Source organism: Anopheles ziemanni, chromosome 2 (genome assembly GCF_943734765.1).
Source record: "Anopheles ziemanni chromosome 2, idAnoZiCoDA_A2_x.2, whole genome shotgun sequence".
Taxonomy (NCBI): domain Eukaryota; kingdom Metazoa; phylum Arthropoda; class Insecta; order Diptera; family Culicidae; genus Anopheles; species Anopheles ziemanni.
Window position 1 is genome coordinate 31410643 of NC_080705.1, and position 70855 is coordinate 31481497.

The following is a 70855-nucleotide window of genomic DNA, read 5'->3' on the forward strand; positions in this document are numbered from 1 at the left end:
GTTTAAAAATGTAGTTTTGAATTTTGAAGAATTCGTTTTTAGTTTGAAAATATAATTCTCTGTCTTCGAGACACTGAAAAAGAGAATCGAAAATACGTAAAATTGATCCCCTGAGCTTTTTCTAGCTAGAAGGCCATGACATTTTTGTTAATATAGTAGAATTAATGATTCAAAATCATCAATGTAGTTCAAAACTTAAGTAATTTTATTCAATAGATTAAAATATTTTTTCCGGTTTAAGTATAATTTATCATTTTTATCAACAATTTTGATGAACTCCATGGTCGATGTTTTTTTTTTCGTTTCAAAGTTAGATGAAACCTCTAGCTATTAATTAACCCCAGCAGATGATCTGCGACGAGCTTAATAACGTTTTAATCGTCCCCAACGCCTTGGCCGCACGCGGTATGATTTACGGTGCCTCATTAACTACGCTGAGCCAAACCGCGGCTGTGCAGAGGGTCGATTACTATTTTTTAATCAGAAGCAAGCGAAAGGCTTTTCCTCCCCACGGCACGACCACCAGCTGACAGTATCGCCACGAACCGTGGACCACCGAGCGTGGAGAGCTTTTCACTCACTTTCTTTCGCCACTCGATTAATCCTCCGCGTGGCGTTGCGAGGAATTATTAGGGAGCGCTTTTTTCCACCCTTCCGAACGGTGAATCAACGGGAGGGTGCAAAATGGTGGCATTTAGACAATTCTACTCGAGCGTTTGATGAGTGCAACAAGTGGTTGACCGCCAGCCGTTCATCGAAATCCCGGGGCACACGGCAACGAACTGGGGACCATTCTCCGAACGAACCTTTCATCCGGGCCGCACGCGCACGGCCTCACAAGATGATCGGTCAAGATTAATGGTACTCTCGGCTCGAAGAGTGTTAATAAGAGGCTTCTCGAAGGGGCCGTGGCGTTTCCCTTCCGTCGTCGGTTTCCTGCCGATTCTAGAGGCTTTGAGTGCATGCAGCACAAAGGGGAAAATTGCAACGATCGGAGGCGAGAAAAATTAAGCTTTATGAAATGAAATCATCCACCACGCCACGAATGAAGGTGAAGCGTCATGCAGAAAGTGGCTCCGGTAGGACGGCGTTATAGTGGATAAGTGTATGCAATTGTAGTTGGCAATGCAAGCTCTCTCTCTTTCCGCCGAGTTCGAAGCCCATGCAGATGCATTGTGCATTGTGCTTTCATCTTCAACTGTTCTCCTTTTTATTCCAGTCATCTTCTTGAGCAGCAATAATCAAAGTATCGGTGGAAGTATCGATGGATGAATTATGAGGTGTTTGTTTCGTAGTTTGCAGCTCATCGCTGTCGGTTATTTAGATGTGTCTATTCTAACCCTTTTACGCTCGACATGGATGATGTCTCTTCGATTCCATCTACTAACGATGTTAGTGAGTATATTGGACAGGTTAAAGAATACAATGGAACATTGACTTGGGAGGATAATTGTAATGATGCCGTCGAGCCTGACTTGTCCAAAAAGCATCCATTGTAATGTAATTTGTTTCAAAATATATTAAAATACGCTTTGTAACAATAAATCATCTAAGTTACATTAATAATTATCATCGGAATAACCTTCAAACTAGAAAATACAACAAACATTAAAAATTGTAGAAAAATTACCTGAATAAAAACTAGCATGACGTATAAAAATCGTAAAACTTAAAAAAGCGAATGATATAGAATCCAAACATTGGCGGAATTTACTGCTTACTGTAGCACTATTCTGTATTTGCATCCACATCCAAAAACACCGGTTGTTATTTTTTACAAAAACCACATTTTTATTCACCGTTATTTTTATTTTTATGCTTACTATGCATCCTTCATCTAATTAACAAATCGGTCCTGCACAAAATTGTATATTCATGATGTAATTGCTTTCATTTAAAATGTTATCACATTTAGACAGTTGTGTTTTTTGTTGTTGTTGTTATCATGGTTTCTTAGAAACATATTCTACTCTACACGGTATTCAACTACAGACAGAAAATCCCCGTTCCTCGACTCCGATTATCGATCGACGCTTATTCGCACGTTGCGTGTGCGCTTGAGCTTAAACGGTAAAGGGTCGTTTAGTTAAAAGACGAAAAACGAAAAGTAAAAAGTTCCAAAGTCCCTTCTGTTGCTAGAGAAAGAGAAAGTACTTATCTACGTCATAAGAAAGCTCCTTCGCACCGAGTGCCACCCAAAAAGGCACGCTTGTTTCGAGCTGCTTTTTCCACGTTTTTGATTTGAAAATTTCAAAAATTGGCAAATGGTTTGAAATGTATGGGATCTGGCACTGCGGGATTGATATGTTTCTTTACGTTCGGTGTGTCAAGTCGTTAAAATAACCTCCTCTAGAGTAGCTATTCTTCACTTTCAGGTCTGGCGACCATCATCACACTGTTTGTTCTCGCCTTCAATTTTTCGTTTGCTTTTCTGTTGCTTTTTTTTTGGTACAGTTACAAAAAAACATTCTGAAAACATTACATGCTACTTTGGCTTACGCTACGATGGTATCGGAGTTTGATGGAACGAGCAACAACTCTTCATCAGCTCAAATTTTAAAATCGTCGAAACAACGTCACATGCTTATCGGGTAGTCTTCAGCTTCCAGCGCAGGAACAGGAAGGCCGCGACTCGCAGCACAACAAAGATGATGATCAACGCCACGATGTCGAGCGTGAAGTTGGCGTCCAGCATGTCGAGCTCCTCCAGCGTGGTGGATGGGGATTTGAAGTGGCAATACACCTGGTGACACTTGAGCTTCTCGCGGCCGTACGAGTAGGTGGCCAGAGCGGTACCCTCGAAACCGTAGCGAATGTAGGAGAGATAGGTGATCCACCGCAGGTAGATTGGAATGGCGTCGAACGACACGAAGAAGCCGGAGAACAGCAGGAATGGTACGGACATGACCGGCGCCAGGAAGACACCGTTCTGGACGTTCATCGCGGCACCGACCACCAGCCCGACGCTCTGCGCCACGAACGAGATGAGCAGGCAGGAGCCCAGGAACATGGCGAACCGGAACCACTCGAGTGGCTGCGATGTGAAGTAGTACACGATCGAAACGTACAGCACGCAGAAGATGGTCTGAAAGAAGGGAAACAAATGGGACGATGTAAGAATTGCTCTTCTATTCCCCGATAAAGTGATACTTACTTGGAATGGTATATCCGAGACGGTGATGGCAAGATAGTACGATCGCAGCGAGTACCATCGATTGAAATTTTCCTTCAATAATACCGGCATCTCCAGTGGGACTGAAATCGGTGAGAACGAACAGATACAGATTGATCCTACTTTTAACAAGAAGGTGCCCATCATTGCCCCAACTTACATGATAGAATCGTAATTGTCATGGACGTGTACATCAGGAACAGCATGTTGAAGAACAGGAAACCAAGGTTACTAAGCACCTTAGCACCATCGTTACCGATATCGTAGTACAGCGTGCCGATCAGGAAACCGACCAGGATGTGAGCAAACAAACGCAAGTACATAAGAGTCTGTTGAGAGATAAGAGAACCAAATCGTTAATATGTTGATCGTCACCGCTTTAACTTCTCTTCGATAAAGGCGTTATCAGCATTTTTTTTTTTCTTGAAATAGTGTTGCAATTTTGGCTCTAAAGCGTATCTTTGACACAGAGGATCAGTTGTTTCTCTAAGGCAACTTTGATTGCTTCTAGCGCATTATTTTTGTAATTACAGTAAAGGATACAGAAATACAGTTTGCACGGTTTTTGATGAAGAGAGCTACAATAAAGGTAATTCGCCGCCTTTTATCTTCGAAAACTAAGTGCTCTCTTCATTAGCGGTATATATTACATGGTATATGTAAAGTACGGTATATGTAAAAATCGATGCGTTATTCCAACATGGATGCGATACAAGCAAAAGTTAGCGAATTCGGCTATATGACCAACTTACCCAATCGCGTCTGCTGAAGAGCAGCGTTCGCTTCAGAACCACCCAGAACTGGTGGAACTCGGAGGTCGGGTAGCGCTTCGGCGAATGATCACTGTCCACCGAACCTACCGAGGGCAGCAGCGCACTGCTCACCTCCGGCTCCTTTTCCGGTTCGACCGCAATCTTGATCGTTTCCGTTTCCTTCGCGATATCGTTCACCATCGACGGTGGCAGCAGCCCGTTGCCGCCGAGGTTCAGATTGTCCGCGTACTTGTTCGCACCGCCGTTCATGCGCTCGTAGTTCACCTTCAGGTTTGCGTTTCCGTTGGCCGCGTTCTCGTTCTTCTTGTTCTTCTGCGCCGGGAAGTCCAGCTCCGTCCGGATGTCCTTCTTGCCATTCTCGATCGCGTTAACCAGTTTGCGCGTGTGATCACCGTGCTCGCCGCACGACACCTCGATCACGTAGCTGGCCGGATTGTGGTACGAGGGACACTCGAGATCGAGCGTGCCAAGGAACGGCACCAGCTGCCGGGTGCTACCCTGGTACACGCACTGCCCATCGGCCAGCGTGTACAGCTGGTCGAACATCTCGAACAGCCGGGCCGACGGCTGGTGGATGGTGCAGATGATCGTGCGACCACCACGTGCCAAGAACTTCAGCAGGCTCACGCACTGGAAGCAGGTCGAGCTGTCCAGACCGGAGGTGGGCTCGTCGAAGAACATGATCGGTGGATTGTTGACCAGCTCGAGAGCGATCGAGAGGCGCTTCTGCTGTCCACCGGACAGATTACGTGTCAGCGTGGGCCGATGTTCCTCCAGGCCGAGTGTTTCCAAAATTTCTTTGATCTGTAACGAACGAGAAGAGCTGAATCAAACTGTATGGGCAACAGGAAAAGTTTACACGATCACCTACCACATGCTGCTTCTGACTCTTCTCGACCGTCTGGCTCAGTTTGAGGCTGGCCGCCACATTCATCGCCTCCTCCACAGTCAGGTTGGCGTGAAGCTGGTTATCTTGCATGATATACGCGGAAAGCTTGCGGAACTGGCTCAGGTTGCGCTCCTTTTCGTTCATCGTAATCGATCCATCGATGTTGGTCGTCCTTAAAAGATAACAAATAGTTAAAATCCATCCAAAATAAGTTTAATGCTTTGATTACTTACTTGTATCCGGAAAGAATGTTCAACAGCGTACTCTTGCCAGCTCCCGACGGTCCCATAATGGCAGTCAGCTCTCCAGAGCGCAGTTTGCCGCTTACCTCCTTCAGGATGGTCTTCACATCTAGAGAATTAGGAGGAAGAAGAAAAGCGATAAAAAAATATTGATTAGTAAGTGGAACTGAGCTTGAGAATCAGGTTTCGAAATAATTATTTTCCATTTCGCCATAAACATAGTTCCAACGACTCACACCACATAGGATGTCGCTCTCAGTCACCTGCTCGAACATGGCAATTAATTCCACGATTAATTCCCTCCGTCTTCAAACTACCGCAAAAGGCCATCAGGTTATGGTGCCGGGTAAGTAACAACGGCAAGTTGGAGATGGGGAGGACAAAGACTGAATCGCTTCGTCGGTGCAAGTGTTCGATATGGTTACACAGCTCGCGGGAATGATTGGCCTTTTCTACCGTCCAATAATGAATACTTGCAACTGACGGACGTACGGAGGACGTTTAATTGATCCTCACGGAAGGTCACCGATGCGGGGCGGACGGAATAGTTTAAAGATTTAATTTACACCTTCGGGGTTTCGCCCGGCTTGTGATTTATTTCAAGTATGGACTTACAAAGCAACGGGAATCAAAAATCGAAGCCCATTTCAAACGATAGAAAAATTTGATAACTGTTAAATGCTCCTTCAATCTCAATCTCAATAGCATGTCGAGGGTGTCGTAGGGGCAAGTTTTATTTCCTGCTCGGTTAAGTTGTGTGCATTTCTTTTTCATTTGGGATTTTCAGCTACTCAAAGCAATTCCTGCGAAAACATTCTTAATTGAAGGAACATTTTCATGATACATCTAATTATTTGCGATTATATTTTTGTGCGTTGGATTTCAGTTAAAGTAAATCACTGAAGCCAACACTTCCGGGTAGAGCACGGACTACGACCGGATAAAATCCGTTTGACGGTCGGAGAAAAATGAACTCTGTTCGTTTATACCTTACATGTTCAAAGGTTCCTTTGAAGCCTCCAACTTCGTTTATACCTAAGGCGTTGAAGTGTTTCAATGTAATGGATGATTGTTTCTTTTCAAACGAAGTCGTTGGTAATCATTTCAATAATTACACAATAAGATAATTAATTCATAAAAACTACAAATAGGATCCCCAGAAAAGCGATTAACACTCTTTTTTTAAATAAGAACCCTGAAATTTTCGAATTCGTTGAGAATCCGCGGCTTAAAACCTCGCGGATTTCTTCCCATACAAACGGGAACGAACGGATTTGCCCAAAGAGCTCATTTCGTTCACATTCAAAATGGCAGGTAAAATGAACATATTTAAGGGGAGATGAGTGAAATTTTTCCCGCGCTTTTTCACTTGAGTGACCTTTGACAATTCGATTCGAACGTATATTTTTCGATCGTAGTCCGTGCTCGACGCGTTCTTCTTGGCTGTTGACAGACTTCTGTAATTTTTAGCCCAGTAACAATTCAAAAAAGATTGAAAGTATGCAATCGATGCAAGTTGCAATCATAAAATATAAAATTTGTGACTGCATTTTCTAATCTAATTTTCTTTTTAGTAAAATCCAGATCAAATAACAAAACATCTAACCAAACTACATGGAATACACCATCGAGGGCATTGAGTCTGAACCGGGGCTACCCTTTCCATGTCAAGACGTAATGCGAGACGTGATGCACAAACGGCCACGTTCCATAAAATTTCCCACATTAATAATTGCAGTAGTATTGATCATTCGATTATCGGTTCAAAAAGTTCGAATGAGGGTATCGTCGTTTCTTCGGTTGCACAGCCGATGAAGGAAGAAAAGATTTTCTACCTTTATCAACCGTTTATCAGTTCGATTGTTTCCCCACGAAATTCGATTGTGGCAAAGGCATTCGAGGGTGCCGTGTTTGTGTGTTCCTACGACTGTTGGATCAGATGATTCGTGAACACTGGCCCAGATTTGCGAACACCGTCGGCAACTGGCGCCACATCGACGAAATACGCCTTCTTCTCGGGCGGATTACTGTGTTCTTTGCGCCAAATGTAGAGAACTGAAGGAAGGAGCACAAACAACTTACGTACCAACCTTGCCAGTATTTATTATATCTGGCTTCAACTGTCGCCGCGCTCATAGCTTGATCACATTCATCATCGTCTTCAGCGTATACATACCGTGACGTATTTGGCTAGCAAGGGCCCGCCGTTCATTCGTTTATCAAATTCAGAAGCGCCATAAAACCACATCTGTTGCTTTGAGACAAGGCATCGGCAAGGTCAATTCCGGTGACCGCTGCTCGATCGCTTATTAAAAAGTAAAATATCTCACCCCCCCAAAGGAACAGGTTGTCGGAAACAAGAAGATAGCCGCGAAGCGGCAACGGCCAAACTATCAACCACGCCAACACTCAGAAGGTCATATTCACATTATGGAGAGAGGGGAGAAGGGTCTGGATCGCTTGGAACGCTGGAAATGTTTGATTTTGGCAACCATCATTGCCCCGGGACGGTGGAACCGGTTTTTGCGTTCGTTAGATGGAGCTGCGTAGAGTCGAAAAACCGGAATGCTGACAATGACATACATCGTCGCCGGCTCCGAAGATATTCGTCGTCGGCTACACGGGGCCCGATTAAGCTACTTAAGCTAGACTTAACCCCACCTGAGATAACAAGCGAAGAACAGGCCTACGAAGAGTGGGATTTCCCGGAAAATGTACCCGGTACGGTTCAAGGTTGACGTAACTTGCCGCCTCGAATGCGTTGGATACAATTCGAACAAAGGCTTGTCGTTTCTAGAGGATAGGTCATTGTACATATCACAAGAGATTTTATATGTTCTCTGGACGTAAAGTGATAATATTCGCCACAGAATAGCAAGATATGAAAACCAGAATATTAAAAATAAAACGACATGTGTGCCTTAAACGTTGCGTTTTTTCATGTTTTGACGATTGTTTTGGATCAGGGGTCGGCAAATGATAATAATAAATGAATGATAAAAATAATTCAATGATAATAAATATCAAAATTCATGGTTAAGTGATACACTTTCCAATATTTAAATTTTTCTTTATGTTATTTCTGGATTCGATAATTGATACTCCATTTGAAAATGGTTTAGCATCAATTTTAAAACATTAATACATCGTTTGAGGTATTTGTCCCACGGTATGTGACTCTGTTCCAACATTTGGCCCTTTTTTAAGTATCGTGTGCCGAACCCTGGTTCGGATGATTACCGGTTATCGACTCCCCGTTTCTCAGCAATCTGCCATGGCATGTCGATGCTATTGATATACAATCCGTATCCGCGTTGGAAATCTTCGAAACGATGTTCTCTGACCAGCAGTAATTATTAAATAAATTCTCCGGGGTTGTACTTTCCGAGCCGTTTCCCATTCATAACAACACCTGTCTTGTAAAAAGTCCCAACCGGCGGGGAACTAATACCTAGTCATCCCTGTAAATGATGTAACTAGGGCAATTAGTTTTATCTACAATCGAACGTCTATAATGAACGAAGCACGTTAAAAAAGTACACACGTGTATACTGTCTATACTGCCCCGGTGGCCTGTGGTTTTGATTGATCCAAAACCGGAACCGCAGGGTAGCAACAATTACCCGAAGTTTATCCACCATCATGACGGTGCGTAGCACATTTCATCTGAGATCTTGTGATACGGTTTTTTCTCTCGACTATTAAAAATGTATTAACCTTGCGTGAACGATTTTCGACTCGCCACGCTATCAACATCATCATTACCGACACGGGGTCATTAATATTGATTTTTTCTACCATCGGTTATCAGTTTGGGGTTATCCAGAGGGATTATTATCAGGGTTAAACGCGGTCTTTGAGTTATTTTTATCCAAAGGGTAAACTTTTTCATTCCCCGCAAACGTAAAACAAATAATGACGTGAATATAACGTCACATCGGTCTTATCGAAAACCGATAGCTTGTGATGCATGAGCGACAAAGGTATCAAACAACTGCAAGCGGAGTCCAATTACGGTGCCAAAGATAATCGGGTACAAAATTGAACTTGTTATCTTCGTTTCGCATAGCAGCAGAAGGGAAGGTTTCATGAACGACTTTGAGACCACTCAAATGTAAAAAAGGTAAATGGGATTTCTATATGGTCTAACTTAATCAATCTTTAACGGTTAGGTGACTTGGAACGTACTTTCTTCCATTTGTGCCGTTGTATAAAGAAATGGTTTCTTTTCACAGAAAACCCTATGGACAAACAGATTACTCATCCATTCTTGATGTGTTACGAGCGGTTCGTCCGATCGAGTAAGTGATCACAAAGAAAAACACCATCGAAGTGCTTAGTAATGTACGATCCCTCTCGAGCAATGAATCATACTCCGTGAGGTGGTGAGCAAAATGAATAAGAAACACGCATATCGTTGTTTCCGCCGAAGCACGGACGGGTTTTGCTTGGGTGAAATCGACCCCCGAAGGGTGGATCCTTGGCCCGCCTCATGAATATTGCATTGAGGCGATATCAACCCCCGCAAGGTAAAAGGAAAATCACAACCTTTATCGGACTGCAAATCTAGGTCCCGTGCCTCGTGCGGGAAAGAACTGAAAATTGGATTTTAAAATCACCCCCACGAAAATGGCATTTGCTGACGCACAAGGACTATTGTTACGCGCACACTGTGAGTGCGGGAGATTCTGAGATAATTTCCCACCATGTTGAATACGCAAACAACTATTATAGAGGTTGAGTTTGATCTGCTCTTTTTTTCTCTCCATTCAAAAATAATTAAAAACTTACGCTGGAAGTTAACCTAATGCCAAGTTTGTTTATCTCTTGCATGACATCCCGTGTCTTTAATAGCAAATGGAGTTAAGACACATCTCTTAACTCCTTTATAAATTACTTTTAGCACAAAAAACGCTACTTAAGTGCACCTGCTTGGATTGTGTTTTTTGTGATAGTTTAAAGTCTTTTCATCTTCTGCTGTTTTGGAGGTTTTAGTTCGAATTCTTCTCTCCTCTCGCTACCAGTATTTTTTGCCCTCCTATCCACATAATTACACACACATTCTACTAATGATCATGAGAAAGGAAAAAAAGTCTTAGACGTTTGGTAAACGTCCAGCGGCTATTAACAGCATTGCAAAGGTCGCTCGCCATCAACAGGGCGTCTTACGACGACGCAGGTTGTTAGTTGAAGGAAAGCTGAAGCTGTAATTAATTGGAGGCACATGGCTTTGTGACACTGGCACTGGTCGACATGCGACAGGAGAAACGGGGGCAAAACCGGTACCCGTCGGATTGATAAAATCACTGACGCATTGGCACGAGCGGTGTGTGGGACTCCCTGTTGGGAATTTTCTGCTATTTCTGACCCCGAATGCACGTGACCAGGACTCCCCGTATATTAATTATCCGCCTTCCGGGCGGGTCGGATGGCTTGCGACAATTCGATCACGTGTCTTCGCCTCACAAAAGCGATCGTACCGAGCGAAGGATATAATAGCCAAGGCGAGGTGATCGGTTCCCGTAAGGTCAGGTTTGATATCATTACTAATATTTGTTTGCTATTATTTGCAGCAAAAATGCCGCCCCATGAAGGGCAGTAAAAGGTAAAAGGGCAGCCGACATTCAATGAAGGAAGGCGTGACATTGGAGTGGCACGAAACAATGCAATGCAAAATGTATGAAACAACCGAAAACATGTATATACCCTTCAAGCAGCATTCCTGGGAACTGAAAATCTTTTCGTTTTTTATTTTCCCTTCACTTCGAACGATTCGTTTTAGGAAAAAACATCTCGAATGGTGGCGCGTGTGGGTTGCATACCATTCCTTATCTTACAATGTCGAAAAACCTTCACTATTGAAGGCCTGTCGACGAATGTTGCCTGACAAAAATCTTTATCAAAACGACTCCTTTCCGGCCGAATTAATGGCTAATCCAGAGCGGTGACAAATTTCCACTCGGAAAGTGATAAGCAAGGCCTCAAGTCGAAGGACAGATTGAATTTAATTCACAGTTTTATTTCCGGCTCGATATAGGGTCATTAGGAGCATAATGAGCCATGCGATTAAAATTGGAAAATTTATACATTTCCTCACTATTTTACATAGTTAGAAAATATTAATTCAAAGAATATTAATTCTTCAGTGAATTGGCCAGTTTTTAAATAATTTACCAGTTGAAAAACTAGTTCCATAATAGCACTTCTTTCAAATTCAACATTTACGAGGTCAAACCATGCAATACTTTCAACAAAACTGTGCAAAACATAGTTTTTGCAGCACAATCGATAGAAGACGTGAGGAAAAAGATCAAACGCCTTTTGATTTTATTTATTATTTTTCGTTTGATACTATTTATCGATCCAATAAATTCGTTGATAAGTTTAAACAACTATCCTCTTTCTTTCAATTTTTAGCTGCTGAACACACCGTGGATTTGTTTGTATGTTAAAAGAGATCGGATCTATATTATACAAAAATAATATAAATATCGCGAATTGGCTACCATTACTCTACCTTTTTCTAATGTATTTGTTTCGAAGATAAATATTTTAATTTATAGTTAACATCAATGAATGTAATCGCGAATACAAAGACGGTTTTTGCTTTACATTGCAAGCCCGGGGATTTACAAACAATTGCTTCGTCGGTGACACAAATTTCCCGATCGATGCAAATAAGTTGCTGCCTAGACAACAAAAAACAAACCACCGCCATCGGGTCCCCTCGTCCGCCTCGTCACGTTCCCCACGCGAAATGTGATCGACTTCGTATAATCGGATGTGCACGCTAAAATCGCTGCCAACTGGTCTTGCCGGTGAACAAGAAAACCTGTCTCGAAAACGGCCGGCTCGCGGCGTATTTCCTTGTCTCGCAGTTACACGAGGCCGGGGGTTCTATTGATCGATAACAAAGTCGACGCCATCACGTTGGGCGCCGGTTGGGTGTTTGTGGATGCATTGTTCCGTTCGCACAACGCCCAACTCCGTAAGATGGTAAAGATCCACCCAACGCGGTAGAAACAAGGGAGGGTATATATTCAAGGTACGTACGATCGTGGGGTAGAATAAAGATGGCCCTAAAGAAATCACGATACCACGTAGCAGGAAGTGGCGATCGTGTACACGTTCCGAACAAAGTGTGAGAAAAGAAGGAGAGAAAAAAGGTGATACTTACTGTTGCGGCGCCCTTCCTTGACCCGGTAGGTGAGATTGTGGAAGGCCAGGTCGACCGGCGGCCGGGCCGGCAGATGGGAGAGCGTCTTCGGCTGCGACGGGACGATCTGCACCCGGACGGAGCCATTCTTCCTGTTGTTATCATCGAGCAAATTGTTAGTGACGCTGGAGCTGCCACCGGCGATTTCGATCGTTTCCGTCATGGTTGCAATTCTGTTTGATACACTCTATGGTCCACCGTGAAATTCGTTCGTTATCCACCGATTTCTAACACCCCTGTTTTGACTACAAGATTTCAACCCCGCGATCTTCTTTGTTGATCACACGAACCCACTCGCTATCTCACTTGCTCGGAGCTGAGAACACGGCGTCTCGCTTTATCTTCGCTCCAAGAAGGCAATGCCAAGATGGCGTTTTCCTGTCACTTGATGTTTGTGTTTTGTTTTGATCTAGCCGTTCGCTCGCACTACATAACAGGCATTGGCGTCATGAAAAGAAAGGCGTTTGCTATCGAACAGATCTTCCCGATTGCAGTTTTTACGTCGCAGTGCGAATGCACTTTCGTTCGACCTGCACACACAACAAACACTCGGGTTGGTTGGAAAACAAGTCGCTGGCAGCGCCACACTGCTGAAGGACGCGGAAGCTGAGAAAGCCGGACTGACAAGGGGAGTAGTAAATGCGCACTTTCACTCTTCCGTTTTTGCTATTTTCTCCCTTCGAGCAGTTACAGCACAGCATCCATCATGCTGGGTTTTAGTTGTTGGCACAAACGCTTCCGGAAACGTGTGGGGGAAAAAAGCGTCGGTTACTTGGACGAAGGCACTTCGAACACGTTTCCGTACACTTCCTGGTAATCCGAGCAGGCCCTCCTTTCACTACACTCTCGCGCACGGCGAGCTGGTGATTCACGCAGGCGTGTACTTTTCTCGTGACACGACCCCTTTCGAAAGCTTCGCTTCTCCTTTCGCTTATCCAAATCCTCCGCCTCCGAACGACCCTGAACGACCCAGCCGGGGGTCTGTTGGTGGGGTGGAGTGGGGTTTTCTTTGCTGTTCTTCCTATCACTGTTGCGTGGTGTTTGTCACACGCACGCACGGCCAGGAAAGAATGCGTAAAACTGCTTGCTGCTCTGCCGCGGTTGGCGACCAAAGAACGACTGACTCGAACGCAATCCGATACGAGGGCGCGTAGCGCGCGAACCCCGCGATCGATATACCGTGGGACGTCGGTGTGTTTGTGTGTTGTGTGTCCGCTGTATGCAACCCTCCCCCCGGGGGCGCATGATCTCGCCACGGCCCCACCATCCGTAGGGGTTGGTGCACTAACACCGGCGTTGTGCAGCGTAACACCACACGCATTAAACCGCGTTTTTCTAGAAACCGCCACCAAAGCAGCCAGGTATGCGTGTGGCCCTTTCCCTTCCCTATTTACCACCCGCTTCGACGGGCTTTTCTTTGCAAACGGAAACACACGCACACAACGCTTCGCTCGCGTTCCATTCTTTGTTCCGCGTATTGCGTGCAACCGCAACTTGCATACGAGCGGGTGTGCAACAAGTGCAGCAGACTGCACGTGTGCTGTGCAAATGCAGTTGATTAGGGAAGGAAGAAGGCAGCAAAATAGAGAATCTATCTGTTTCATTCAAGTGCGCTTGAGTCTTTTTGATAATGGAAAAAGAATGTGCGCCTAGGAAAAGTGATTTCGTTTATCAGATTATCGTGGCACAAACTCGTTTCGTCCCAACGATCCTGATAAAGGCTTCCAAAGGTTGACGAAAATGATTATGTGGTCCATTACACAAAATCAATAACGGAATGAATGGAGTGAAAAACGAGAACGTGTAATTATACAACATCTTTTGGATTCAATTTGTTACTGATGTTCCAACAGATCGTTCTAAAATTTGCAGCCGTTAAAAAAAAGTATCTGTAAACATCAGTTTATGTGCAATGAAAATACAATGGATTCCAACAGCATTGATTCTCTCCTTCATAGCAACAAAATGTGGGTTGGTTCAACAAACGTACAAATACACAAACCACAGTTTGTCTGACTGAAGAGTCGATCGTTTCATTTATCGCTCGCTTGAAGAGATGCACCGTGCAGTTGTTACACTTCTGGTGAGTGTGTGTGTGTGATTGTCTGATTTTTTTTTCACTTTTTATGGCTTACAGTACCGGTTAAACGGGGTCAAAGTCGCTGCAATTATTTGCACCAAAAGGGAAACATCAAATGAACGAACTAACGGATACTCTTTTCGGGAATGAAAATTTAAACTCAATAAAATAGATCAAACTGTCAGCAAATTATTTAGATTTTACTAATAATGTTTTAGATAATTTTTCCAAAACTTTTCAAATATTTTTTGTTATTGCCAGAATCTGGAGACAAAACAATATTGGGTTTTTTTTATTTTAAAACAATATTCTGGTGACGAATTTGGTTTGAAATATTAAACAAGTGTTCCAATGAACACAACTCATCTAGTTAATTCCTACATTAGTTTTGTTATAGTTTGTTCCAACGTTTTTGTAGCGCAGGTGTTTTCAAGTGTCGAAATTGTTAAAATTTTCCATTTGATGTCTAATAAATCTGACCGTCGATCGAGTTCTAGCAAACGCACGATAAAAAATACGAACAAAGATGACGTATTACATGTTTTTACCATTTGAAAAATGTGCCTCATCATCTGTCTACATCTTATGGCGAATTCGACGGGGGAACGAAGCGAACTCTGGGTGGATATCGAGCTGAACATCGTGCTTTTAACGATGATTCACCTTCAAAGGAGATTACTGGTGCCGGTGCCAGTAAGTAAATATTTGCTCAATCCGAGCAGCAGAGGCAAGGCAAATCAAATTTCACGTTTGCTCAGTTGGATTTTGTTGATTGCTGGAGTTGATTGCTTCCGATATATTTTTTTTGAAATCATTTTTTTATTTTAACCGATTACGTAGTTTAGTGGATTTGATTTCCTGGAAACAATTGCAATGCAAATAATGAAAGTTCTTTTTAGATACAACAGTTGCCTGAAAAGGGCGTAGTCCAGAAAAAAGGCAAGAAGAACAACGAACGTCACTCCTTAGCGCCACCGGATACCAATTGTGTTGCGTAAGGTTGACGTAATCTTTCGCTGAAACCCATATGGTTGGATTCAACACAAGCGAATGAACTTAACCCAGTGGTTCCATGGCGTGTACCGCCCGCCTGTCCGTCCCAAAACAAACCGACCCTTTACGAGAGACACATTGTTTGGACTGCACAAGAGGAAAATAGATTTGATTCCCAACGATCAATCCACCAATGCAAGTGTGCACAAGAATCCTTATCGGACACCGCCTGCCACTGTCCAATCGTCCAAACATCGACGACCCTCCCGGAATGAGACGCATGACACTCTCGGGTGACGGCGGTTCTACAAGCCGATTCCTACCTCCACCCTCATCAAGCCAGTAGCGATTTGGACTTTGGAGTTCGAGTGGACTTTACACTGATAAGCGATGGAACTTGGTGAGGCCCCGGACTCGCTGCTTAGCTAACGATTGACGGCAGTTTCCGTCCGCTCATTTGAATTCCTATCGCGAAGTACAGCTATTTCGGACTCGAACGCTTAAAAACAAATGCTTGCTCATTTGACAGAACGTGATTTGATCGGTGAGGCAGCTTAAGATAAATCTCGTCCAAAGCAACACCGATTCGACGATGAAACTAATTAAACTTTCGCCTTTTCGTTTCGTTTCTTCAACTTCGCCCGGCCGCATAGCCTCCCAGCGATGCGGAACAGCCTTGAAACAGTCCGTGTTATCTGGCCGCACCGTCACCTCCGGGGGGACGTAAATATTTTGGAAACAAATGGCGTGTAAATAACACATCCACGAGTTGGATCGACTAATGGGCAAAGGTTGATGTTTGTGAGGTAACACTGCGTGGAGTTTACCGTTGTGTCGTTTTAAACAACTCCACGCCGACCAGTTGCCACCGAGGCAAAGATAGAATAGAACGTCTTGAATATATACATTTTGCAAGTAAACAAGAACATCAGGTTAATTTATTGTATTTTTTAAGTGATTGACGAACCAAAATCTTATCAGCTGGTAGCAAGGCACTCCGGGGTTTAAACACCAAATCGGTTGACAATGAAGCCCTTGAAAAAAGAACAGAACCGATAAGCCATGAAAGTCTGTCACCTAGGGCTGCGAAGGCCCACACAACACCCCTTCCAGACTGTGACGTAGGTGAGCCCGAAAAAGGGACCGAACTTTGAGCGGATTGATAACAGACTCTTTACCACAACATCAATCTCAGATATAGAGAAATCGCTGTACACACGTATTTGTTGCTTGTGTTACGTAGTCTCGCAAGCAATCGATAGACACGGAATCTCGTAAAGTCTTTCAAACATGCCTTTCCTTGACCCAGGCGTTAATGAGATACAATTAAAAGCAAATAAAAAGAGTCTGTGTGTGCACAACTGTCGAACGAGCTAAGTAGACGTTAAGTAGATGATGGAGTGCACAACGCGAGTTGCGGAAGTCTGTGCTATGTTTTCTCATTTTATTCCAAATTTGATTCTAATTTAAAATCATGATATGAGTAGGAAAATCCTTCATTAAAATCGCGAGAAAGCTATAACATATAAGCCAGAGTGTCTGTTATTGGAACATGTTAATCATACCGCTTATCTAGTATTTCCCGTTTTCGCGAACATCTGGGGTAAATCGCTGTAGTAAAACATTGTCAGTAGTTACTCACAGCACTGTACTGCTCTTTAAACCTAGCTCAAACCCGCTCAACTTCAGTTCGCGTTCGAGTGCTCTGAGGTCAATATGTAAATCAGCACACTTGAAAAGTTTTGACGTCAGCTCGAAGCCCGAACACAAAGCGAAACCAGCAGCACAAAGACGCCCCGAGGGGTTGCCTTTTTATCAGCCCTCTGAAGGGCTGCAGCTTCAAGTGTGGTTGCCCTGCACTGTGCCCTGTATACTGCACGCGTTATCAGCATGATGTTCCCACTTGAACTACCCCCATATTGGAGCCGGAGCAGTGTGTACGTTTGTGTACTAACCACCACCACTGATCGCGCGGATCACCGAGAGCTCTAAGCTGTGGAATAAACACTCTCAAGAGGGTGGAATATCTCGGAACAGGGGGAGACCCAGACAAGCGGAGTTGACAGTTGTAACTAACACGATCTCCTTCAAACCATCCCTCGATGGGTGTCCACTTCCGGGAGTTCGGCGCGTTCCGCTTTGTGCGCAACGTTAGAGCCAAAGAAATCCTAGAACGCTTGAGGTTGGCTCCATTAGCACTATCGTGCCTTTTTGACCTACTTCATGGGTGCTAGAAGATAGCCGCAGTCTATTCGGCAACGGTTCTACTTGGTGTTAAGTGCGTAGTTCATAGAAGGATATGCAATTGAAATCTTTTGATATATGATTTTAGGAATTGTTTATATGGGCTACAAAATGAAAGAATCTGGCTGTGTTAAGGTTTCATCTTATCAATTTTAAGCATCTGAAGTATATACTGTGATATGGAAATATCGGAAGGTAATGAACTACGTTATTTTTGAATAAATTATGATTCGAAATGCAAAATAAAGAAGCTCTAATCTCTAAAGTGCCAATTTTTTCGCCAGGTCTAGCAAAGAGCTACTTTCTTAGCCAACACCAAGCGAGCTGGTGTCTCCAAAGTTTCGCTAGAGCGTCTATTAGCGGAACAGAGCCGGGCGCTTCGTTCGATTACGAAACGATGCCGTCAAAACCCAAGGGTAACGATCTCTCACTCGCTTGAAGAACCCGTTCCCAACCGTAAGTCGTAATGTTAGTGGCGCACGCGGTTTTTTCGCAAGCCCTCTTTTGCCAACGGCTTCGGCAGGGAATTCCGGAGAGGACGAAAACATCGGGCATGGAGCACCTAGGGTGGCCGGTGGAGGGACCAAGTTTAAGTTTACACCGGTTGTACGGTTAGGTGTCCAGCCCCGGGGGGCAACCTTCGCGGGGAAACGTACCAACGAGGTTGGGTTGGGAAGGGATATTAACGTCTACCCCATCCTCCGGGGGTCGAACCGTTACCGCAAGATCGCACTTTCGCAACGTCGCTTCACCCCTCTTTCTTCTCATTTCGCGCTTTTCTGCCCCGGACGTGAACCACTCCATCGGAGGCTTCTCATCAGCTAGGTTCACGACACACGATGCACCACCGATTCTACGCTCTTGGCTTTGGGTTTGGCAAGTCGTGAATGCAGCTCCGATGGTTGGTTGCCCAAGTGGGGGTAGTTCGATGTGGTCGGGGAGGGGGACGGATCTTGCACACCGCGGACTGGTTAACCGTTGGAGGAAAATCGAAGACTGAGGCAAAGTGGCAGGGGGTTAACATTTTCTAACCCGTTTCTACCGCACACGGTCAAATTCGCGACCGATCCGATCCGATCGCGGTCGAACGGGCAGGTGTCGGAGGGGGGAGGTAGAAGCAGGGATAGAAAATTTAAAAAAGAACAACAAACATATACCTTTAGAAGGTGGTGGTTTTGAAGGCCGCCCGGTGCAACTTCGGTGCCAACGTACACACTTTATGGGCAAACATAGCGGGCGCTCCAACGCTATGCGCAAACGTAGGCTCGCAATCATGCTCATAGTGGAAAATGTACGTGAAAAGCGCGCAAAAGTGGTCGAAGGAAAAAAACTTCTCCCAACGCCGATTAGAAGAGCAGCCAACACAATTTCGAACGTGTGTGTGTTTGCATGGAAAAGGGAAAGATCGACCGAGAGCTTGCCTAGACAGATGCACGTCTGGGTAGAACGTTTAACCTAGATTATGATGCGATAGGGTGCAACTCGAAGCTGACCTCACCGAGAACAACCTTCTCTTCGAACGATGAACGCCTCGTTTTACGGTGCATAGTGTTCGACTTTGCCCGCCATTCATGCTGTTTTCAAAGATTCGATGGAACCGCTGGCTAAAGCTTCTCCCGTAGTGTTAGGCGATCTTAAATCTGCCGCCATGTTAGCCATATTGTCCATGGATAGATGAATGACAGCTGTCACCGGGGTTGCAGGCAGCCTTCTACTACTATTCACTGCTACTAGCCTTAGACATTTGTCAACAACGTCCGTTTGTTGCTAGGTTACGTGATGCTTGGGCGGCTTTGGCACTAGACGTACGCAATTTCCTAGAACCCGGAGGCAACCACGCGGATCCACCCGATTCTCCTCTCCTGCACTAACAGTTGCCACGGGACTAACGCACCGTAACGCATCCAAGGATTGCTATAGGCTCTACCGACCACAGGCCAAGGTGTTGCCGGTTGAAACACCATTAGGCAACGGAGCGACGGTAAGCAATGCTATGTAATGTACCCTATGCTGCACCAGCATGGCTACTAATTAATTCAGTTCCTCCAATGTGGATTGTTCTGCTTGAGGATGGTATGCAATTCGAAGAGCTACGAGAAGATTCCATCCATGTCCATTAGGGTAACGTGTGTTGCACACTCAGAACAAGGTAAGGTAACCAAATGGTTCAGTGCATGCAAATACAAAACATTTGTACATCATACTAAACGTGGGATTGATTAATTGTTTGGGATCCACAAGCCAATTATCTACAGTTGATTGGCAAGGAGTTCCTGTTGCAGTGAATGATTAACGAGATTTTGCTCTTTAAAAGCGACAATTGTCTCTTATAATTAACGTGAGTAGAATTGCTTCCTGCAAAACGTTCATGAACCACCCGATTTCTTACAACTTTCAAACATTTGAACTGCCCGTTCTGTGCACACGAGGTGCAAGTCCCTCGAGCTGATCTCAAACCGATCGATAAGACCGTGCAACTTAAGGTCAAATCCGCCGAGCGATTAGATTTTGTGATGAAAAATAGCTCGCGTTTGCCAAGTGGCCAACGGAAGGCTTTGCACTGGTGGCGAGTTCAATGCCTGCGGGCTCTCGAAGTCGATTGGAAAGCCACGACGCGTCGACGGTTGTCTTTCCGTTCGCGTTTGTCTCAAGAACCGGTCGTAAATGTTCGAAGAGACGAAATCAAGTTACGGCGCCTTGCGTGCGCCAAAACAATCGAAGTAGGTCAAGTTGATACGACCAAAAAACTAACCGCCCAAAGCAAGAACAGTGTGCGACACGCTCAAGCCGGGTTTAAATTTTATATTATTTCAGTTAAAGTTTGGTTTATTATTTCATCGATCGGCCGCTTTTGAATAAAAAAACCAATATAATTTATTTAAAGCACAGATAACCTCGGCGTGGTGAGTCTGACCTCACCCATTCTAATGCACAACGTTTACAAACAACCATCGCACTACTACAATCAGCGCACACTGCGACCATCTTTCTAGCGTGATTCAAAACATTACAATGCCATTAGGTATTCACATGGAGACGCCTCGGGAAAACGGTGGAAAAACGAACGAATGCGGTGGCCGTGTCAAAGAAAATCTACTTTGCCGTCGAACGAATGCGACCGCTAGCACACAAATAAAGCACTTACATGTTGTTCTTCAGCACGTGCTGCTTATCCATGGTTGGAATGGGGAAGTTCTAGTTCGCCTATTTATTTTCCCAGCTACCTTTTTTTCAGTTCGTTGCACTCCGATGTATCGTGAGTTTTTAGGTGCGTATATTCTCGGTCTTCACAACGCGTTTTCACTACAGCAGAACCGCACCAAACGCACTGGTTAGCCAATTCACAACTGCCGACCTAATTTTAGCTCCATCAGATGTACGGTCAGATGTGACGAATAATTCCTAAAGTCCACAGTTGAATGACCAACGAAAAGTACAGCAATTTACATCGATCGATGTTTAACTTTCTTCTCCCGCAAAAGGTCGAATTGTGACACGAAAAAGCACACTTTTCCACACACCCCGTAAAGACGATCCTCTCGAATGGGGCAGAAGTTGTCGAGTGATGCCAGTACGGACTAAAGGGGTGTGCACACGTCGTCTGCGCGTTCTTCGGGCGCGGCTAACGCGCAGACGAAGTGTGCGGATTAGCTTCGGCAAAATTCGAAAAAAAACTCCTGCAGCGAGAGTGAGCAGCAATATACTGCTTTCCTTTGCAACCGTACAGGAAGCAAGGTAAATTTGGTATGTTTACGCATACTACCTTACATGTAACGTACATCCCAAGATGCGCATCTTTGATTTTTCTTTAATTGTTTTACCATGAAGGAAATTTAATAATTTTGGTTGCTGTTTTCTCATTCATGAGAACTACAATGTCGGACTCATTCTTCAGAACTACAATGTCGGACACAAGTTGTACACGACATCCATTGCTCATTTTTGAGCATCTGAATATCCCTTTGCACGGCTGCATCGTGCATATCTCATCAAATTTCGTCAAAACCGCTTAGCTAAAGGTAAAGGTCCTACATCCTAACCCGTGAGGCAGTCCCAGATCACGATATACAAACTGTGCCGACGGATGGATAGCTCGAATCTTGGATCATATAGCTTGTTCCGGAGCTGTCTCACATATGTCATACCTTGAGTTCATCACTGAACAGCACATTTCACCAATGGGCTACACATTAGTGAGCAAATTCAAGCCGAGCCTGGCAATGCTGCACGCTGAGCTTCGACTGTTGTTAGAAGGAAGCTGCTTGATCCGGAAACCTCTGACCGATGTTCTCAGTGACGGACAACTGCAGTTCCATTATGACTCGCGCAGCCGAGGTATATGGTTCCGTTCTATGATCAATGCTGCCTTCTGAGTATTATAAGCAACACTGCGTAGGGGTTCAAGAAATGTAATTTTTATGCCATTTTATTATGTTTGTCCAAAACTGTTGCATACCTTAGAACAGACGTTTTGTAGATAGGACATTTTAAAGAGCTAACGAAAGCAGGCGCTCGTATAAAATCATAGCATCAAAATATAAAAAAATAGCCGCGGTGCTATTACACAGCGGTTCCAACACACCACGTACCAGCTGCAAGGTCGCACTTCGCATTAAGACCCCTTGGTGTACGAAAGGCCGACTACAGTATCTTTCTAAGGAACTAAGGAAGGGATAATCTAGGAGACCCATAATTTAGCGACATATCATAAGAAACAATTATAATACTCTTTCCTTTCCGGCTCCTCCAACAGTAACAGAAAAAACTGCCTGCAGCAGGAATGGGAGCTCCGAAAACCCGAACATTTTCTTATCCTGTCGCTCTTCTGGTAGGCAATGGATAACACGAAGGTTGCCGAAATCGGCCCGAAAGGTTACGAGCAATTTTTTTCACTACCACTGCTTTGATTTGTGTACGTACACGAAATGCCGAAATCGTTACTTCTCTCTTTATCCTATGATAATTTTTGTTCTTCCATCTTCCTCCGATGTATGTTCGGCACATGCAAAAAACACGAAGTACTGAGAAAAATGCCGATGAAACAGTTTCGAGAGAGAAGGAAGAACAAAAATGATTATATGAAAAAGGGAGACGCAACGAGTTCGGTGTTTCGTGTACATACACAAGTCAAAGCAGTGGTAGTGAAAAGAATTGTTCGGAACCTTTCGGGTCGGTTTCGTCAACTTTCGTGTTTTCCATTGCCCACCAGAAGAGCGACAGGATAAGAAAATGTTCGGGTTTTCTGAACTCTCACTTCCGCTGCAGGCAGGATTTTCTGTTACTGTTGGAGGACCCGGAAAGGAATGAGTGTTACAATTGTTTCTTTTAATTTGTCACCAAATACTAGAGCCCCTAGTTGGGCGCTAAGGTTTCTGGTTGCTGTTCTAATCTGACGGTGTATGCAAACTTTTGAATGGCCTCTCGTACTCCTGTGGGTCTCAAGTTGCAAGTCTGCCCTATTTTGATATGACCTTCAGAGGACTTTTCGTATGAGTACGAAATGGGTCACACCAAACTAGACCAACGCTAGAGTAAAATGCCTGAACTTTGTATCAGCTGCAAGGTCATACAGAACCATATAACTGGTAAAAATAGCGCTATCTTGCAATTTAGGATAACCAAAACAAACATTCCTTATAAACGTTTAAATTCCGCTCTTTAACGAAAAAACAATAGAAACAGGGAAACACATTTATATCTATCACATTTATATCATAAACAGTTACCTATCATACGATTCCTGTATCAGAAAACCTGTTTGATTGGAATTTTAAGGAAATCTGTGGAAATCTTATCTGTGTATCTATATCAACTTAAAAATTATTCATTTTGGTACTCCCTACCACCTACGTAATATACATGAAAAGCTGTGGCGATCCAACCTGTAGTTCCAGTAATGTAGGCCAGCCGTTCCGGGCTCATAAAAAGTCCTCTGAAAGTGATATGAAAACAGGGCATTTGAGAAGATTGGTTACACGATTGTCTGAAGGGCTCAACCTCTCGGTTACCACATGATCTATTGTCCTCCAACCATAATGTCATAAGCCCAATGATTTTTATTTTATTGCAATGAACTCATGACAGCGCTTATGTTTTTCGATAACGCTTTCAAATGCCCTTTTCATAAAATGTTTTTCTTTGGTCTGTTGGCTCTACAAGAGATAACAGCTACCAAAATAATTAAAATTCCTTCATGGCCAACCCACTAGAGAAAACCCAAAGCTGCGCATCTAGGGATGTAAGGCGTTTTTAAGATTGTGTGCGTAAGCATCCTGAAATCCGGAGTGCAGCTCAGATTTTACGTTGCTTCCTGTACGGTTGCAAAGGAAAGTAGTATAGTGCCGCTCACTCTCGCTGTAGGAGTTTCTTTCGGGGAGGAGTTTTGCTAACACGCGCACGCCGTCTGCGCGTTCTTCGGCCCCGAAGAACGCGCACACGTCGTCTGCACCCCCGGTAAAAAAGCGAACGTCAAGCGAAACGTCGGAACTTGGACCGTGCGTGTGTGCAACCGTGACCGCGTACGTCCGACCGTCCGATCGTCGTCTATCAACTGGACCTGAACTCTAACGAATGGCCGCCGGTTCGCTGGTCAGGCCGCCACTTCAAGACCACCCCGATAGAGACACGGCAGTGCAAGCGAGAACGGCGAGCACGAGAAAAAGAGAACAAAATTATAAAAATCAAATGGCAACCGCGCGGTTCAGCAGCGGTAGGCCAGTATTATGCTGCCGAACCCGAAGCACGATCACGAACGGTCATCGGTATGTAAGAAAGGCCAAGTGGTGGAATGGGAGGAGGCCACGGAGCGACTGGTTCTTTTTCCGATTTTCAACTACAGTAGGTTTCAAATGTTTTAAGCCTAATTGACATCTTTTGAACGAATTTTTCCTACATATGCTACATTTACAACAAAATTCTAATACATTTTTCAGCTTGTAATAATTTGGGAGTCATCTTAGGGCAAGTGGAGAGCACGAGACACTAAGCAACAATAAAAACAGTAGACTAAATTAGGCCACTTACTGTATGCCGGCGACAGTAAATCAAACCCCCACGGATTGTTCTATGGCACGGCCACGGTATTTCTCAGTATGGGTGTGGCGGAAGCTACCTTCCCCCACAGCGGCAAGATTACATCCCGCGCCGTCACGGTGAAACCGCGAGTCAGATCTTGTGGTGTTTGTGTTGGTAATCTTGAGAGGAAGATCCACGGAACCCTACGAGCATACGTGAAGATGGTAGAAATAAAAGAAAAATAGCTTAAAAACTCACACCACGCAAAACGAGCAGAAACCGCGATTCCCACCACGATCCGATGCGATCGACGTTGCGAAGCGATCGTGTGGACTTTGTTTACTTTGGTTGCTATTTTATTTATCTGCGATTTTCTTAACCAATTGAAGTATTTTGTTTGTTAAGTAGGAATCGTGTTATTTAAAAAAAGTATTTGTATTTTTGTTGCAACAGGGAAGGTATGGTTGAACAGCATTCATTGCGTTGAAATGTTTTAAATATGTAAATTATTATTTTTATCGAGCGGAATAAATTTTCTATCAGACGGAACATACTTCCGAGGATCAGTTAAGATAGTCGGCTGTTAAGATAAGTCGATAAGTGAGATTAACGAACTGGAAAGGATGACCACTTATTCATATAACTTATAACATCCAAAAAATAAAAATAAATTTCATTTCGATCAAATTCATATGGAAATTTACATTTGGTTGTTCGCAACTTTTTGATAGCTGTAAATTTGTATCATACAAAGAAAACGTCGTTTTCAAAACTATATCAATCGGCTGCTTTGTTGCCTATCTTTAGGAACCGTTCCGATTCAAACGGCCCGGTTGTACAGGTAACGACTATGTAATGGCCGGAAATCGTCAATGAGCATGTTGGTACCGGTGTACGGAGCCAATGCGAGTGCCGCCGGTGACATTCGTTCAGTGCCTTTGTCGTTCCACGGGTACTTTGGCTCGATTGCAAAGATGTCCATCGAGCCCGTCGCTTGTGGTTCCACCGGTGCCAGCGGATCGTCTCCAAACACGGCTATGTATTCGGGCGAACGGACGATTTTCAGAATTTGCATGAGGGCTACCACACAGGCCCAGAGATAAAATAGAAGCACTGCCAGAATTATGAATTTAATCATTACGAACAATATTTTAGTTATCTTTTTAAAGGCAATTTATACTCACGTAAAGCAAAACCACCCGCAATGGTGAACGCTATCAGGTAGCCGACGTTTATCGATTTTTTAATCACTATCATTCCAATCACGTGCGTCAGTGTGATGCACACTAACCGTAGGAGTTCCACCAAAATATACGGTACCAACAGGTAACGTTTCATCTAAGTAAATCCGCAAACAGGTAGGCAGTTGAGATTAAGAAATCTGTACTATTAAAAATTGAAATATACTTACAAAGTATGCTCCAGCCATCATAGCACCACAGCAGGGCAAATACAAACCCATGCAGGACATGATGGCTGCGTAGAATAGTTCCGGTTCCGTTTTGCAAACACCAATCAGCCAAACGAACACAACGTGCGGATTGTAGATGTGCAGATTTTCCTCGTAGTAAAGGGCTTCCGATTTGAAAAAATCGGCACCGCCACACGCGGCCAGCATTATCATGGTGATGAACGTTTCCAGCTTTTGTACAGCACAAACAAGAGAAAATATCCTTTTTAATACCGATCCTTAGGGTGATATTTGTTTAAAACATTTACCATGCAGCATCCACCGACGATTATGGAACCTAGCCGTACCGTTAACCGAAAACAGAAGATCCGCATCAGGGGCATGTTGTCTGAGCTGACACCGAATGCCAACTGATTGGTGGTGGACGTGACCGTCAGTAAGTTTGACTCGCGTGTGAGATGGTAATTAACGACCAAGCATCCATTGTTCGACAGGGTTACGATTAGAAGCGTTAGCGCGTAAGTGTCCTTTCATGTTCCATTGATTGAAAGGATAATCACCACATTTAATGAACAATCGATAGGTGTCGGTTGGCAGGATATATGCTTATCCAAATGGTTGGAAGAGATTGTAGTTACAATAATTTCGGTACAACAAATCTAGTTAAAATATACAGGAATTTTATTCAGAATATCTTGTAACGCACTCTTTCCTCCAGTGTATTTCAGAAAGTTTCTTGCGATGCCTTAATTACATCAGAACTTAAGTTTGAAAACCCTCCACAGTGAATCGGTTCATACCGCTGCAGTACTTAGAACAATTCGATGCTGGTGTTAATTTCAACCCATTCGATATTTAACCGTACCGTGTTTAATTCTTATGGCCTGCACACTTTCTATAATTGAATGGATATGTGGTTAAATTTGAGGAAACAAACACCTTTACGTGTAAAAGTCAATTGATACTGGGTCTTACATTTTACGGTGCGCTTTTATTTGCCTTCTTTGCACATCGGATAAACCTACCAACTAAAGATCTTTACTGTGTTGTATCGATTGAAAGAATCCTTTTTGATTTGGTCACTTCAATAGCTGGAAACATCGACTGACATCATTGACCACCGAAACAAATTAAAATGCGCGACTTGTCGCCTCTGACAATCAGTGTAGATAAGTTCAACGATACGTGAAAATTAATATTCTATTGAAACTAATCGTAATCCTAAGAAAGCGAACGTTTCATCTTCCAAACCAATTTATGCTGCCTGTGAGTTCATGCCAAGGTACTCCACCTCCCAACGGTGCACTGGTTTAGCTTAACTTTATACAAACGGAACAATAGTGCCTACATCGGGACACTGGCCAACCCTCACCAAGGCACGGCTGCACCGGAGCGTTGATTTTAGGGCGATTTTCATTTCTTTAGCATTGCAAAACCCAACCCAAGAATACCTCCGACGACCAGGGCCGCTCCGGTGGCCTTCGCTACACCCTTCAGTCCTTCGATATCCATGCGCTTCTTTATCAGCTCTTCCAGCGCTATCACCTGCTGATTGTTTGGTTCAATTTCGAGGAATGCCTGGGCGTGTTTCAGAGCCTCCGAGTAGTCCTTCAGTCTCGTGTGACCGATGGCCATGTAGTACAGGTAGTCCCGTCGCCCTTCGGGGTGCTTCACGTACAGATCTTCCAGCAGTACCAAACCCTGAAAAGTTTACGTAAGGCATAGTATTCATAGGAAACGGCGCTTCTTGTGAAACCGTGCGGCATACCGTCTTCATGTCGCTCGCCAGGTCGCTCCGTACCATACACCAAGCGTATTCGAACTGTGTTGTTGTTGTGACTGGACCATTTTGCATTTCTTCATTGTACTTTTTCTCGAATTTCTAAAGATGACAGTAAAATATCGTTTAAACAGTGAACGCAAAGCATAAAAGAGCATAACATGACTCATGATTTATTCCCGAGAGTGAATAAAAGTAATTACTATGACGCACCGAGACTAAAAGCTGATGACACAAAGCGAACGAAACGCACAAGTCGGATGTGGAATGGTCCAGAAGCAAACATGTATGAAACAAATGCAGAAAGAATAATAATCCCTTACCTCCAACTCTGATGTGATGATAGAATCGTTTAATATTTCCTCCATTGTTGCTACGTGGTACTTCTTTTTTAACAAGACAACAATAATACTAGAACTATTCGGTAATACGCTGTAGTGTGAATGTTTTCTTTTTGCAACGTTGAATGCAGCGCAGCTGATTGCCGAAACTAGAGTGGAGCACTCGTACCTGCACCGCTAGGGTCGCAAAGTTCATGAGCGGTGAACGTTGCATAGGCATTTGCAAAATATGTTTTTAATGATGAGGATTAAAACTGCTTGTTCAAATGAGCTTCCAAACAATCACAGAGAATAATAAGAACTAATAATATTGTTTAAAATACAATGTAAGCTTGATTCCGATTGAAAAACAATCAGTTCCGGATCGATCGAAATCGTATTTTCCCACCTCTAGCCATAGGAATTGTGGTAGTTCCGTAGTAGATGAACTTGTTCCGTAGCGTTCAGAGTGGAGGAATCATAACGGCAGATTAATTAATTTGAAAATCAATCAATTTTCACAAAATAAGATGGTCAATTGTTTAACAACTGCACTAAGAAAGTAAACACATTACTGCAGTAACCACGCGTGCTCGTCTGATACAATTAGTCCATCCGTGTTTTCAAACACCTTCATGGGACCGTTTAAATCAAACGTCTTTTTCAACTACTCACGGTTGTCTGTAGATAGTCGTAACGTAACGAGAAAACCTCAGCCAAATTCAACACTTATCGGTACGATGAAAGCATTTCAATATCAATTCACTTTTTGGGGCTTGCTGGATAAACATCGAAATGTAGGCACAAACAGTAATCACAATCTGCAAACAAAAGCAATTTGTTTAACCGTCACCCGTTCAACCGCCTACCCGGGTAGTTTTTGGAGTTTTGTTTTGTTCTAACTTTTGATTGGATTGACGTATCGGCATGAAATTTTTAGAATGCCTAGAAAAACTCATTTTCTATCGTTTTGCTAAAGAAAAAATTTTTTCCAAGGAATTTAAATAATTTTTATTTGCGTTTTTCGGTTGATACCCCTCAAACGTTCAACCGGACTACCCGGGTAGTCCATACATTTTGTATGGGAGATTCCGTTTTCCTGTGGTTAAGACTTAATAACTTTTTATTTAGACGTCGGATCGATTTGAAATTTTCAGTGAAGGTACTTGAGAGTGTTTCCAAAAATATTGTATAATTTTTATATTTTTAAAAATTCATTAAGTATGTTTATTTGAGGTTCCAAAAAATTTCACCATACACATTTACAACCATTTATCTGTGTAGTTCATAAATTTGACATAGAAGATTGCTTTTTCTGTATTTTAGTACTGATGTATTTGCTCGTAGATACTTAACTACTTGAAATTTTTTGGAAAAATGCATAAAATATCGTAAAAATTAATAAACTCACAGTCGCTTCATGCTTTCTTCATGCTTCAACTGGGAACAGAGTTTTGTCCGTTATTTAATTCTATTTTCGTCAGAAATGCTGTTCCTAGTGATTCTTCTCTAATTCTGTTCGGTTTTATCTATTCTAAGGATTGAGTTTTTCCATAACGCTCACTTTTACTCAGCTTTTGTTGTACTTTGAATCACACACATAGGCGATTAGAAGCGGATTAATATAGTGTTTGTGGGGTACATTTTCTGAACAAAATGATGTGAAGCATACTTGTATTTAATATAAGATTAAGATTTTTATACCTAAACGTAAGGCATAAATATTTAAATTATCGAATTCGTGTTTTCGAATGAAACAATCCTACTTGAACATTGAACATTTCTAAAACACTTTTGGAAAAAAAATTGAATAATTTTCTGAAAATTTCAAGCAATTCAGCTTCAATGATCGAAGATATGTTTACTGAAATACAGAAAATGCAAACTCCTATCTAAAATGTTGAAGCTACACAGGTTTGGGTCATAGATGTGAAGGGTGAAATTTTTTGGAACCTCAAATTAACATAGTTAATGAATTTTTAAAATTATAAATGTTATACAATATTTTGAGAAACACCTTCAAGTATCTTCACTAAAAATTTCAAATCGAGCCGACGTCTAGATAAAAAGTTATTAAGTCTTAAGTACAGGAAAACGGAGTCTCCCATACAAAATGTATGGACTACCCGGGTAGTCCGGTTGAACGTCTACGTATGTAGGTTTGGTTGAACGGGTGACGGTTAAAAGACTTTTCTTCCTTTCGGAAAGTTATTCATTTCTTAAGCTTACTGTAAAAAGGGGTTTATAGTTCAGAACTAAGCAATCGGCTGCAGTAAGTTTAATATGCTCTAGTTGGGTCTGTAGTATAAAGCTTTCCAACTGAAAATAAATAACACAATAATAAACGCATGTTCAAGCTTAAGTTAGTGATAAACAATACCATAACAGAAAGCGAGCTACACTCGATTTGCACCTTGAGGTCAATCGCATTGAGTTGGTTTTGGATGTGGTTACCCGACTTCATAACCATGTTGTTGATGTGGAATGTCATAAACACGAACATAAACTTTATAAATAATCGACAAAAGACTCCTGAAAAAAGCAAAACATTCTTTACGTTTGCTTATAAATGATAATTGTTTTTAAATTAATACTTACTTATAGCATGATTCGACTGTCCATTAACAACAAAAAAGACAACCCAGTATGAGTTGGAAAGTATTTGAACAAAGTTTTTACAGTAGAGGGCTAGGTGGGTCCATCCGAAGGATCCGTTCAGCTCGACACCAGCCTGATAGAGATTGCTGTGCAGCAACTTAAGGTTACGAATTCGTGAAGTAAGAAATTCCAGATATCGTGAACTTTTCAGCATCCTTGCATATCCGAGTAGTTCTACGTGGTGGTCCAGCAGATCGCTTGCCGCCCGAAGGTAAAAGTTCAACATAATTGAAGCATACAGCATCTGCTGCTCCTTGAGGTGAAGCAAAGCTCGCAGGCCGAAAAAGTACGCGGCAAACATTTTCGTCTGCATACTATTCGTCCCGTAGTAGCTGTACAGTTCGCTAAATGTAATGTACACGAAGAAGATAACCATCGCTACCCAGTAGCTGAGAATAAGTCGTTTTAATGGTCGCTGCTTCACCATCCCGTTGTTCTGCAGTTGCTTGTGAGCCCTGTAGAGCATCTTCCAGAACGCACATACACTGGAGTTCGTTCGGAACATCTCGATGGTCATTACTATCTCCGTCATGAAGATGGTTAGCAGCTTGATCGCATCCACTGCATGGCCAAGCCCCTCGCAGTGATACAGGATGCATTCGCGTCCATGCAATATGAGCCCTAAGTTTATCCATATCACCACACACTTCACAAGGGCTACGGCAAGGAATGGTGTGATTTTTCCATTTTCCAATCGATATGGCAAAAATCCAGCCCACTGGTAGAACCGAACATACGTGGAAAGCACAGGCCACCGTTGCCACATGGCCATTGATGAGCGTTATCAAAAAGAATAAATCCTCACGTGGTACTATCTAGGCTAACCTCTAAATACTCCACTGCCAGAAGCTTAGGTTCGCGTCAGTCGTCCCCGCGGGAACGACTCGAGAGAAAACAGTAATTACTCGGAATGGATTATGCAAGTTTCATGATCCAATTTGTCGCTCTCGGGTGAAGCAGAGGATTCGCAATCAGCAGTGCCAATAGGAAGGCAATATGAAAGGATCTGGTGGAAAAGTGTTAAAATGTAATTTGCTCTGCAAACTTTGCTCGAGCCGATGACAAATGTGGATCAACCGTTTGGTTGTCAGCGAGAGTGGAGAATTCAATTTGAATCAGAATTAAACTATTATTGACGGAATCTACATTGATTGTAAATTCTATTTGTCGCTGAAAATTGAAAGTGAAATGAGAGTATCATTTCTCTACGAAATAATAAGTGTGGTTCTTGTGTGTAATAACTCTTTTCGGTGGTTCACTAACACGATAACATCGTAAATCTAACGTCCAGGTAGGACAACTGGTTTGATTGATTTGTAACATTCGAACTATTCCTATCATTAATCATGTCTAGATGCTAAAAGTTCTCTCGGTTTAGGCGACGTTCGAACAAAAACCATAGGGAGGTTCAAGTTTAGTTCGGAACTCGCTCAAACAAAGATGGCCACTAGCCGACCATACGACCGTCGCTTCGGATGGGTCTATCCACTGTTTCAGCTTCTCGGCCTCGCTTTAGTACCCCTGCACGGACAATCCCTTGGCTCCTTGTACATCCTTACGAGCGTCATAGTGTCCTTATATGTCTTGCTGATTGTGGGTGTTGCTGTGTACTCGCTAGCCTATCCTGGTGACCTGTTTTTCCTAAGTGATGCCACCGGGACGTTTGCCGATGCTATGCAGTTCGAGATTCTTCTGGTTGTGCCGTTAGTTTCATTGATTTTATCGTTTGCCAAACGCCCTTTGCAACAACGTATCGCACACCTGATGGATCGGCTCGACGGCCAACTGGAGGAAAATGCAAGCGAACCTGGTCTACTGGAACGATTCAATCATACACTGTCCGGGCATATCCTCACTACAGTGATTGTCTACAACGTGATCCCGGCCGCTAATGAAATGTTCATCATTTCACGCATCTCCGCCAACGTCACCTGGTACCGGAATTGGTTGCTGAAGGTTTGGTTAATGATATTAATTCGGCTTGGTGATACGTTGTTCCTTGTGCATGTTCAGTACGTGTGCAATCGCTATCGCTTCCTAAACAACGAATTACAGCAAACCAGATCCCAACCGGACGCGATCACCCATCGGAGGTTGGTGCGACTAAAGGCTGTGCAAAACCTCCTGAAGGATCTTACCGGAGACGTGAGCGATCGGTTCGGATGGCAACTCTTTAGCGTCATAACGATGCTCTTTATCTGTACAACCATCGATGGGTATTGGATGTACGCGAGCCTCTACCACGATGGCAACCTGTACAAAACGGAGTCGTTCCTTTGCGGCATCTCTCCACTGTTGATGTTCTTCATGCTGTTTAATGTTTGCCAACGCTGTGTGGATGAGGTATGACCAATGATTTTTCGATGTCAATTGTTACTGTACAAGACATTCTTTTTCTAGGGTGAACTGACCTTTTACCACCTTCATAATGTAATGAATAGACCTTTACCACCTCAAACGGTAGATTTGGTAAGTAGTTAACTGCATTTAAAACTCATTAGATAATATATTTATTTTTTTACTTCTCCTTCTTTTGAAGATACAAAACTTTTCAAAGCAGCTCAACAATGAAAAAGTAAATTTTTCGGCGGCAAATTTCTTCGAACTGAAATTATCCGGCCTAACTACGGTAAGGATGCTTTCCCCCGAGATTTCTAGCTTTTACATTTGGAATTGTAAATATGAAATATTGTTCATATTTGCTTTTTTCATTTATTCATAAAAAAAGATTTTTGCCTCTATAACGACGTACTTAGTCATCTACATCAACTTTCTACCGAAAACGGACACATTCAACGACTATAACAAGGAACATAATTTGGTAAACACTGAGACATGAGGAGATTCGTATTTGTCTATTTGAAGCCGATTTAAATGATTCCAACTTTCATTTATCGTAAACGTCATCTGAACCACCACAAAATAAACTGTTTTGCTTCTCAAAATTAGGGAAGTGTGAAAATACTTTGCTTCAGAAAGTTGCAAACGCATTTAAAGACACATTCCAGTACAACTTGTATGGTTGCCAATCGATGAAAGTTGCTATTGTTCATTTCGGGCATGGGGAGATTTGTGTACCGGTGATATGAGAGAATTAATACAAATATAGAAAATAAAAAAACATCCTAGAGTTCATGAAAAGCTTAAACAAAAACCAACTTTTATCCTAAATAAACCTGTCATGCTGGATAATTAGTAACAAACAATGTCCCACACCTTTGACCCTCATTTACTCATTAACAGTGCTATGTTGAGTTCACTCGCGTGTCGCGGGAGGATGGTGTAGTATCTTCCAAAATTCAAACATCATTAATCTATGTCACCGAATCACAGAATTTCACGACAGCTGAAGATTTTCCCATGCTATGCTGGTTCTCCCTAGACCATATCGATTCAGGAATCGGGATAGTATCGTTCAGTTGCTTGCTGGCGCTCGGAAGTTGGTGAAAAATGCTGCCGAATCTAATTTTTCAACTCTGCGGGTTGCAATCGTTTGTCGCACGCGGGTCCTCCCTAGCATCCTCGTTGGCCTTACTGTGGTGTGTTGCGAATGTCCTTTTGTACACCACCGCGCTGGCATTCTGTTTCATCGAGCGTCGTTGGCTGTTCGTGGATCGTCGCAATCGGGGAATTAATTTCATTCCCTTCATCAAATGCTCGATCACCATCGTGGCCCACCTGGTGGTGCTTATCGAGGCGTTACTAGCCCGTAACGCGTACCGTGCATTCGGCGAACGCCTGGCGCGAGTGGACGGGACGCTGGAGAAGTTAACGACATCCGTTGCCGATATCCTGCGACAGGCCGAACGGCGATATCGTAACAAGCTGCTCCTGTTCGTGACGTTCACCTGTGCAACCGAGCTAGCCATTTTGGGAATGGTTTATCCGGATCCCGTCCAGCAAGCCATCTGGTGTCTTACCGTGCCCTCGCTGATAGTCACCCGGATGAAACACCTGCACCACGCACACCACATCGACCAACTAACGGCTCGATTCGTGATTCTTCGTGAGCAGCTCGAAATACTCTGTGACGCCGGAACACCTTCGGCTAATGAGGGACACCTGGGGGAGCTATGGCTCCCCGGAGGAATCGCTGGAAAACGGAAAAATGTGCTGGACGTGCTGCATCGGCCATCGGGGGTAGGACCCGTCCCGATGACAGCTTGCTTGAAGGGCTCAGCCTTTGAGCCGTCTTCCGATCGACCGGCCGGTTCCTATCAAGCGGAGCATCTTCGTCGAATGTTTCTCGTCAAAGGCACGTACCTGGCGCTGTGGCACGCAGGGAAAGACCTGAACGGTTGCTGCGTCTATTCGCAGCTGGCGAATCTGCTGCAAAACTTCATCCAGTGTACGTGCGACCTATACTCGATGTACTCTCTGCTCTATCTCAATCAGTTCGAGGATATTTTCGGTATGTGTCCAACGGGGAAAATTTTGACCTCCCTGTCCTGTATTCATCTGTGTTTTTACCTTCCATTTTCCGTTCCTACACCTGATACATTTTACCGACTCGAGTTGATGAAAGCTATCTAAAAATATTGACACTCACTAACTCGACCGCATTTAGCACGACTTTCGCCGGCTATTGATTTTTCTTCCCACATAGTTGGTCCAACGTGTTCCTATTTCCTACAACTTGCACATATTCCTCTGCACACCATGGTTGCATCTTTTATGAACACTTTGACGTGGGGAGGAAAAAGAAAGATAACATATCCTAGCTCCTCGCAGGGTTTATTTTAAGCGTAGTGGCAACGTTTGCGGCCCTCGGAATCGTACTGGCGGCGTGTGAAAATTGCAAGAACCAGGTAAGCCCGCAAACCGAATGCAATGGGAAAACATTCTGACATTGCACCAAATTGTTGACATAAGGTTCCGTGTTTCCGCGACTTCTGGCACCGGAACACCAAGTCCTCCTCCGTTCTAACTCTCGCTGTGTACAACCATTCCAGGTTGGCCAAATGGGACAGCTGTTGCACAAACGACACGGTGACGAAGGAGATTGGCTTGCGAAAATGGTTCGTACCGGCGAGGGTGAAATTGTAACCGTGTCGGTCATCGTCAGGGTGTTCAGGGTTGTGTGCCGGGCAAATTTGTCACGACACACAATATGACGGACCGATCCGTGGTGGCAGACGCGCTGGTTGCTTTTAGTCGTAATGTAGTCGATAAATAAGTAAGCAAACCTTGGCTCCGTGGGGTCCCTCTACGGGATGGAGAAAAGGAATAGTGTTGCAGTCGGAAAATGGCAGTTAAAATATTACTCATTGTGTAGAATGAGACAGGGCAAACTTATTTACCCTCACATGGAGTAGTCCTTCCTCAGAGTAGTTTGTTAGTTGCAGCAAAGTTGCATTTTAAATTCAAATTTCTCCGTGTTTTCTGGAAACCAGTGAAAAATCAAAATACATCCATACATCAACCACACACTGTTATTAATGCGACTTAATTGTAATTTCAGGTGGAAAATTTTTCCCTTCTCCTTCAGCATACTCCCATTTATTTCTCACTCGGTGGATTTTTCGACATGGATTTTATTCTCTTGAAAGAGGTGAGTTTACATTTCAATTTAGGCAAAATAGTCCATCTAACAGCGAATTTTGTTCTCCAGATGGCCGCTGCAATAACCACTTACATGGTAATTTTCATTCAGTTTATGCCGAAAGATGAGGCTGCCATCGTTGATGCCCTGGCGGGAAATACCACAATGGCGGCCGTTCCGATGCCCACAAGTACGATTTCCTCCAGTTCTACCCTGTAGCTTGGATAAACAGTGAAATCGAAGCGGTTACGTTGAAAGTGATCTAAATAAAAAAGAACCATCGAATGGGATTGAATTAGGTTGATTCACGGCTTCAGATTCTGTGTTACTAAACGACTGACCTCCATCATGATGGCGTAGTTCATCTTGAACAAGCCCATCGCTGTTAATGTGAGCGGCTGGCAGGATTCCATTTTGAGCAGAAAGTTTTGCACCATCTGATACCCGGTTTCACAACGCATCTGCCATCCTAGGTCGACTGAGTGCAAAAGCTGCCGCATACGGACACATTCTTGCCCGATCCGTTCGTTTGAGTGCAGGTTTAACATCAGGGCAATTATTTTCGATAGCAGACAGCATTCCAAGTCTAGTGTGAAAAGAAAGAGTGCTGTTTGTATGCGTTTGTGTCAAGCAGACATTGGAACTTACAAAGTCCTTCAAAGACATTCCCTTTCAGAATGCCATAAACGATCCAATATGTATCAGTCAAAAGGTAGACGTGGATGATGAGTTTAATCATGACAAACGAATATCCGAACGCTCGGTTTAGTAAGCCCAGCAAACGTTCAATCCTCGCAAACGCATCGATAAGTTGCGCGAGTTGGACACAGAGCTGTCCGTCACTGCGAGTTCCGCCATAGCTCGAAGCTCCCTTGCTCAACTCGATTGTCCAACGTAGCTGATCGTTCATTTGCTTCAGGCAGAAACCTACCACATCCGTGTAGAGTAGGATCTGGAGCTGGCGTAGGTGTAGCACCATAAGCAGGATCCAGAAAATGATGGTAAAATTCCGTCCTCGAACCGTTGGCGCGACAAAGTAAGCAAAGCTTAATTCCCACCACGCCTGATGTACTAGAAAACACACAACAATGGTCAAATGATGGCGCTGCAGTGGACTCCACTTGGAGCAAGGGATACACCGGACACGGATTTGATCCAGCACTTTCCAGACCTCTCGGAGAGTACGAAAATTAAAGCAATTCTCGAGGAGCAGTGAGTTGTAGACGACTGTCACTAGGATGAACTTGAATAGGTCTAGAAGAAACCCCGGAACGGAATCAATAAACAGCACCTGTGTAGGATTCTGGTAGACCCAGTACAAGAGCACGGTAACGAAGCAGAAATTGATCGCGACACAGAGCACTGTCCAAAACTGACTAGACCTATCCGCCTTATGAATGAACCAGTGTAACCCAAGAAGCTGATAAAAGCCTAAGCACGTGGCGAACATTGACCATATGTTAGACATGACTGAAGCCGTTTCAAAGAACTCCAGGGTGAAAAGTTATAGAATGCGAACTGAGGACGATAGTAAATTAATTATTCCACGATAAATAGTTTAGAACTTAATCGTCTCTAAATGATCTATTCTGGCCATTAGTCTATCACAATCACCGTTCGTGGCTGGAACTGTCTCCTTTAATTCCCAGCGATTGCGTCCTCCACATCCTCGTAAAGAATACCCTTAGAGAACGTTATGAAGATCACCATGTACGTTGTGATTCCTGTTGCTATCTAGAAAAGACAAGGAAAACTGCTTCTAGAAAGCGCACCCCAGGAAAATTTACAAAAAATCTACCTACCATTTGCAGGAGTGAATAGTTTATGTCAAACAGTCCGTGCGCGGTGAGATGAATCCTCTGCTGCGCCAACTGGAGTCCAAAGCGATAGACAATCTTGCGAAGCGTAGGATCGTCAGCCAACGGTATGTTCAATAACGCTGTTCCAATGGAAGATCCCTTTGGGTAACCGAAAGACAAGTTTGTAAATGGACAACAGCTTATTATAAAAGAATAAATTTACCTCTCTAAGACAAGACTCGGCAGAGTTTAGCAAAAGCACTATGAGACATGGCGAAGGGATCATTGTCACAAAATAAGCTGTAAAGCGAAAAAAAAACTCCATTGAGATATAGAATTTAAAATTAAGTAGTGTAGTTAGAGAACCTGTTACACCCTCAAATCCACTGTCCATGGTGAACAGATAGAACCAGTAGAGGTCACACGATATATCGATAAAGTTGGCAGTAAAATTGCATATTTGCGACCATCCAAAAGTACGGTTTATCCCATCGTTTATGTCCCACAACTGACCATAAACGCTTTTAAGGTGAAGCAACCGATCGATGGATCTTGCGTACATGGTCTTATACCGTGGCGATGTCTTTGGTATCGAATGTAGCTCGGCCATGTAGCATGTGATGTCTTGCAAACCATGGTGAAGCTGCTGTAGGTGAACCTTCAGTACGTCGATAAAAAACATGTGAAATAGATGTCGGAGCCGGAGGACCACATGGAGGACGAGTACCACCAGGAAGTAAGCTATATCGTCTGTATACTGATACATATACAATACAACATGACAATCGATGGCAGCACAGAACACTACAAAGCCGTAGAATTTGCACAGGTACAGTCGGAGAAACAAACGTACAAACTTCTTACTAGCCATCCCACGAATGATGTTTAATTTAACCCAAACGCTCCGATGGATGTCCCGTTGGATAACTATGTTGACCAGTATGGCATACACTGCCATCAGTTGTGAAGCGCACTTTAGTAAATCGTTTAAGTTGAAAATCTGTACCTCGGTATTGAAAATAATCGTCCTGTTGATCGCCACGTATGCATGAAGAGCTAAGAAGAACATCAAATGTAACGCTGGTATGCCTAAACACCAATTGCTACATCTCGATATTGGTTTAACTTGCAGCGTATAGCTATCTAATGGGAATGGAATGAAACCGAATAGCTTGAAAACTACAAAAATAAGGCAGAGAAGCTGCCGAGCCGATGGTAGAAGCGGCAGAATGATGTTCATCGTAGTACAGTACGGGAAAAACTGTCAAAGAGCAGCAAGTTCCGAACCTTTCCGTAGCAAATGGAGGATGTGCGTGTTTGTGGAGCATCCATTGGCATGGAATTTAATTTTAATAAGCATTTTGTATACCGACTGTTGCCTTCTAGTGAGATTACTGAAGAGAAATACATTTCAAACGGTGAACCCTTTTCTGTTGTCCATCAGTTCACCATGCGCCTTCTGTGGGACTTAACCTCCATCTCGATCGGGGCCTACTCGTGCCTGCTGAAACTATTCCATATGGCTGGCTTTGTAAACTTTGCTCTCCACATTGACCAAAACGTGGGTATCGAGATCGGAGAGCACCATTGGAGGGTGAATTTCATTTGGTGGATGCTTCACTGTCTGTACTGGGTGATTTCTTGCGTGATGTCTAAGTATGACTACACTTGTCTATACAACGGCATGGAGCTAACCGATGTCATGAATAACTACTTCCGGTATGTCATGGCAATGGTAACCGCTTTTGCATCGCTCGGGGACTCCTGTTGCAGTGCCGGGACACATCGGTCGATATGGAAGTGCTATCAGAGGTTGGCCGTTCGAACCAGGGCGTACGTTGGCCTACTCGATCGGGCCAGTGCAGCCGCTTATATGCGGCGGATCTTGAAGTTTTTTCTAGTGACTGTGGTTACTTGTGCGGTCATCCAATACAAAGCATTCTACACTCTCCGCCCGGGAACACACTGGCAGTGCTTTTGGATGTACAACTTTTACCCGATCACGATGAGCTACCTGAGGCACATGTTCCATCTGCTACACATTGGATTGATGACGGAAAACGTGCGGCAGCTTCGAACCAAACTGGATCAACTGAGGCAAACCGTAGATGAACCTTCTGAGGCTGAGAATATCACATTGAACCCTAGAAAGCACGAGGAGACCGTGTTGGCTACACTCGAACGCCTGGAAGACTGCCGGTCGATCTACACCGAGCTCTGGCAGGCGAACGAAGGTATCAACGAGCTGTTCGGATTCTCGCAGGCATTCAACGTGGCCTTCAGTTTTCTGCAGATTGCCTCCGATCTGTACTGGGTGCGCGCCATGTGGCTGTCCGATGATCCAGACCTTGATTGTAAGCTATAAGAGGCGTGAGCTATTCCGGCCATCATTCTAACAGCGATCTTCTCCTTTCAGTGCAATTGTTTCTGTTCGTCCCGACTCCTTTTATTCTATGGTTTTTAATGCTTGTTACCGACGACTATCACCTGGCGGTAGAGTCTGTCAAGCAGTCGGTTCTTGATATGCCCTACATGCACGATGAAAGATTGATGCAACTGCGTGGTTACTTCCTGGGCCAACTGCAACGCTTCCGGTTGCGGCTTACGGCAAGAAACATTTTCGAATTCGACAAAACGCTAATCCCGAAGGTGCTGAGTGTTGTTTTCTCTGATAGCTTTGCGATTATTAAATAATTCATTAATGACTTTTTACTTGTTCTCTGTCTGTCTTTCAGCTTGCGTTTGTTATAGTGACGTACCTCGTTATTTTCATCGAAATAAATTAATGATGTCGCCTACCAGAATAGATGATTTGTAGACATTACAACGTTCATGTTCAAGTTACCTTGCAAGAGTTAACAAGTTTAATGTATTGTTTACCCGTGCGCTGTTTCGGCCCTTTTCATAATTCATACCATGATGCGTGGAGACGAATTACCGAAAGGTTTCGTTTAAGATTTACAGTGAAGGAATTCCGCTTCTCATTAAATAAAGTGAATTAATTCCTCTTCCCATGGCGTGAAGCGAGACCTGAGGGACGTTTTATGTAACAATGCTTCTTTTACATATTTTCCTTGTGCACGATTTCCACCCAAGTAAAGGCTTTAGATGACCAACGTACAGCATAATAAAGTACAGAAGAGAGTTGCATTACTATTGTTTTGCTTTTTATCGCCACTCCTCATTTGTTAGTATGTTCTTTTTTGTGATGACAACAGCAGTTAACAAGCAACTTTCTTCCACTTCGTGCCTAATCGTTAAACCAGTCCGTATCTTTGATTAATCAACACGAAAAAACCGAAAATTTGTTCAAATAAAACCAAAGACGAACGGTTTCACATACGCCCGCCCGGAAATGCAGGTGGTTGATTTTTCGTTAACTAATCACCGCCACTGGGAGGGTTTTCGGTTGCCATTTTCCTTCACCTCCAGCATCCAACGCTGCTGGCCGGATCACTCAATTGAGGTGGTAGTTAAATCGAATCACTGGAGGGTTGATTTTTTTTTCGTCTCGTGAAAGTGAAATCATCAAACTCCCGGGGTGCCGGTGTATTTTTTTGTTTGGTTTGGAAAATCAACCCCACTGGAATAAAACAGACTTCAGACTTCGCGGTGGATGAAACAAAACCAAGGGATAGGAGAAAAAACTAGTTAAAAACCCTTCCGTTCGATGATGGCACTGGGTGCACTATAGTCATCAGAGACCCATAAAAATGGCGGAAGTACGCAAAGGAAACGAGAGAAGCTGTTTGCGTAACGTGTGCATCCACAAATCGTTGAACTTGAGGTTTAGTGTACCCTTCTGCTAAGCAAGTAAAGATATTCGATCATCATGAACATTACGAGGAATTAGTTTACGATTAATCGGAATCTTTACACGTAGAAACATTTTGTTGGCCAAATGTTCCTCGGAAAAAGGGTCGAAAAACTGTATAATGCATCGTCGAAATCTTATCATCGTTCAAGGGGGTTCGCTTACCTTGAATGTTGGGAAATTTCCCTCCCCAAAGGAAGCTGTAAACTGCAGAACACAATTGGATGCATCTGGAGCAACGATCATTACAGAAGAAAAACCGATTAAAAGCAGTACCGTAATTGAGCATTGCGGGCCATATGCCGGCGACACTCTGCGAGCCCTCTGAAAGACAAGCCATTTTCAATTTTCCTCTTCAAGATACCCGCTCCCTTGCGTGCACATTCCACCCTTCGTCATGGGTGTCCCACAAACCACGGCGAGTGCTACACAGTATGCCAGACATGGCATAACATGACTTCACTAGTGGAATTGTTAATTGCCACCACTACTACTGCTGGTGAGCATATTTTATGATGAAACGAAACATGCACCAACCTCGACCGCCAACTGCATCGACCCTTTCCTCCCCATTTGCGCCCAACAGTGCACTGGCGTACTGTTGCAACAGGGATGCAGCTTCTTGGGCTCGTTTACCCCCGGCGGTGTGTCACAGACACACACACACACACTGACACCAGTACTTTGGCGCACAAACCACACCACAGCCACACACAAACACACACACACCGAACCGCTCACACCGGAACACGGACACTTGTCCGTGCTAATGAGTTGAGAACCAATTTGTAAGCCGCTTTGGCCAACTTGGTGGAAAACGTGGTGCATCGTCACGCCCTGCCCCACGGAGGTGCATGTGCATAAGTTCTTCTTCCTGCTGTAACGCACATCGTCGCTCGCCATGGTCCGTAGTAGACAAAACATTGCACTTGACGGAAGGCAAATGACTCACTCCCACCAGTCTACTCTATATCCGTGACACTCGAGACACGCTGGAGTGTATTTCGTATTCGCGATTTGCAACCATGATGTCTTCGTTTTTCCCTTGGCCGGAGGACTCTATGGGCTGCCAAGCTATCGCACGAACGTATCGAACGACGGCTCGAAAGAACGATCGGGTTCTAGCAGGCGGACGATGTCATCTTGACTGTCGCGAACTTTAGTACGTGGAAGTGTGTTCATATCGACTAGGTTTTTTAACACCTAAGCAAATCGATACCTCTCCGCGGAAATGAGCACTCCAGCTTAGGGCCCAAAGCACACCCAGAGTAGTTGGCACTTCCTCTACGAAGCCTTTTTGTCACTTCCGCTGGTGTCAATCAATTGACACCGAGAAAAACTCCTGCGCCAACGTTCGACGTCTTCATCGTCGTATCGTAGGAAAAAAGTGGTGGAAATGTGGCACGACCTCATGTTTCGGAGGATTGACACTTTAACGATTCGGAGGGAAAGATGAACTTTGTCTCCCGTGGGAAAAGGTTAAATTGAGTTGCGGACATTTTTCAAAGAAATAAGTTCAGTATAACTATAAGTTGAGATATATGTTTGTAAAAGTTATAAATATAGCACACGTTACAATAATGCACAAACTATTCTTCTAAGTTGAACATAATTTCCATAACATAATAACGCATGATTGATGTGTGCCTTCCCACCGTGTAGGTAGTTTTTGTGTGGAAATATCATTATAATCTACTTTCATGATCCGATAAGATCATCAATGATAAGATCGTTAGCATAGTTGATGCTGGTGTGAGATCAATATCAGAGATTTGAAAAATTGATGGATGAGATGTGGATGGTTTGATTTGATAAGGCATGAGAAAGAAAAGACCACAGAGAAAATTAAAAAAAAGTACAAGGTCTTAAGTCGGTCACCGTCTCGCCGAAGCAGGTTTGTTTCGCACTTGTTAATTGATATGTAACGCAAGCACGATCAATCTTTTTGCCGAAAACATGCCAATAACGTTTAATTTCATTATTTCCTTACCACAATCCCTGGGAGTCAACGCATGCGGTTACGTAACGCACTCCCGTTGCGTGTTACTAATCAACTGCATTACTTTGTGCGTTTGTACATTCGATTTCAGCACCACAACCATCATCAATTCATCAGGTGTCCGTTGCAACAAATCGTTTAATTAGACTTAATAGGGAAAACCATTCGCAGAAGGCAGCTCCAATCCAATTTGACGAATGGCGAAGGCATGATCGCGTGCTGCATGATGCTCCCGCAAACAACAACCTATTTCCCACCTGGCCCAACGATCAACACCACGAGGCAACCGCCCTGCTGGCAGCGGTAACTCAAAATTCCGTGTCACGTCTACGTCTCTCCCGTCTCCACCCGTTTCCACCCCTCATTGGCCCATACTTTTCAAACGATGTGCAACACCGTTGATACACTCAGCAGGCCATCCTACTCCCACCTTCGACCCCGGATTTTCGTACTCGCTCTTTTGGGACTTAGTCAATTTTTCAAACCGTTTTCATTTTTGCAAAACTTAAATAAATAACGTCGATTTGATCAATGATCAATCAATTTGTCAAATTCTAAACGTATTTGTAAGACTAAACAGATTAAAAAAGTTAAAAAACATGTCCATAATGCACTTGAAATAATTTCAGCACATTTTACAAGGGAAATAAACATAGAAAAGAGATTATGCGTTTGATTCCATCATTTAAATATGATTTACGTCCATATATTTGAAAATAACAATGAAAATCAAATTCACACTCCGACCAGATTTACAATCACTCAATGCAAAGCCAAACAGCCTACACTATTATGGGATTTGGTTGTCCCATGGACAAAGTTTATTGTGGGTGGATAAATTATTTTTATCACCGATTTTTTATGCAATTGTTGAATAGGTGAAACCTCAACCGCGTACAAAAATACATTATCTAATTTAAAAAAAATTAGGACAGATAAACATTCGTCAGACGCTATTTTTGTTCAACGATCACACTTATTTTTGGCCACCATAGTCTCAAACCCACGCTCACAGTCAAGCTGTCAGGGGAGCGTTCAGTGATGGCAGCCGCCGGGACCGCTTGGTGCGCGTCGAGCGCAGTGATAAAAAAGTGCGTAAAATAATGATGTTTTCAGTGTTATTTAGTGAACTTTACAAATAAGACTGAAGAAATTGTGCATGTGTTTCGTTTACGGCTCATATTCAGCCCAAAAATGGAAGTTGTAGTGTTGTTTACATCGCTACTCTTCCGCATGGAGAGGTACTGCTGCTGGCGGCGTCCGATCCGATCTCGCAGAATTCATCGATGGAAAACAAAACAAGATAAGTATTTCATCAATTATTGCGTATCAACATCAATAATAATTTAATTCCTCTCTATTTTCATTTCTAGAGCATCTTCCGTCGGAAGTTTGTTTTGGATCCCGATCCCGCTGCTCGGATGTGCATCAGAAGATCTTTTCGACATTGATATTCCCTAGTGTGCAAGTGTGGTGTGTAGGGTAGTGATATTCAGTGAAATTTATCATTAAAAATAGTCTTAAGCAGTGTCGTTAACGTATGATAATCCTAAATAAATATATAATGATAAAAATATTACGGAACTGGCGGACTTATGTTTTTATGATGACCATCACTATACAGGGTACTCGGGGGCCGCCATTACTGACCCATGCGCATGCGCAAATTGCCCACGAGGGTATCTCAGACCCGCGCATTTCACTGTCACAATGCGCGGCAAATGCGCGCTAAATGCGCGGGGTTTACAACATTTTTACGCGTCGCGTGACATTTTCTGCCTCCAGGGGACAGGCTGCTCAGCATGTCGTCTCCGGGGGGGACGAGTCTGCTGGAAATTTATGTTTTGGGTGTGTGACACAGCGGTGGCGCTGGAATTAATCGCTGGCGAGGGAGAAAAAAAAAATCATGAAGCAAATTTTCCACACACAAGCGCACCCCCTCACCCTCAACACATCAAAAGGTAGCACAAGCGTCAAATCATAAACAAAAACATTCCACCTTCCTCCAGCCAGCCCCTTTTCCTGACAGATCATAGTTCTCTCTCAATTTTCATTCCTTCATTCATTTTCATGCTCACGATGTTGCGAGAAACGTACCTTGTTGTTGTTGTTGTTATCGTTGTGTGTGTGTACGTACGAAGGTTGATTCCAAAGGGCGCAAGATGGTGGAGGCGCCCCACGAGCGGCTTCCATGAAGAAAAAAAACGCACGGCGGCACTCATTTATGACAAACTCCCCAACAGCGACCGAAAAAAGGGCCCCCTTTAAAGTACATTCGCAAAAGTGCGCGTGTGGAGCTCGCGGTGAGCAAACGGAAAAGCACAACAACAAAATAAAACGCAGCTGCGCAGATGCAGGAGAGCGAAACCGAGTTGCGTTGCAACGCTATCTTTTCCCGTTGGTGCAAGCGAGCTAGCGCTACCGTGCGTGAGAGAGCGCAGAAAACGTGAGAGAACGGACGAGCGAGATAGCACCGACGACGACGACGATGACGACGATGTGCTGCTGCCCCCCCATCGAGATGTGATGCTTTCCGAACGGCGTTTCTCGCGTTCAGTTCAGTTTGAATCGTGAGTCGCGTCGGTCGAACATCTCGAAGTGCTTGGAAGCGAAAAGGTGTTTTTCCTGTCGTCATCGAAGCGTCACACATCACACTTCTTTCCGGTTAGTAGGTGGTGTAGAGTGTGGCTAGTGTTCTTCTACCTTACCCCGTGTAGGCCAGCGTAGTTTGTGAGAATTTTCCACAGTGCCGCATGCCGATGGGGCGTGAAACACAGCTTCCCATGGTTGCCAAGTTTTGTGCTCCCGGTTCAAAAACACGTTCTAATCCTACCTACACAAAGTTTCGTGAGGCTGTGTGCGTCGGTGTGCTGAAACACTCTCGTTGCGAAACGTACAACGTTGTTGCTTGTTGCCGCACACCAAACAATGCCGGCTCCCCCGTTTGGAGACCCCGGACTCCCGGATCCCGATCATCTCCGGGTTCGGTGGCGTGTGATTTTTGCAACCGACTCGCCCGTCTCGGGCGCAAATATATTTGGGTGTGGATGTCGCCGTGAGTTGGTGTTGTTGGGCTGCGTGAAGAACGTATTGTGAACGGTACAATGATGCCCCGCACGGGGCATATGTTTCAGGTGTGCAGTCGAACACAGGTTACCTAGAGTGTGTCGTTCCGTGTTGTGAATAAAATGGGTTGTGCCTGGTTATGGAAGCGCCTTGATGTACCGTAAAACACTTCTAAAGTTTTGTTTTCTAACCAATGAGACGTTAAAGAAGGCCGTAAAAGCGATTCACAAATGGTACGTTTATTGAATGTTGTAGCGGCAATGAGTCCCCGCTATGGGATTTAATGGCTAGTGCCATTTTTGGTTTGACTAAAATTAACTTCCATCCTGAACTGCCACCTTTCCATTATTCGTAGCACGAAATCAACTGGGAGTTGGATGACCACATGGATGGTTTTGCAGAAATGTAGGAAAAATTAAGAGTTCTGAATTGAAAAAAACAATACAGGTGTAATCAAACATTGGCTAACGAAGTCGAATCTAATTTTAGCCACTTCGTCCCATCGTTCGATCTGTCAAACGGAATCAATTTTCAAAACAAATGCCTACTACCACCGGAGAGAAATCTGAAGCTCCAACATCAGAAGCATTGGGAGTCGCCTGCTGAGACTTCTGCAGCAGCATCAGTATCAATCTCTCGGTTCACAGCAACATTCTATGCTCATGCTTTTTGCTCCACCGTTTCACTTTCTCTCTCGTTTTCCAATCCTCCAACCTTGCCGTGACCGGGGAATGGATGCTGATGGGGGCGAGTGATGCTTTCGCTTTTTTTTCCTTCCTTTCTTCAGCCAAACGATTCGCACACGTTCTTCCGAGCGTTCGACGGCCCCATGCAGCGTTGTCCACTTCCGCTGGGCCCGGCTTCAATTTTGACCGAAGGGAAATAGTGATAGTGTCTTTCGCACGTCCCGTTGTGCTGGTGCGTGAAGGTTTTCTCACCAGACGGGGGCGGCTTTCATAAGCATTGATTGTACAGGATTTCTACCTACTCGTGTGGCCCAACCGAAACCCGGAACTCCATACTCACTTCTCTCCAGGTGACCCTGAGGGTTCGGGAAAGCACGATGGCCTCAGAGTCAGCATCTTTTCTGGTGAGTTTTCTTCTCGACGTTTTCGAGATGCCTGTATCCTTGAGCATCGGGAAATCCCCGCAGGGCCTTTTTTCCCCTATTGTGCGTTAATCAGTTTTAATAAACACGAAATTTGTTTCCTAGAAATGTCGATAAAAATAATGAAATACGTAACCAGTTACTTTTGACTAAACATCATTCTCAACGAATGATGTTGATAATGCCATCTTCGGTGTGCAACCTGAAAAAAGAATTGAATTATTCAAAATACACCGTTTCCTGCAACTTCTAAATTTTCCTTAAAGAGGCATGGGCATTTCCTCTTTAAGAGATTTTTTTATGCTTTTCTTTCGCTCCGCTTCATCGTCTCCTCCCTTCCACTTCCGTTTGCGTCGCGCGCCGCGTGCTTCCTCTCGCATTTTCCGGTTTTTCGGGCCGGAGCTCGCGGTTTTTCGGCGAAGGGCGATGAACAACGCGAGCTACGCGAAGGTTTGGTTATTTTTGGCGTAGAAGAAGTTACGGCTAGCATTGTGTGCGTACTCTACTTTTTGCGATGAAACGGACGGTCTCTTCTCCAGTTGCCGTCGTCGTCATCGTTTCCAGCACGCAATATTTCTCACTCGCTCGCTGGTTCTCTTTTGCCGAATCTCTTTCCGCATTTGAAGTGCCGACGAACGCCAGGACGCAGTAAAATCGTCCGTGCGCATGTGTTTGGCTGCGAGGTTCGGGAGATGCTGCGTTTCATTGATTTCATTGAATTTTGTCAACCAGCTCCCCATTTGCGTACGTGTGTGCGTACTGATGCGTACGTTGGCCTCCGACGAGAGTAGAAGGATCTGTGCCTGTGATGCCGTAGCGTTTGGCAAACAATCGACCCAAGGGTTCCCGACATTGTGTAATGCGATTGAATGGTAGCGGTCTTTGTTTTTCGATGATTTGTGAAGTGTGCACTTCTACGCGAACCGTAAAGACGAGGGTGAGACTGCGTTCATTGGCCTTTTTTGCAGAAATGCACGTGTACGTGCGGTTTTTAATGTTTCAAAGTGGTTAAACTTAAGGACAATTTAAAAAAAAAAAAACCTTGACAGTGTAATACCATCAATCCGTAATTTTGATAAGACATATTGTTGTCTCACGAACCTACCTTCCAATCATCACGCGTGATCTCTCATCTCCTCACCCAGGGTTCACGAAAGGGATCAGCTGACGTTCATAGATGTTCACATCCTCCCATTCGTCACCATTTTCGCGTGCTTATCGCATCGTTCCCACACTAATCTTTGCTAACCATTTCTGGCTAAACGTCGCTAGCAATCCGGCTGGCTTCGAAATAATCGAAACTAGACGCAATCAATCATCACGATCGACCAAAGAAACAGAGACACAACAACGACTTCATTCGGTGACTGTGTTTGTTATTTTCAAAACGGCAAGAATTGAAACCGGTTTACTTCGTAGCTGCAAGACCCCCACTAGAAACTGGGTCGAAATCACGACGCCGTAGGTTCCATTTGGCAAAAGCAAAAACCATCAGTTTGGGTAAAGGGTAACCGGAACAGTGGTGGCTTTCGTAACATTTAACGAACGGAACAAATGTCAGTTGCGCTGAAGAGCTGATGAGCCAGAAGGAACATAAATCAAATTCAAATCACAACGCGAATCCATCCCGTGATCGTACTTCAATTATAACGCTGGAACGGGCACCCTTCGAAGCATAAACAAAATGTCCACACAGACATCCACTCACTTCAGCGCCAAAGGGTTGGGGAGGAGATGAGCTGGATGGCTTCGAGACAAACCACCGGCAAACTGACGAAGCTATGAAATATGATTAGAAGTGTCATCAACAACATCAACACGCCACGATGGGCACCGACAGCTTCCGCGTTTGACGCGTTCCAGTCTAACGGAGTTGACGCATTTTATTTTTCATCAACATCATTCTTCCCTTTCACAGTCTTCAGCCTAGTTCGGGGATCGCCGGCATCGATCGGTTTTCGTGGAGGTGTTTTTTGGCCCCGCCGTGTTTTCATAGTGAAGCGAGCAGAGCGAAAAAAAAATAAATAAAAAACAACAACAAACGACCAGTGCAATTTACAGTCAGTTCATCAAATTCGTGTTTTCGAGCAGTGTTTGATCGTGAACGATCGTGTGTTTATGTGCGTGAAGTTTGTAAGTTTACAAGTTGCAAAATTTTGCGATTTCGCGAGTGTTTTGTGTAAATATCGGGCGCGATTTTCAACCCGTGCTGCGAGCGTGTCGTGTGTAGCTAAGTAAGGTAATCATATTGAAAATTAGATTATTGTGTGAAGTTTGTAAAAGTGTAAATTACGGTGTACGTTTAGGAATGTTTAGTGTTAAATAAGAAACCGGCGTTTTCCATCTGATTGAAAAGGAAATCTACCGGAAAGGGAAAAGGTCTACCCGGGAAATCAAGTGAACAACAAAATCCATCTATTAAAAAGGTTAGTATAAACACCATTTGGTACAATGATTTCCTCTTTTGTTAAATGATTTATATTGTGTTTTGATTAGTTGTATTCAAAGTGAATGGATTCGAAGAAATCATTTAATCATGCGGAAACCTTTCGCAACCAAAACGGAATTATCTGCAAAAATGAGCTGGTTTTAATCTGTCTGGTGCTTTCCTTACGATAGCATTAACACTTTGGAAATGGTTGCTAGTCAGTTACGCTCAGCTAAAAACGACTCACACCGACGAGATCCGCAACAAATTGCCACCGATTGAAGATGATTGCCTCCGCAGACTGAGATTTTCCATTGTGGCTTCCCTTTTCACCCCGGCTTGTTGTGGATCCCTCCCCCTGTCTTGCGCTCACCAAAAGGCTGGTCGCGGCGCACGATGGTGGCAATAAAATAAACATTAAAATTGGAGCTAATTTCAAGCAGCGCGATATCGTAGCATTATCGGGCAGCAGTGCGGCCACCGTCTTTGTTCGGTTCTCCACTGCATTGGCGTGTTCGCCTGTCCGCCATAACCTCAAAATGACCGCCTTTTTCCCTCCGCGGAGCGTGGGGCGGGAAACTGGGACAGGCGACGTCGAACTGGGCGGCGGCGGATGGTATGAACGATCGCTTAATCGTACCAAACTAAACCCGTTCCCCTCCTCCTCCATCACGCCCCGAGTGGCGAGTGCGGGGTAGTTTTTCCCGCGAGTGAGTGGTCGGATCGGGTAAGATTTTCACTTCCACTCCCGCGGCTCGGCCAACGAGACCCCGGCCAGGCAATCGATCGATCGCTGGCCTTTCACTCGTTCCGTTCCGTTCTTTATGTCTTTTCCGCTGCGCGGAAACCCGGCACCAAAGTCGCAAAGACCTGGATCCGACTGACCTGGATCTAATCCGCCACCGAGCGGGCGCTGCTTTCTTCCCCTTCCTTTCGTCCCCGCTTTCGGTGGTTTGCTTCCAATTTCGCAACCGCCAATATTCGATTCCGATCGAAATCGACCACCGGTGGCAAAGATTGATCCAAAAGTTGGGCGGTTAGTTAGTGGAAAGTAAGTAATACAGCTTCGGTCGATGAAGGAGGGTGTTTTCTAAAGGGTCGACGGGTGTAATGAGGTGGGTACTTATCATTCCTCTCCCGGCCGCTCGTTCCCTCCCAACTCTAGGAGTGGCAACCGCGACTAAAGCCCTTCCTTTTTCGCGAGAAAATGGGCACTGAATTCGCTGCGGGATTGGGAATTGAAAGTAAGCGGCATCCGGGCGGCACTTGGGTCGGCGTGCGGTGACAGGGTGTGTGTGTGTGTGGGTGTATTAGATGGTCCCGAAAGACGTGTGGGCTCAATGTTCGCCAGGGAGGTTTTTTTTCAACATCTCCTGTCTTCAAAGCTGCCGAGAGGGGCTTGAAAAAGTTGGCGACTTCGTTGGCCTGGTTGTGAAGTCTCATACTTAAAAAAAACTGTTTTTAAGCTGGTTTTTTCTAATAGTTTAATGCTTGTTGATGTAGTACACATATAGTAATATTAAATTTTTTATTTTAGAATACATTTTTGAATAGGAATATGTATGAATGTCTGTTTAGAGTATTCTGTTATTAATGTTACCTACATTAACTTTACTTTTTCTTGTTAATTTTGTTTGTTTAGTGTGTATACTATCATACCCAGTATTTTTTACCTGTTTTAAATAGATATTGAATTTTCATAACAGTCATATTCAGATAGTTTTGAATTTAAAAACACTACTTCAGTTCATGGAATGTTTCATTTCAGTTTTCTAAAAGTTTTATTATCCTTTTCATAAAATGTTTACGAACTTTTCGTGCATTCTTGCTGAGTTGCTGAGTAAAGTCAATACTTTAATTTTTATCCAACTATATTTACTAACCAGAGAATGGGATTCATTGTTCATTTACCAGGAAAACCAAATTCTTGTCAATAACACCATTCGTATTTTTGGAAGCAGTAATTTTTTATGAAAAAGGTGGTGTAATAAACACCAAAATATGGTAATTATTAAAACTTCTTAACCAATTTCACACTCGAAGGGTTAATGAATGATTTTAAGCTACCCCTAGAGAAGCAAGTGGGTGGAAATGGAAATCGATAGCGACCGACCGGGTGGGTTTAACTTCTTTCTTCGGACTTCGTAAGACCACGGGTGTTGAATGCCCCTCGATCGCAGCCGCCCATTAAGACACCGGCTCACCTGTAATCATCACCATTCGCCCGATTCACGCCCACCATCGTCACACAAGGCGAGCCATTAGCCGCCGCGTATATACCGCTAGGTCCGGTCAAAAAACTTTACCCCGGCCCGAGTTTGTTTGGTTCAGTGTGCCACCGAAATGAGTGCTTTGTCATGACATCATCTTGGTGGCGCTTTCGATGACTCTAAGAGAGAGAATACAAGAAGTTGCTGCGGAAAAGGTTAGGCGGAGGTAAAACAAACAAACCAAAATATGAAACCATCGGAAGTGAATTACCGCCGCATCCGTTATTTTACATTTCATCTCAATTCTTGCGGTGCTGTTTTGGTATTTTAAAATATAAAAACGATATGCTAACAATTGCACCAAAGCACGGGCTTGGTAACAGTAATCAACTTTCCTCACAAGTTTCCAACTTTCTTGTGTGTACTGTGTGATATTTGTGTTTGTATTTAAGTCTGAGTCACTGAACTAATCGCAAAACCGAAACACACCGATGACATTGAATCTTATTTGCGCACTGTTAATAAATAGAACGTGGCGCAATTCGTTCCGAAGCACGAAACACCTCGAAGGGTAACGCTGTAAATAGCTCGCATGCCATTTGGTTTTCCCTTGAGCGTAAACTGGTAACATATTGCAGGGCGGACGTGGTCCGGTGCGTGGGTCGAACGGTCATACAACGTACATTTATCCAGCGGCGTCAAGCCAGGCGCTTTCTTCGAACACGGGGAACGCCGTATGTAAGGAAACGGAAGGGGAACAGCTTCCCGAGCGCCAGAGCTGCATGGGCAGGCGAACTGTGCGACATTTAACGCATTCGGTTGCATCCCTCGGCATCTGCATCATCATCATTATGGTTCCTTTCCCTCTCGTTCTCATCTGTTGTGGCCAGTCTGAAGAAAATCGTCGCTCATAAGAACCGATTGCATGGTCAAATGCTGCCTCCAGCTGTTGCCTGCATCTCGTGCTGGGGTGGAACATGAGGTTTTTATGCATCCCAGGATGCATCTGAAAGGACGGTGCATTATGAGGGAGACGTGCCGACGACTTTCAATCGTTCGTTCGTCGTTCCGTTTCGATTCGAGGCTGGGTAAGGTAAAATCGCTCTCGTTTGTTTTTTGTCCCCCTTCTTAGAATCTCAGACACGCGCCCGGGAGCGTGAAATTTGTCACCATCGTGACCCCCACGTGACGTGGCCCGTGTGACAGCGTGTGTGTGTGTGTGTGTAGCGAACGCCGGAACGGGAGGAGGAAGGTTTTAAAAGGCACGGTGGAAATAATCCCATCACCCCGACTCCTCTCCGTTCGCTATCGGGGCACGATCGGGACAACAAATTGACTTCAATGTTATGACTTCGGTCATGGGAAAATGGAAACAGTCGTCCGGCTCAACTTCGGCGCTCTTCAGCAGCGATGAAAAGCGCGTCGTAGCGCTTCTCTAATTGCGGGCGCATTTTCTCGGATGCAAGCGAGGCACGTTCACTTTCGTCCGCACGGCGTAGGAGCATACATTCGTAGATTAGGAACAGCTGGACCGGGTTGGATGGTGGAGGGCGTGGGAGTGTTGACCATCGGCCTGGGATCTATGCCTCAAACACAATAACCTCGAACGTGGAACGAGGCAACAAAAGATCCCGTCATGACGCTGTTTCGTAACATAAAATCAACCTCGGTGCAGCGGAAGGGAGGGAAACTATTAATGCTCATGCTACGCCAAGGGTCATCTCCATCCACCCTCCCCGTTTTTCACCCACACTTTCCTTCGAGGGATTTCTTTCTTTCTTCACACCCACGGAACGATTAATGTCAGTGGGAGTTTATGATCGTTGGGCGAGAAGTGAAAAGGCGCAAAACCCCTCGAGGGACGCGGGCTTGCGATGAAAGATGAAACCGAACCATCTTCCCAGCGGACACAACGCGCGGGCCCAATCTCCGCGGTGCGTACTTTCGAGAATGACCGTTAAGATCAAATGATCGGCCAGGAATAGATTGATTGTATCTCTCCTATCGCCCTTTATTTTGCGTTCGGTTAATTTATGCAGGGATTTTTCCTTCGGCTTCGATGGTAAACGGCGTAATCGTACAAATGGCGGAATAAAATGCTGCATCGGCTCAACTGTACACAAATCTTCTCGGATAAGGATGAAACCGGTTGGCGGTGCGAGAAGATTAATTACTTCCCGATTGGTCGAAAAATTAAGTCGAATGAAAGAATTTTCAGAGCAGTCAGAAATAGTGAAGGAATTTTAAACAATCCCAAAACATATTTTATTGCACAATGAAGTGAATGTAATGAACCAGTAATTTAAAGCATCGTAATTCGGAGCCCCATTAAAGCCCACTAGCTTACCTTTGTTTTCATATGTTGACGATGCTTAAAAATGACTCACATGAATTAAATATTCCCTTAACCTTCGCCGGTCACGTGACACACCACGCGGGCACAACATTTCACATGCACAGTTTAATCTTGATTGGCGGCACTTCGTACTTTCACTTCGTCACCACATGTTCGTCGCGCGGCTTATGTTTGCCACTGCACAATCAGAGCACGGGATTGTGCAACCATTTTGTAGTACAATCTTTTTTTTTTTGTTACCAATCGTCAGCAAAAAAGGTCCTCTTTTTACGACTTGCTGGCGTCGAGGAGCGACTTTTATGCTAACGGCATAAATCAAACCATTAAAAACACACAGTGTCGTTTAGTGTGAGGGCGAACAGAAAGAAGAACAAAAAAAAACGGGCAGAAAAACATGGAAATGAAAATAAAATCAACGCATTGTATAATGCCGTCCACCATTACCGTCGATGTAATAGCGTATTAATGCGATTCATTACGTTCATTGCCAATTAAAATGTAAAACACCACCGTGGTCTCGGGTGTTGGTAGTGGACGTTGAAGGTTGGGTTTTTTTTTAATTTAGTGTCGCGAGTGGGATGGCTCCATTTCTTCTTCCTACTCGCTCAAGGACGAACAGCTTCCTTGCAAGGTGGCGGGAAGGGCGTATGTGCCAATCAGCAAATGTGGTAGCATGTTTCCGTTTGCTCCTGACAGAAAGATTCCTATCAAACCAGACGAAAATCGAAACTGGATAAAGAATAAAAAAGAAAGAAAAATCATCCAACTTGAGAACATCTTGCGACTGTGAAGCGACAATCTCGGCAAGTATTATCTACATTCTGCCGTTGTCGTTTTTCCACCGGGCCGTTTCCGTTGAGACGCGAAAAATCTGCGCCGGGGAATCTTGGCCCCTCCCTCTCGTCTCAAGCCGGAACAGGAGCTTACGTCACTCGTTCTAGATCTAGAAGCTGGCAGGGGGGGGAGATCCTAATCCGCCACAAACACGTGCACCAGCCGCCAATCTCATTAAGACGATCAGTAAACCAATCCCGGCGGACGGCGTGCGGGACTTAAACTGTCCTTAAATCGTGAGCTTCAAGTCGGCGAAGGGAAATCCATCCGGGACGGTATCGGCTTTTTTGTTATTTAGAAGTGAAAGCGTGGAAGCCAGGAAACGCCGTATTATGCTGAGCGCATCTTTTTCCATGCAAACTGCTGTGTTTCCTTTTCCTTCTATGTTCTTCTTGTTGAGATAGCAAACAAATCGCTTTCGAAGTACGATTTATTTAGTTTGACTTTGAGTGAATTTTCCTTCCCGTCAACGTCCAACAAACCAGGGGTTCGGGATTTTCCGACACACACGCTTCGGTCGTGCTTTGTATTTGCACACTTCCGATGCGTGTGGTTTTTGCCGTTGTGCAGAAAGTGTAAGAAAACACGACGCATCCGACATGAAGCGTTCTTCTGCAAAAGAAAAGTCTAACGAAGCGTGAAGCCCCTTCTTCTCGATCATCTTTCACGCAGTAACTCACCAGCCTTATCCCTTTTGTTTCTCATGGTGAGGTTGCCATGATAATTTTCCTCCCCCAGCATGCTTCAACAATACCTCGTCCATAAACACACATACAAACGAGAAGTTGGCACACAGATACTCGCCCTTCCCTGCCGATTATCTTTTCGGAAAATGTGAGGTTAATTTCTTCATTACTTTGCATTCACGATGCTGCTCATGCTGACGCGTCGCTATTCTTGTTGGGATTTGCGTTTCGATAGCAGGGCGATGAAAACACTTCTTGATTGTTCGTTCTGATAGGACGTTGCACCAGACTAAAAAGAGTTATTTTAAGGTACCGTCTGCTATGAATATTTGAATCAATGATTAATTCGAAATGAGAAAGACAGTGCTTTACGTTATTATCACGAAGATATTACGATAGCATGCTCGCATTATGCTATTTAATGGGCAAATATTATGTACTTCCTTCTGATATAAAAGGCTATCTAATCATGCAAAATAAAGAAATAAATCTATATATATAAAATTCTTGTATCAAGATGTTACTGTTTAAACTCCTCCTAAACGGCTAAACCATTTTTAATCAAACTTTGCACACATGTTTCTTAGACATGAGAATACGTTTTTAACTATATCTCACGTCTGAAAACTACATACTTTATAAATTAATAAACTTTCTATCGTTATATTCTAGTTAGTTTGTTTACATTCAGCAATGACATATAAAATTAAATCCAAACTCGCAAGTATAATCGGTCACAGCAGCATGGCTTTTCACAAAGCGTGGTGAGTTAATTTCGAGCAAATCGTTTAAATATAAATAATATACATATAATAACACATTTTGTTTAGTGTTGGTTTCTATGGCATGCAAGTGAATGCAAAAGTTGGAGTAAAAACATGCAAACGTCAGAGAGTTAAATGTTAAAGTGCAAAATTCAGGCTAGATTGAATGTAATATATTTTCGTCGATCCAGTTTGCAATTCCCACAAAGTTGTAAGTTATCCACTTTTGATCTCTTTGTTCATTATGTAGATGCCATGCTCTGTAAAAATGAATTAAAATGTGTAGTCATAAACCTAATATTTTCAACAGTTGTATGTCGCTCAGAAAATGGTTAATCAAGTCAGCTAGTAAGACTTTAATATCTGGGAAAGAATTCTCTAAATTATATACTCATCACTGTGCGTCTCTAGTTTGATAAACGGGGGAAAAGTCAGACATAGGGGGTAGAAGAAAAATGATCCTGCAGACTGGTAGGAAAAAGTTGCTGTTCTCAGCCAGTTGGGGAAAGCAGGGGTTGTCTGTTTTCGAGTTCGTCTGGAGTTGCACCGGGGTTGGGGTTGGATGCTAATGCCAAAAGCAAATACTCTTTCCGATGTGTAAATGAAGAATACGCCCCGAAAGGCAGGTTGGAAGAGAAGAATGGGAATTTAGAAAGGGGACCATCGAAGCGGGGATCTTTTCCTTGTTCCTAAGAAGGGTGCACATTGGAGTGAAGCAGCCTTTCCAATCAGTAAATTTGCTTGCGGAAGCAAAAAAAAGGAAAACTCTCGCTCTTGCGGTTTTCAATGGTTCAGGCAAACAAAAGCCCCAAAACATTCGTGTAGCCACAGGACGGGCCCCTTTCTGATGACTTCATCCAGCTGTCGTTGGTGCATATGATGTACACGCACACATATTTTATGTGCTTTCATCGATGGTGAGATAAGCGACCCGAGCGTATGAAGAAGAATATATCATTCGGTTTTCTCTCCATGGAAACGCGACGCGCGACGAGGGGAAACGGCTGATGCGATGGTGCAATGATTTCTGCCCAATTACAGCCAATCAACACTACAGCGTTCAGCGCGTCCCTCGAGGGAGCAAAACCTTCCCCCAATGTGCCCCCCATATATCTCCCCCTCCCCTCCCTCCTCTGCCCATCCCTTTCGGACGATAGGAAAGCCGAAGAACGCGCCGAAGTTGTGTTATGTTGCCTTGAATGTTGTTTGTGTTGCGCATATTAATCAGCTGGAAATCTGGAGCACGAAAACTACGGCCACCCTCTCTCGCCACGGCTTGATAGGGTGATGTGTTGTTGATTTTCCTCCCCCCCCACCCAACCCAACATGCCAGCTGGGTTTTCTCACCCCTCGGTCTATCCCGAACGAAATTAATCGTTCAGCAAGACGACGGACCGGACTTATCAGTTCACCACGAGCGACCTCGAAAGGGAAAGCATTTCACGGATTGATCTTCTCCCATGGTCGGAGTGAAAACTTTTCGACCATTGCCAAGGGGGAGAGACGGTTGGTGAAATAATTACCCAGAACAACCGGGTGGTGTGATCGAACAGCAAGGCTCGTGGTTCCCTCCGGCATCATCAGACCACCTCGACCGGGCTCATCGAAGCTCGGCTGCTCTAATTACGCTGCGTTGCGTGTGGTGCGCTCATCCACTTCGTGTTATTTTTACTACGTGAGAAATCGACAGTTTCTCACTCTCTTCTGATAGCCAGCAACGTTGAAGTGAACGGCATTAAAGATCACAAGATGCAAAACCGAATCGAACCTCGCCGGCCGCTGGTGGACAGGAGGATATCTTTGGCAAAACGCTTATCCAAACGATTTGCTATGAAGCCTCGATCGGGTTCCTGGCGTTTACTGAAGCACGAAACGAGGCTGTTTATCTGTACGCACGAATTAAAGGGAACAATCGATCGGTAATTTGTTAAATGGCAAAGTGAAAGAGTTCTTCAGGGTTGTTTTAATTGCGGGTGCGCGTTCGCAAATGTGTTTAGCATAATCTAGGAAAGTTTTCATACGCAATGCTTATGGAGGGGTAAATGGTTTCTAATATCGTTCAATTATCGTGCGGTTTGAGTACATTGAGGTTGATTGCCCAGCAATCAAATGAAGAAATAGCTAACAACGAAAAACGGCGATCAATTAAACTCCTCCACAACACATCGAGCGTTATAGCTTTATTTTCATTTATTTAAATGATGTAAAAGAGGAGAAAGGAGGAGTCTTATGACTAAACAACAGCTTTTAAATTGTGTTCTTCACAACTGCTTTGTTTTCATTATATTCTCTTTGGAGACTTAAGAATCTGAACAAGTGCGTTTAAAGACAGCAAAAATGGGATACAAGATAAAGCTGAAGAATGGAAAATGTACACTGCTGACTACAATATGCAAAGAACATCTTTCGCTCTTGACGGAACATAGTTATGCTTTTTTACGTTTTTTGAAACGCTCTTCGCGTCCACTGGACGACGTTTTGTGTTCTATCCGTGACAAGTTCTTGGAACACTTTTCTGCTTGTCCAATTGTTTGATGTCCATTAGACAACGGTGATGCAAGTGCGTGGCAATAAGATGGCCATTTCCTGTAAATGTAGCATAAACGTGCATCAGACCAGCCAAGTGTACTTGCATAACTGAGCAGTAAAAGGAAGAAAAGAAGTGGAGTGACAAATTTGTCCGTTGTTTTTCTGTTTTTCCTTGCGTATTTTATCTCACCGGAGCCGTTTCCAGCGAACTCAAGGGTTCTTCTTAAAGAACAGCCCTACTTCTGGCGCAGCCGGCAAGCCTTGGTATTATTAGACGACGCCGTATCTTTGGGGAGCTTTTTTTAGAACCTTTTACCGCGTGTGCTCGGCCCCATCAACAACCGTGGACCCGCGGGAAACACCGGTGGAAGTTGAGTCCATTTTTGTTGCGGGCCCTGTTTTGTTTTCCTTGTTCTCGTACGAATCGCATCTCCGACGAGATGCGTCGACGGTGAAATCCAACTGAGAGAGTGGTAAAAAGTGTGAGGCTGATGCCGGGCGTGCCAGTTGCGCCGGTCGTAAGTTGTGACCTCTTGGGCATGGACGAAGAGCGAAACGGAAAGTCTCGACCCGTATAAAGAGAAATCAAAGCCGGTACGAACCGCGAGGGAAGGTGAGGAGACAAAACTCGGGGTGAGTGGGGATCGGGGCCAGAGTGTCATGAAAATTATGGTTGCCGCATTGCATGTCCGTTATGTATTTATAGAAGCCCCCGGGCCGTACTCTTCGGCGTCCCGAGATCTCTACTGCTCTACTGGGGTTCGTCTTCAAGTTTGTCGAAGTGTGACTTTTGTGTGTTGCCGGCAGCAATGGTGGCTGGACACGGGAAGCTCAGAAAAAGGGCAAACTTACGGAACAGCCCAGCAAGAAGTTGGCCGGCAGAAGCGTCGTAACAACACCGTGGGTTGAAAGTTGGCCCATCAATGCCTAAAGCCCGCCCAGAGATATTCTCCTGATGTTCCTGAGCTCTGCTATGGCTAGGTGGACTGCTCGAGACTGTTGGTTTACTTTTCTGTCTATTTTATTCTTGTGCCCACGTTCGAGGCATGTATCCTAGGCCGGCACGTTTCGACCTGCGTCGTGTCCGTGGGAGAACTGTTTCGTTGCTGATGGTTTCTGAGTTCCGGCCTATCGTCTCTTGGACAACGAAATAAAAGCGAAAAGTTTCGAAATGGTGTGTAATTCTGTTCCTTATATAATTCTACAGCTATGAATGCGAAGAATTTATGGTTAAAGTTTAAAGTAACAACAATCCTTTTCTAGAAATTCTGGAACTCCAGACTTATCCAATGACAACAGATGAGTTTGTATACACCTTCTTATTCGATTAGAACTTGTGTTCTTTCAAAAGCTACAAGAAATTACACAAATCATGATGTTGATTTAGATAACCCGCAAAGAAAACGACACTATTGTTTATTGTTGTGGTTTGTTTAAGTTTGCAACCCACAATAAACTGTGCCCAAACTCTCGCAAATCTCATGCCTATTGTGTGCGCATTTGGACATGTTGCGCACCGCGGTACCGTCTTCTCATCTGGGTTGGAATATATATGAATGTATTCCAGGTCATGTCGTGCCGATCGGTGAGCGTAGATAGGAACTTCCAGACCTCCAGAGGCAAAGGTATGGCAAGCTCGCTTTTTCTCGGGATTGAGATTGAATTGTAGGAAACTGGACCTTTTGTACACGACACATCTTCGAAGGGCATCGCCGGGTAGGTTTCTGGAGATTCTGTGGTGTGTTTTCGTGCCCACGACCTACAGAAAACCCATCGCTTGGCTTTCAGTACGAAGCGTGTGAGATATTCTGAGCACGAGCCGCACAAAAATGAAAGCCTAAATTTATAGATCCCATTCTCCGGCCGAAAGGAATGCGGTCGGCGGACGGTGGAAACCTCGAGCTCGGGCACTTCTTTCACTGTGTCGCCCTTCTTGCAAGACCTTCTCTTCAGAGAACCTCTTGCCGATCGGAGAAACGTCGTTTTTGCCGGCGGAAGCCGCAAAAGTGTGGCACAGAAAAGTGGCTCAAATCTCGACCCGCTGGCCGGTTGTATCTTCACCTTGGTTGTGCTCGTGGTAGTTGCGGCCTTTAAGTGCCCTCGAAGCAGAGCCATCGAGCGGGCCGATGATTACCGTTTGTTTATGGCGTAGATTAAAGTCAAGAGACGAAACATTCGACCCGTGGCGAGTTGATTCGCGAACAAGATCGCAACGAAAAGCGTGTGCCAAAATGGCGAGAAGCGAGTGTTCTGGTTCTTGTGCGAACCGCATTGAAACCTCTTTTTTCGCCCCTAACTAACTATCACTAGCTTCACTGAGCTACCGGTGTTAGCCTACGAGAAGCGTGGTAAAAGATGAAACCTTTTTTGAATTATGTTTATCCTGCAGTTAGTGGCGTTGGTTCCACCAACCTCGAAGCGACGGCTCCGGAAGTTCGCGATAATACGCGTAGCTAATGGTAACGGTTCAGGGGCAGAGCGGCAGAAAGCTTCTTAATTTGGATGATTATTTCGATGAAAAATGGCTGGGACTAGAGTGCCTCGGGCCGTAGGCACACCGAAATAACGTTACGTTCCAAATTTAAATTATCACTATGAGGGTTTAAAGGAAGCGTGCCGTGGGCAACCGTGCAGGCCATTTAAACCCGTTCCGGTCAGTTCCGGAAGAGATAAGTGGGTAGAAGTTCTTCATCGATTCACCCAAGCCGAGTAAATTGGAAGAGTTCTTAGGCCACTGACATTACTTCGTTATTTTTTAGACACTGTTTGTCTTCGTCAAAAAGACTGCGGAAATGTTATACTTTTTAAAAACAATCTAAAAACTGTTTCTTTTCAAAGAATGCACCTCTTCCAACACCCGATCGGAAGAATCGTCTTTACCGAGCAGTTTAACGAACTGCTCCGTCATTGGATCTTTATTGGAGCATCCGTCACGAACCAAGCGTGTCATGAGCATAAATGAGTAAAGGACGAAAGTCAAGCGGAAAGAGAAAAACAAAAACCCGACCCCGCTAAATATTGCCCTGGTTTGTTGACCCGCGGTTTGTTGGTCTCGCGGTTAGAAATGGCCGGTAACAAGGGTTGCGAACGAAACAAATATTACTGCTTGGAGCCCGGCGGGGAAATTTGAACCCATCGAGGGCAGAGCGTCGCCTAAACGAATGTCGCTGGGAACCGGAGTTGGAATCCCTCAATAAATCACAGTTAGCCTATGGACATTGCGGAGGACGTGATTGCTTGTTTGCCTTCGTTTGCGTTCTTATTGCGAGCATCCAACGGGAAGGTTCGACACAAGCTTCGACGATTTGTCCACAAATTGAGACAATTGAGCTGGAGCAACGAGAAATAAATTTAGAATCTCCTTCACTGGAAGCTGATACTTCCCGGAATAAAATTCATGTTTTATTTACCAACAAAAACGATTTTGAAAAATGAAGATTGTATCGGATAATAATTTCTCCATTAAAATAATGGATAAAAGGTTACCTTAAAATAATTATACATTCGGATACATCGTTTTGTTAAGTAATAGAAACAGGTTCCATTAACCATACTTTGACGCCAATTGTTGTGCAACTGCAATGGGAGAAAAAGCACATCACTGAGAAGTGCATAAACGGGTTTTTCGATCATCACGTTTTCATCACCAATTTTCTCTTCTCGTTTTGTCATTCGGTCGGTCATTTCGTTTTTGAAGTACATTTTTGCAATAATTGCACACTATTTTAGCTATTTAACAGAAACAGAAAGCATTTACGTCTTGACCAACTGCCTGCGACGCAATGTGGAGTTTAGTTGTAGTTTCAGTAGAAACCCCCGATGCGGTAACGGTTTTCCGTATCATAATAGGGAAAAACACAGCCCCGGTGGTAATATGCGTTACGGCCTAAACAATATGGCGAGTCACCCGATGGATGGGGATGGATTATACGCCTGGTTTTGTGTTACGCTACCGAAGCCCGAGCAAGTATGTTACCCGAGCAGTCAATCTGCCTGCAACTTAGCCGACGTGTTTGATGCTCGAATTTGCACCCTCGGTCCAAAGGAAACTTTCTCATAATTTAACACGTCGAACGTCGAGTGCGAGGTTCGAAATCTGCTACGAAACGGTCTTCATGCTAAATGCCACCAGCAGCAGCCCTTACTTTAGTTTTAGCCAGCCTCATCTCAGCCCCGACTTCCCTCGGTTTCGGTGATCGCCTTTTGCATGCCGTGAAACTCAGGTTTTTTTTCGCAACGGTCTACAAATTGGCTCCGAAATCTTCGAAAATGCGCTCGCGCTTGGTCGCGTCTGTTTTTTTTTTGTTTTATCCCACTCTCCTCGATCCCACTCGACGGTGAAACCACGGTGATGTCATCGAGGGCTCGAACCGGGCGGGAAGGTGTGTGGTTGGGTTTGTTGGTGGTGCGAAAATTGCGTCACATAAAGATCACCCGACTCGCCCGGTTGCATGTTTTGTGTTGCACACGGGCCGGAAAATCGGTTCGCCGTTGTGCACGTTATGGGAAACGGCGGGTTCTTCAAACGGCTGTGAAGGAATAAAGGCGCTTTTTCACTTTGATTTCCCATTCGATACCCCCCGCTCGCACACACCAATTATCGACTATGTTGTTTTCAGTGCACCGCCATTTTCTTATTGACACGTATCTGGCCAGATTATTTTACATAATTTCTATTACAGAGTGTTGCATAAATATTGTGGTTTTGTTTTCTCACAGAATATTTGCAAATTGTTGTATATCTTCTGTGGTTTTTCGCAACACGAAAATCAAATTACAAGCGTAAACCTTGTTTATGAGTTTTTGGTAGGTTTTAATACTTTTTATTGCTTCTACTAACCTGTTCCGCGCCGCGGAATGTTTCGTGATAATTTTTCCAGCTCATTCCCACAGTTTTCCTCAATTTTTCCAGGCTCCTCCCCAAGCCAGAACGAACCGTTCATCCTTGATGCACGTGTGCTCTGGGGCTGCTCACCCTAAATGATCTTTTCGCCACATTTGTTTTCATAATGGTTTTAATTACGCGCCGTAACCTTCGCGGTGCTGGGTGCATTTAATTAAAATATTATGTTTCCCAACCATGAACTCCAGAAAGTGAAGCCAGAAAAACGGCCCGGGAATGCTGTGTCAACGGGGGCGAGGGACCTCGTCCCGACGGTTAACTTAATAATTGACATTTTGCTGAATAATTTTCTTTTCGTTAAAACGACTGTTTTCCACGATCATTGGATGTAAGTTTCGAAAAAAAAACTGTTAAGGTATTTTTTTGTTGTGGACTAAACGTCAAAACTGTACTGTACAAGTTGTGGTTGTAATTCGTTTGGTGTATTGCTTCGTTTGTAAGAAGCCACATAATGCTATAAAGCAAGACAAATTACATTTTAAACAAATTAAACCATCCCGGAAGTTATGTGCTGGAATAAAATAACGACCTTAGGCCAAACGAATGATCCATAGTGCCCCCACCTTACACCCTTCTGCGTCCACCAATCCGCTTCGCTGCTCAAAACAAACGGTTTGTTACTTTACCTTTTACCGTCCAGAGTCTAGACTACCGTGCTACGCTCCATCCTCCTCATTATGTTGCCATAGTATTTCTCATCCATCACTTCCTCACTTTGACGCCCTGGGGATGAACATGACGGAGGATGGCTTCCAGCGGTGAGATTTGATGGCAAAAGGAAAGCCCACGCTGCCTGGTACCAGATTATGGGGTCCATTTGGGTTTGGGGAGGGAAAACAAAACGAAACGAAACAAATCGAAATAAGCTACATTTTTCTGCAGTCTAATTTGGTGCCTTCCCTTCTTCGCCCGGCAGCGTTATCGCGATGGTAGGCAGCAGTACGCGATAAGAAAGAAATACGAATTCGCCCCTCCCCCTTCTTTCGCTCGTTCCTCGCCTATTCTTATCGGACATATTTTTGCAGGCAAGTTTTCCCTAGTGTCGACATCTTTCCCTCCTCTCGCAAGCTAAACAAAGAAGAACTTCTCTACGAACGTCTGGTCTGAAGTAAAGTTGGCTTCTGGTCGTTTCGCGATCGTATCGCAATGGACGTTCCATCGCGTAACGTTCCAATTGGATTACATTGGCTTTCATTTATGCAAGTTGGAGGCCCGGCCCGATTTAGCGGCCACCGGAGTGGGTCGATTTGATGGAGCCACACGGGCAGAAATCACGTCCACCGAGCGGGGAAGCACTTCGATCGGTAGGAATTAAATTACGGTTTCGATACGATCGACGGGTGGGGGGGGAATTCTTGAACACTATTTGCATAGAACTGGGAGCATAAACCGATGCTGACAATAGAACCAAACAACTTAAGCCGTTCCGTTCGGGAAGGGGGTGGCAGTATGAGTGAAGTGAAGTGCTTTTATTTTCTTGCCGCATCTATTTATCGAAGCTTATTCGGAACTAATGGAGAATAATCCGGTTAGGGTTCGATAATGTTGCCCCTTTTATTGGATGATGGTATTGCAACCAAATTAATGAATTATTTTGTCATGATTTAAAAAAAACTAAATTGTTTTGAAACTTAATTTATTTAATCTACCATTTTGCAAGAAATGAATTGAAATGAAATGATTTCCAGTGAAATATTCCATTTAAAAGTGCAACGGAACATGAATTTTCCATTACTTTTGTCTTTGTTCGCTCTGCAAACTTTATCTATAGGTAGTTTTAACAACGCGATAAGATTTACCACCTATATAGCGTACAAGGCCATATTCAGATGCGCATGCAATCAACTGTTGTTTGCCCGTGACCATACAAATCCTCTATTTCTGTCTCTGTGTTTGGCGCCATGGGGATGGTTCACCGGTGGCCCGTTGCTTCGGAATCACTTGCGCCGACTTCCTCCCTCAGGTGTTCCAGAATTTGCTAATCTCGAAAGTAAACGCCACCATCGCCCGGGCCGATGGCGTCATCAAGACGTTGGGGGAGATGCTGAAGTTTGCTCTGCAAACTCGGCTGAACTCGCACGGTTTTGCGGAAAGCGCAATTGGCCTGCTTTGCGCCGCCTTCGCCGAAGTGTAGGGGAGGTTAATTTAAATACGACTTGCGACATCTCATCACACGTTTGAAAGGCAAAATGATCTTTCCGCTTCGTTGAAATGATTTTACTCTGCTCATCTTATCTCACACGAGATTTCCATGACAATCGTAACGTTTCTCAGGGGAATATTATTTTCAAATACCTGAGTTTGAATATGTAACGCTAGAACAAGACAAATGAAAATAGAATAGAGAAACATGTTCTAAATATCTTTCGCAAAAACTTCACAAAACTTTTCACAGCAAAAGACCTTCTATGGTTTTATTTGCTAAATGTATCCTTTTTTTGAAGTACTGTTTATGGAAAACATAGTATTAAAAATACTTAAAACTCCTTAAGCGAGAAAAGATTAGCGTTCGAGCAGAAGTTTTTTTAAGCCTCGGTTTTGGTTTCAACCCACAACGATGCATGTGCATTCCCAGCATTGCATCGCCGTCGTCCTCCACTCTTACGGTTTTATCTTTTGTTTTGTTTGTCTGTGAGTATGTGTCTGTGTTTCATTGCATCTGCCACTGCATTCTCCGGACAATTTGCTTACCCACGACGTTGGTTGCATACTTTGAAAGAATTTGCGCAGGCACTCTTGGTCCCCAGGCTTCCGCCATCTTCGTACGTACGTGCTGCAGTTTGCAACCATTTTGCAAACCGTTTCTCGCATGGTGATTTTGCTTTAAAAAAAAAAATGGAACAAAAAAACGGTTGTTTGTCCATGCCGGGACAGAATTCGCCAGCTATTTTGAAAACGGAAAACCCCAAACGACAACCTTCCGGAAGAACGTGCCTTGCGGAGCGAAGATTTTATTTGTCGCTTACATGAAGATTTATTTTGCGAAATTTATCCCAAGGGATTACCCCATCCAGTATAGGGTTTCCGGGCGCTTGGGTTTTGGGGGATGTAAGAGGATAATGCTTAATAATATGATATCATTTATACCCGCGACATTTTCTTAATTTCGATTTTTGTACCGGGTGCAGCGTTTCAACTAAGTTTAATCATAGTTTGTTTGCATTAAAGAGTTAAGATCTACACACACGACAAGTTGAATCGAACAACGTCGACTTTGGCAAAAGTGAATGTATAACTGATCATAAAAGTTCAAACCCATTAGCCAACCATTTCCAGCGTGAAATAATACAAAATATCCAGTTTGGGTGAAAACTCTTCAGTATTACCCGATGAAGGCTTCTTCTTCCGACCACTCGACATGGAAGCGCAACAGGCGAACTCGAGTGAAAGCGGAAGCTTAAAGCAAATGCAAATGTTAGTGCTATTACTTAACGTGAAGTACGTTTTGATTGACGGACGAATGAAACGGGAACTGCCGCATCCCATACACCCGCCCTCCCCTTCCGTTGGCATATTTCCTCCGCTTCGAGTGCATTACTTACTGCTGTTTTTCCAACCAATCGAGCCACCGAAGGGCGGCAGCTTTTTTATTGGCGGGGAAAACTTATGACCGGGCGATTCAATTAACCTCGCGGGGATGCCGAGGGGATGATGGGGGTGTTGTGGGTGGTGCATTTGCATTAACGATTCTTTCGATGATAATTGTTTTATGCTGTCATTATTAGTCGTTCCTCAGCACGGCATTTGCGGGCGAGGTGACTATTTGATTGCGGCTAGTAAAAAATGTGAAATTTGTGTTATGTTTTCATTGTGGATTAAATTGCACGCTCTGGTATTTTTGCCATGAATGCACTGATGTTTGTAAAATAGTTGCATTGTTTATATGTAGTTTATATTTTTTATGTTTATCTGCCAATTTTACTGGCATATTTGACATATCTAATCAATATTAAACAATATTCCATTTTCTTCTTACAGGTAAGAGATCTATCTGGCAAATCTGAGAAGAATATCTGCGCAAAGTAACATCAGAATTTCGGAAAAGGTAAGATTCGGGAACGTATTGAAAATAGGTCAGACAATTAGTTACCAAAAAAGAACCAATACATGTGTCGCTCAGTTTAGGGTAAGCCGTAATCTCAGCATGTTTTTTTTGTAATTTTCGAATGTGACACATTGTGCTACCAAAAACCGTTGCCATCTGTTGCCTTCCGGGTGCTAACGAACCCTTGTCGAACAAGTTTAAAACGATTTGCCGAACGCGAAAAACAAACCCAAATCGTCCATTCTTGGCCATTCTTTGGCGTGTCTTGGGCAGTGCCCCGTTCCGACAGCCCCGTCCCTCTCCGCACAGCTCAGTCACGCAGCTGGAAAATGTGAAAAATGTTTAATTTTCAATTAAACGACAGCTTTCCCTCGTCAGTCGGTGGGAGGTGCACCTAACCCCATTCGCCCCAGTTTCTCCTCGCGTTACCTCCGCGTCACCCTTAGCAAGGGGTCGAAATTCATTAATTTTAAACGGCATCTCCACGGCTGACATTTCAATGTCTCTCCCACCCCACTGCCCCCTCGTTCAAAATATCAGTCTGGGCTTCTCGAAAAACTACCCCAATTAACGTTACAACCTTGCCAACCACGTCTGCAACTCGATGTTCTGTTGGTGGTGTACGTTTACTTTTTTTTAACCACCTCGCAGACTGCTAACCTCACCTTCCCGTGTCATTAGCTGCCAGGGGGGGTGGCTTCGCAGTTCGCCTGACTGTAAACCGTTCCGTTCACTGCGAACATTCTCACTCCGACCTGTCCGATTGGGCTAGATATTAATCGCACTGGTCTTCTGCCACTCGCGGCGCCATTCGTCAACCTTCAACCGGCGGAGGATGGATTGGTGGAGGCGAGTTGACAGGAGACTTTTTGTTTTATCACACCCTGCCCCCCTCTTCGATGTCGAGGGTGGAAAAGTTTTGAATCCAACTGGCGGTAGGCGCGCGGTTCAAATCTGCTGGCGCCTCACGGTGATGATGAATAGCTGCAACCGAAGGGCGACATCTTGGTTGACACTTGCCGGTGCAGAAAACCAAGCCTCTCCTCCCACAATAAGGGAAAATGGCCTCGAATGGGCAGTCTAGGATCAGGGCGTTGAAGTGGAGGGATTCTTTCAGAAGAACGCGGAATGATAGATGCAGAATGTTTTGAAATTGTGCATCTGGTCGAATGCATTCAGCAATTTGCAAGTGCCAAAGGGTGGTTGGATAATGACACCATCTTGAAATTACATCCAACTATGAATGAGTCGATGATACGTAAGTATGGAAAAGCAGGTAAAAACTGCGTGAAAAGTGAGAAAAGTGTCACACCTAGCTGTTAGTCACACTTTTCGCGCTGCACGATAGTGATGGAAAATTATACAACGATGCTAGAGGTTGACTTTCTTAAAAAAGCAACAGGAATACCTGGCTCTCGGAAAAAAGAACACTGGCTCTCGAGCTAAGAAGATTTAACCCAAACCATACACAACGTTTTAAACGACTGCAGCTTGCATCTATCGTTAATTGTTAGTTTGCTTACGCAACTTTTATTATTACTTACTAACTTTTAATTACATCCCTGGTTTGGTTAGTTGCTGCGTCGTCCTGTGTTTCTTTTTGTTTTGACAGCTCTGCTATTTGCCTGAATAGCTAATGTTATTCATTAAAATTCTCTTTCAAGACACTCGATTTCCTGTTTTGTGTTTTTTGCGTTTCGTGAAGTATGTTGCTAAATTGCTTCGGAATCCACATGTTCAAAGGAATTAAAATAAATTTTTGAATTGAAAAAAACTAAAGAATTTTTGATAGTTACTACAATACATCTTGGAATCAATACTACTCTCATGGTATAACGAAAAGTACCATGACAATCGGAATTGCTGTCATTTTGTGTATTTATCGAATTTTATAAATAAAACATGTAATAAAAATCTTCCACATTGCTGCAATCGTTTAGATACAATTTTATTTTTCTAATGCTTCTTGCAAAAGGTGAA

General features: G+C 44.0%; 6 protein-coding genes across 7 annotated transcripts; 1 reads left to right on the forward strand and 5 right to left on the reverse strand.

Annotated features, from left to right (window-relative positions):
• Nucleotides 1-2339: 2339 nt before the first annotated feature.
• On the reverse strand, nt 2340-21128 carry LOC131281615 (ATP-binding cassette sub-family G member 4-like). 2 transcript variants are annotated; one of them, XM_058310958.1, is made up of 8 exons: nt 20755-21128; nt 12254-12384; nt 5068-5185; nt 4817-5006; nt 3925-4749; nt 3333-3501; nt 3155-3255; nt 2340-3085 (listed from the first exon to the last, which is right to left on the reverse strand). In XM_058310958.1, exons 1-8 carry the CDS (start codon nt 20784-20786, stop codon nt 2585-2587), a joined length of 2067 nt encoding a protein of 688 aa, XP_058166941.1. In that variant the 5' UTR covers nt 20787-21128; the 3' UTR covers nt 2340-2584. The 2 variants fall into 2 exon arrangements, with proteins under 2 accessions (XP_058166941.1, XP_058166940.1); XM_058310957.1 differs by lacking the exon at nt 20755-21128 and having other exon boundaries at nt 12254-12455.
• A 4315-nt stretch (nt 21129-25443) lies between these two features.
• Nucleotides 25444-26417, reverse strand: LOC131282119 (uncharacterized). Its single transcript, XM_058311516.1, has 4 exons — nt 26343-26417; nt 26035-26265; nt 25808-25961; nt 25444-25736 (listed from the first exon to the last, which is right to left on the reverse strand). Exons 1-4 carry the CDS (start codon nt 26415-26417, stop codon nt 25444-25446), a joined length of 753 nt encoding a protein of 250 aa, XP_058167499.1.
• A 539-nt stretch (nt 26418-26956) lies between these two features.
• On the reverse strand, nt 26957-28281 carry LOC131291722 (mitochondrial fission 1 protein). The gene is made up of 3 exons (XM_058320741.1): nt 28138-28281; nt 27803-27916; nt 26957-27735 (listed from the first exon to the last, which is right to left on the reverse strand). The coding sequence occupies exons 1-3, from the start codon at nt 28180-28182 to the stop codon at nt 27448-27450; spliced, it is 447 nt and encodes a 148-aa protein (XP_058176724.1). The 5' UTR covers nt 28183-28281; the 3' UTR covers nt 26957-27447.
• An 8358-nt stretch (nt 28282-36639) lies between these two features.
• On the reverse strand, nt 36640-37802 carry LOC131293379 (uncharacterized). Its single transcript, XM_058321458.1, has 2 exons — nt 36983-37802; nt 36640-36920 (listed from the first exon to the last, which is right to left on the reverse strand). The coding sequence occupies exons 1-2, from the start codon at nt 37800-37802 to the stop codon at nt 36640-36642; spliced, it is 1101 nt and encodes a 366-aa protein (XP_058177441.1).
• A 170-nt stretch (nt 37803-37972) lies between these two features.
• LOC131293380 (putative gustatory receptor 39b) lies at nt 37973-39373 on the reverse strand. The gene is made up of 4 exons (XM_058321459.1): nt 38500-39373; nt 38357-38433; nt 38137-38292; nt 37973-38068 (listed from the first exon to the last, which is right to left on the reverse strand). The coding sequence occupies exons 1-4, from the start codon at nt 39371-39373 to the stop codon at nt 37973-37975; spliced, it is 1203 nt and encodes a 400-aa protein (XP_058177442.1).
• A 210-nt stretch (nt 39374-39583) lies between these two features.
• On the forward strand, nt 39584-40498 carry LOC131293381 (uncharacterized). The gene is made up of 2 exons (XM_058321460.1): nt 39584-40237; nt 40295-40498. Exons 1-2 carry the CDS (start codon nt 39584-39586, stop codon nt 40496-40498), a joined length of 858 nt encoding a protein of 285 aa, XP_058177443.1.
• The last annotated feature ends 30357 nt before the right edge of the window (nt 40499-70855 follow it).

Bases quoted from the DNA above. Each gene is read 5' to 3' on its own strand.
- LOC131281615 (XM_058310957.1), bottom strand. From the start codon at position 12,455: ATGACGGAAACGATCGAAATCGCCGGTGGCAGCTCCAGCGTCACTAAC. The intron at 5,186-12,253 runs GTAAGTATCACC...CTAATTCTCTAG, and splicing joins CAAGGAAGGGCGCCGCAACA to ATGTGAAGACCATCCTGAAG. The intron at 4,750-4,816 runs GTAGGTGATCGT...CGTTCGTTACAG, and splicing joins AGAGTCAGAAGCAGCATGTG to ATCAAAGAAATTTTGGAAAC.
- LOC131282119 (XM_058311516.1), bottom strand. From the start codon at position 26,417: ATGCCCCTGATGCGGATCTTCTGTTTTCGGTTAACGGTACGGCTAGGT. The intron at 26,266-26,342 runs GTAAATGTTTTA...GCTGTACAAAAG, and splicing joins TCGTCGGTGGATGCTGCATG to CTGGAAACGTTCATCACCAT. The intron at 25,962-26,034 runs GTAAGTATATTT...GGATTTACTTAG, and splicing joins TGATGGCTGGAGCATACTTT to ATGAAACGTTACCTGTTGGT.
- LOC131291722 (XM_058320741.1), bottom strand. From the start codon at position 28,182: ATGGAGGAAATATTAAACGATTCTATCATCACATCAGAGTTGGAG. The intron at 27,917-28,137 runs GTAAGGGATTAT...TGTCATCTTTAG, and splicing joins TCATCACATCAGAGTTGGAG to AAATTCGAGAAAAAGTACAA. The intron at 27,736-27,802 runs GTATGCCGCACG...TAAACTTTTCAG, and splicing joins TGGCGAGCGACATGAAGACG to GGTTTGGTACTGCTGGAAGA.
- LOC131293379 (XM_058321458.1), bottom strand. From the start codon at position 37,802: ATGTCTAACATATGGTCAATGTTCGCCACGTGCTTAGGCTTTTATCAG. The intron at 36,921-36,982 runs GTAAGTTCCAAT...TTTTCACACTAG, and splicing joins GAATGTCTTTGAAGGACTTT to ACTTGGAATGCTGTCTGCTA.
- LOC131293380 (XM_058321459.1), bottom strand. From the start codon at position 39,373: ATGAACATCATTCTGCCGCTTCTACCATCGGCTCGGCAGCTTCTCTGC. The intron at 38,293-38,356 runs GTAAATTTATTC...GGTTACCCAAAG, and splicing joins CCGAGTCTTGTCTTAGAGAG to GGATCTTCCATTGGAACAGC. The intron at 38,069-38,136 runs GTAGGTAGATTT...TGTCTTTTCTAG, and splicing joins ACTATTCACTCCTGCAAATG to ATAGCAACAGGAATCACAAC.
- LOC131293381 (XM_058321460.1), top strand. From the start codon at position 39,584: ATGCGCCTTCTGTGGGACTTAACCTCCATCTCGATCGGGGCCTACTCG. The intron at 40,238-40,294 runs GTAGATGAACCT...AAGCACGAGGAG, and splicing joins TGGATCAACTGAGGCAAACC to ACCGTGTTGGCTACACTCGA.